The 72,089-nt window shown below is 42.3% G+C and overlaps 1 long non-coding RNA gene across 1 annotated transcript; it reads right to left on the reverse strand.

Moving 5' to 3' along the window:
• Window positions 1-24,498: 24,498 nt before the first annotated feature.
• LOC122458024 lies at window positions 24,499-50,387 on the reverse strand. The gene is made up of 4 exons (XR_006277841.1): window positions 50,251-50,387; window positions 45,380-45,385; window positions 25,219-25,226; window positions 24,499-24,510 (listed from the first exon to the last, which is right to left on the reverse strand). It is a non-coding gene; the product is annotated as an uncharacterized LOC122458024 (long non-coding RNA).
• Window positions 50,388-72,089: the final 21,702 nt, after the last annotated feature.

Raw genomic sequence — 72,089 nt, forward strand, 5'->3', positions numbered from 1 at the left:
TCAAAAGCGACACATTAATATGCTTGTATATGATAACTAGGTCCTCATAATAGGAAAGATAATGTGCCATCACTCTAAAATGACTTGCTATCGTAAAGTTTCTTTACAGTATCCAATAATAATCATGGCTGGCTGTAGGCTGCCACTCTGCCTTATTGTAATGGGTCAGTGATGATTTTATGCCATGTTCCACAATCTGTAGGCTGGGCTACAAGATGTTGTGTTTTTGTTATTCCTGCCACAGGATAATCTGATGCTACAGAACAATGGGCCAGTGAATGTAATTTCTGTGCAACAGCTGAGTGATGTATTTGATAGCAAGCACAACAGAAAGCACAGATGTCCCATCCCATAATTATGACAGATTGTGATTAACTGCTGAGATGTTAGCAGATAGTGAGTATCAAAAGAGCTTCACCTCATTCCATTTGAAGTAGCAACGTAAGTGTGTTGGAATTCAGGCCATATATGACATATTCACGTCATTTGATCAGTAGTCTAGCAAATATATAAGGACGATGAAGCTCTTCCATTCCTAATAGTTTGAGCCCCAGTCCCAAAAATCAGTTTGAAATAATTCACATCTCTAGCAATAACAGGACAACCTTAGAATAATAATAAAGAAAAGTCTTTAAAAAAATAAAGTGAATTGGCTGAGAGAGCGGCCTTTATTAACTAATTTTTATACACTGGGGTAAATTTTCAGCACTATGTGCTGTGGATTAGTTGTGCACCTCCAATATTGTATTTAAGGGTTTTGCATTTTAATTCACTGCACATAGCAGTAAACATTTTACACCTTTGCATTTTGCTGAAAATGACAAATATCAGGTTCCAACATGCTGATGTACTTTAATGTTGAACCAAAAAGTGATGAGTCTAACACCACATCTCTGTCATAACCTGAAATCCCTTAGCTATGAACCACAGAAATCCTCAAATATAAGCAGTTACAGGGAGAGGGGCATGGATTTAGTACAGGGGCAGAATTCTTCTGGTTTGAGCCCTGGCACCTTCTGGAATTATGGGTGATAAACATTCATTAGCTGGATGGGCTTCTTTTTACGAGCAAGCATTTTAATCCTCATTTTCGCATCTACACCTCAGTTACGTGAACACATCTGAATAGTAGCAACTCTAATGACCAGACAGTGGATTTGAATCAGGAAGCTAAAGATACAGCTGCTGAGATTTGTGGTCCCAGCTCAGTTTGCAGATGCAGAATTGCTCCAGCAGATATCGAGGTCACACTTTTGCTTAGCTGCAAAAATACTTCTCATGGCAAGGGGTTTGTCCTTCCAACTTGAGGCAAGTTGTGTAGTTGTGAGCAGGGCAGCTTTGGCAGCACTGAGCCAGCTCTTAGATATAGAGTTCTTGGTATGCTCATCATGTTAAAAAGTAATCTCCACTCTGAGACACTTTAGTGTGAAAATATTAGGTCACTATTGAAGATCTCCTTACCCAGAAATTCAATGTGTTACATTTGGGTATGGGTATGTTCAACTGTGAACTTCTTTTTTTTACACTGGAGTTGAAATAGTGAATTTGGATCATTTTTGATGAGGTTTCATTACTTCTGAAAGCTGCCTGAAAGCCCCTAGGGAGCTGCCTCTGAGCAGCCCAGAGCAATATGTGATGAGAATTGCACAGACCTCTCCAGAACAAATGATTTCACTTATGAAATCATCAGTGTTTAACTCCTGTCTTTTTGAATAATAAATTATGTGCTCACAAATTAGGAGGTCATCTTTATGCAAGAAATTGTTTACATATATATGCAAGCTCTGGTGTGTGTGTGTGTGTGTGTGTGTGCAGGGGGTTGGGGGGTTAGTAAACAATCCAGAGCTTTCCATCATCAGGTTACACTTGCCAGTAGCATTGTGGGATATAGAATTGTCATGATGTGCAACATCTGCCTGTACTACCTTAGGCATTAATTGCTTCATTATTTGTACGAGGAAGTCATGGACTTCATGAAAAAATTGATTCTGATAAATCAACAATACTATTAAACTGTCAATGAGTATAGCAACCACCAAGGAAAACTCCATTAAAGCTTCATTAACGAGGTCCACAAGACTCGAGTTAACATTTCCTCCATGCTTCCAGGGAGTTCTACCCAGAATGTGATCCAAAGCTGGGTGCTAAAAACCATTTGCACTTTGTGAATGTTCACACTGCAAAAAAAGCAATAACACTTAGTCACTCAGCAATTTTGGCAACATATCTCAGGGAGTAATAAAGTCCACGCTATCATTTTCATCTCTTGACTTTTACGCATCCACTTACTGTTGGTGAACATAGATGGCTGTGATGATAGGTTCTAAGTGATGACATAGTAGAGTGGTGGATCTTTTAAAATAAACACAGTGTCATAACATTTCAGCAGTTCACTCTGATAAATATTTTCCCATAGAAAAATAGTGAGGCAATTTGTAAAGGAGCCTTTTTTACTATCATTATATTTTCAATCGCTAAAAAGATTTGTGGCATTTACAAGTGCCAGCATGGCAAAAGAAAGCTAGTCCCAGTTTATCTTCTTGTAGAAATATCTAAAAGCCACTGAAAAGAGTTAGTCATTATAATTTTCTTTCCATAAATACAGCTCAAAATGCTAATACTACTGAGTCTCACTTTGTGAGTAATAGACAGTTCTATTTTGCACAGCATGGTACTTGATTTAAAGAGTATACAGGCATAGAGAGGTGCTATTTGAAAAAAAAATTGAGAAAATATATCCAGAAGGCATGTTGAGTTCCTTCAGGCTCTTTTAATAAATCCTATCTGTAGAAAAAATGATAAAACAAGAAAACAAATAGCTACTTGCTAGTGATAATTTTACCTTTTCATAAGCTCCATCCAAACTTTATCTAGCACTGTGTTGATACTAGGCAAATTATATTGCCATAAAGATTTGTTTGGGGTTTTTAAATGCTTTGGGCTAGATTCTCTGATGCAGTGCAGCTTCTGTTTCCTGCACTGCAAGCGTAAGTTGGTCCTAAACCCAGTGTAACCTGCTGTGCCACTTCCCAGGGATACCCAGGGTTGTGCAACACCTCACTACCTACCTGCCCTCTGTGTAAGAAAGCCTTGTCTGTGCCTGCTGTGGATCAGTTCCCTGAAACCACTAGCCACAGGCAACACAAACACTTCCCTTTAGGCCTACACAAGCCCCACTTTCTCTCTCTACAGTTTAGCACAACCGTCAAATCGTCTAAGCATCCCCCTGGAGTGTCCAGTGCCTATTCCACTGGACACTCAGCGTATTCACAGATACACTGCTTCCAAAAAGAAAAGCAGTACTTGTGGCACCTTAGAGACTAACAAATTTATTAGAGCATAAGTTTCGTGAGCTACAGCTCACTTCATCGGATGCATTTGGTGGAAAAAACAAAGGGGAGATTGATATACACACACAGAGAACATGAAACAATGGGTTTATCATACACACTGTAAGGAGAGTTATCACTTAAGATAAGCCATCACCAGCAGCGGGGGGGGGAAAGGAGGAAAACCTTTCATGGTGACAAGCAAGGTAGGCTAATTCCAGCAGTTAACAAGAATATCAGAGGAACAGCGGGGGGTGGGGTGGGGGGGGAAGAAATAACATGGGGAAATAGTTTTACTTTGTGTAATGACTCATCCATTCCCAGTCTCTATTCAAGCCTAAGTTAATTGTATCCAGTTTGCAAATTAATTCCAATTCAGCAGTCTCTCGTTGGAGTCTGTTTTTGAAGCTTTTTTGTTGAAGGATAGCCACTCTTAGGTCTGTAATCGAGTGACCAGAGAGATTGAAGTGTTCTCCAACTGGTTTTTGAATGTTATAATTCTTGACGTCTGATTTGTGTCCATTCATTCTTTTACGTAGAGACTGTCCAGTTTGGCCAATGTACATGGCAGAGGGGCATTGCTGGCACATGATGGCATATATCACATTGGTAGATGCGCAGGTGAACAAGCCTCTGATAGTGTGGCTGATGTGATTAGGCCCTATGATGGTATCCCCTGAATAGATATGTGGACAGAGTTGGCAACGGGCTTTGTTGCAAGGATAGGTTCCTGGGTTAGTGGTTCTGTTGTGTGGTGTGTGGTTGCTGGTGAGTATTTGCTTCAGATTGGGGGGCTGTCTGTAAGCAAGGACTGGCCTGTCTCCCAAGATCTGTGAGAGTGATGGGTCGTCCTTCAGGATAGGTTGTAGATCCTTGATGATGCGTTGGAGAGGTTTTAGTTGGGGGCTGAAGGTGATGGCTAGTGGCGTTCTGTTATTTTCTTTGTTGGGCCTGTCCTGTAGTAGGTGACTTCTGGGTACTCTTCTGGCTCTGTCAATCTGTTTCTTCATTTCAGCAGGTGGGTATTGTAGTTGTAGGAATGCATGATAGAGATCTTGTAGGTGTTTGTCTCTGTCTGAGGGGTTGGAGCAAATGCGGTTATATTGTAGAGCTTGGCTGTAGACAATGGATCGAGTGGTATGATCTGGATGAAAGCTAGAGGCATGTAGGTAGGAATAGCGGTCAGTAGGTTTCCGATATAGGGTGGTGTTTATGTGACCATCGCTTATTAGCACCGTAGTGTCTAGGAAGTGGATCTCTTGTGTGGACTGGTCCAGGGTGAGGTTGATGGTGGGATGGAAATTGTTGAAATCATGGTGGAATTTCTCAAGGGCTTCTTTTCCATGGGTCCAGATGATGAAGATGTCATCAATGTAGCGCAAGTAGAGTAGGGGCATTAGGGGACGAGAGCTGAGGAAGCGTTGTTCTAAGTCAGCCATAAAAATGTTGGCATACTGTGGGGCCATGCGGGTACCCATCGCAGTGCCGCTGATTTCAAAGAAACAGTACACTCCAGCTTACCAGTCACACCTCAGATCACTGCTCTGCTTGATACACAGCACTTAGATATGTCTATAGTGAAAACAAGCAAAAGTTTATTCAACAAAGAGCAAGCAGAGATTCAAGTGATATCAAGTAGAAGTGTTGGAAACAAAAGGTTACATACCAAATAGAATCATAATATGCATTCTAGAACCTAGACTTACTTAACTAGATACTTTCATGTTGTATAGAGCAATGCTCACCCAAAATCCTTCCAGCATTTTATAGCCAGGCATGGCTTTGATCCTCTGTGTTTTACAAGAAACATGTTGTTAGCTTGACTTCTCAGTGAAGGATCCAGGGCGTACCTCTGCACCTGCAGCTATACTCCAAGAATCCATTGTCTTTACATCTAAACAGGATCCCTCTCCTGCTGTTTGTTTCTTCCTGTAATTTTCCTCTCTTGAGGATTCCTTTCTCAATCTCTTGATTAGCGTTTGGCTCAATATTCAAACAGGCATCCATTGTGAGACATACAGTGCCCAATACACACAACCAGACAGATAAGCATCTGTTACCTTCTGCTAGAAAGGAATCTGTGCAAGGCATGTCGACTCCTGGTTACCTGCCTGAAGAACGTAACTTTCAGTAAAGACACAACTATTATCTGTATGCACGTTTCACAGTCATTATGATGATCAGTAGGCTACTGGCTCTTGGTAGAGACCTCACATGCCATCTTTTAGTGAATTATTATGTATATATCTGACCTGGGAGATCCCTGTAAAACTCTAGGCACCTTCTGTGCCCTCTGCCAGTTGGCCTAAGAGGTTTCTGCCCTCATACCCCTGAGAGATCATCTTCATGTGAGAATGTATGTCCAGTGGCACAGAACCACCAAAGGACTCTTACACCACTCTGCTTTTTGCTGGTGGTGTAGCAGAGAGAAGGGGGCATGGATATGCCTCTCCAAGCTCTTGCTAATTTTTAGCCTTTTGAGGTTATTTAGAGCTGACATATGTTAATATCTTATAAGCAGAAACTGTGGCATTGGGCCCATCATAATTCTGATTGTACAGACAAAATGACACGTCTTATCCATAAGTCAGATCTCCATTTCTGGGAGTGAAACCATAAGGAAAAGGTAGGGGATTGAAAATAAATACAAAGGTCTGTTCTGTCCCCAAGAACATCCATGCAACCCCACTGAACTCATTGAGTATTCATGGAGGCAAGTGTGGGTAGAATTTAGCCCAAATAGTCTAGCTCTAGATGATCGTGCCACATAGCAGGTACTTCTGAAGGTTTCCAGATAGAGTCACGTGTTTTATTCCATCTAACAAATATTCCTATCACTCATATCTAAAAACCTCTGTCTGATTACATAGAGATAAATCCAAAGGCTTGCCTTAAATTCAATGGGCCTGATTTGCTTCTCACTTATGATGTGTATACCAGCCTACAACAGTGTAGCTGAGCAGAGAGTTGGGTCCAGTATCCTCTCATCAATAGTGCTTCTCCTTGTCAGAGATGACCCCCTTCCATTCTTTTCCACCTCTTGTAAGGTGATTTTTTAATATTATTATTGTTAACAGTTTAATATAAACCAATAAATAGGCTGTGGCTAATGAAAACAGTTTGGTAACCCCGCCAGTGAAATTCAGATATTCTTTTTGCAGTCCCTGTACCCTCATTCTTTGTGATTTTCTAGATGTGGCACTGAAAGCAGTATGTCTCTGGCTTTATTGTAGATACATTTCCTTTAGCCGTAACCTGAGTGCCAAATAACAGCTAAATCTCATGTGCTATAGTTGCGGAATGTGAAATGTACTCAACAGACCCAACAAAAGGAAAAAGACATTACAAAGAAGGTTGGACTTTTTCCCAGCTCTTGTCAATTCCATAACTCTCATGTTTTCGAAAAACAATCCATGACTTTTGCACGAGTCAATGTTGGTGTGTGAGGGAAAGCCCAGGAAATTACTGATGAGAGAGGTGGAAATAAGCTTCATCGGGAACTGTAAAGCAAAATCCCAGCCTTCATGGTTGGCTAAAAGAAATCAGCAGCTCAGCAATGGCAAAGACAAAAGACCAGAGCACTGGATTCTGAGATTCAAATTCACACTGATTACAAGCAAGTGCCCTTTGGTGTGCATGGCAGTACACCTGCTTATACTAGCTCTAAACCTGGACCTGTGAGCTGTAACTGTCCATCTCTCTTCCCTTCTGTCTCTCATTACTCATTGTAAATAAAGAAAAAAAACTTAGAAACTAGATTTTCAAAGCTGTTAAAATTGTGTTGATTCCAAAGTTCATATCTGACATTTTTACTACAGATTTTTTTTAAAATCTGTGATAAATGTTAACATTGCTTCAGAAAATGCAAACATCATAGAGAAGTGGAAAAGATCAGCAATGTTGGAGAATAATATATGTACATGTAGGAGTAAAAAGCTAGGTCACTTAAATATATTTCTTTTTATATGAAAAACTTCAGGAAAGTATTAGGGGCACAAGAAATTAGTGAAAGAAGCCATGAGGAGCTGTAGTCTGGATAAGAAGAGATGAAGACTGGACACGACAGCAGAAACCATAGTAAGTAAACATTTTTATTTGTACAAAGTGCAGGCTTAAAAATAATTAGAGCTGAGAAAATAGTGTAAAACTATTAAATTGAGACTTGCACTGATTAAGGAGAATGGTGACAAAATGGAAGGCTGGTAAAGTCAATAAATAATCTCAGCAGATATTCATAGTATTGTTCTATGGGATGCTTACCACAATAATTTTTTCCATGTTCTCCAGGGCAGAGGCCTGGCAGTTAAGCAAATAAAAGAGGTGATGATGCCCTGTGAAATCAACACTGAGCATGTGCATGTGATTAACAGCTGCAGTGATGGAATGATTGGTGAAAGTGTGACATAAAATGGAAATCAGTGGATTCAAACCAGGCATATGGCAGATATATGAAACAGAGCGTTGCATATGGCCCTGGGATGGGGAGATACACAGCAGCTCTCTCAAGACCCAAGGTTAGAGTCCTGCCACTAAAATAATGAACCAAGTAACAGAGGCAAAGATAGATGACTGAACCCCACAGACAAAGCCAATTAATTCATGTGAATGTGATAAGAGAGCTAAATGTGAAGTCTTCTAACAGTCAATGAGTATGGCTTACGTGTCTCTCTTTCCCTCTGTCGGGAAAGAATGAACACAGTTATTTAAATCTGATGTCCGAGTTTAAAGCTAACTACAATGCTCTTTATTGTGTAAAAGAGGACAAAAAAGGTTTAAAATAAATAAGTTTATTTCCTGCTGTCTCCCTATATATTCAATCCTTATGACTCCCTCAGTCAAGACCTCAGTGATTTCTTCCAGCACTCTGATTTATCAAGATGAAGGCATTCAATAAGAAAACACATACAGTACCTGTGACATGAGTAGCCAATAACACAGTCTAAACAGAGAATTCCAAATACTGAATACACAGATATTGATTGGAGTAAAGGTGCCATGAAAAATCCAGAGCCTACAATACACTTGTATATCTATCCATTGAATAATTTTGAACAACAAATGAGGCCCCCCATTTTGCAGTTGCATCAGCACCCTTTGACCCATGGGTACTATTGTCAGTGAGGCTCTGCGTGGGTACAGGAATCCAATGATTGCAGAATCATGTCTTGAATTTGTAAAGATCATAACCTTATTGAACACAATTTATGAACAGAAAAGCAAGCTCCATTCATAGGACAAGTTGTTCACTACGAGCAATTCAATCAGCTCTAGAAATAATTAAAACTTCAAAAGAAAAAAACCTTAAATAAATTGTCACATTAAATGTACAGTTGGAACCCAGTCCTGATCATATTTAAATCAGTGGGAGTTTTGTTATCAACTTTAATGAGATCTGGAAGCAGAACTGGTCTATATTACCTATTGGAAATGTTAGTGAGCTTCATTTATTGCATCTGCCTTCCTCCATCAAGTACTGAGTATATAGGTACAGTATCTTTGGAATAATAGGGGAGCTTTATTAAATAATTTCTTAATTCTATGGTACATAATATTTTGTCTGCTGAGCAAAGATGCTATTTCTACCATAACTCCTTTATTTCTAGTCAGTCAGCATAATCTTTACACTTCAGTCAAGTTTTATTATTTTATCAAAATGCTCATCTTGTGTTAATTGTTGCTAATGAAAAAAATAATAAATAAAGGTTTACAAAAGAAAAACCTGATTAATAGTAGAATGATTGATCATTTAGGGCCAAAGCCTGCTGTTTTTACCCATTGCTGTCATCCTGTGAAGGATATAGAATTTTTTACTGACAACTAGCCATAGAATGTTCAAGATGTCCAATGCTCAACCACTGAGAAGTCCATCCTCATGACTAAAGGGTTTAGGTTTTATTAAGGTTCCATACTTCATTTGTACATTCAAGATCTAGACTAGCCCTTATTTTTTCTCCCAAAATGTAAATCTGATCCCCAGTTGTCATCATAACTGACCCCAGTGCCGTGCAGAACTGAGAGTGGTGTGCTACACCAGTCCTCCCTCAATGTCTGGTTGTGTGTCATGAGCTCAGAAGCAAGCGTGGTACATGTGTTTGGCAGTGTGCTCTACAGGTTCTAGTCCCTGATGGGTCCCTCTAAACACCTACACATTTTATAACAGTATTATTTTATTAGGGCTGCCAGAAACTAAAGGTGCAAACACTCTAGTAACACTTACTTTGTTATATTTAAAGAGCCAGCAGGTTCATTATAGTATTTACCTGACAATGAGTATATACTTTTCTGGCTTAAGAACATAAGAATGGCCATACTGGGTCAGACCAAAGGTCCATCCAGCCTACCAACAGTGGCTGATGCCAGGTGCCCCAGAGAGAGTGAACCTAACGGGCAATGATCAAGTGATCTCTCTCCTGTCATCTCTACCCTCTGACAAACAGAGGCTAAGGACACCATTCCTTACCCATCCTGGCTAATAGCCATTAATGGACTTAACTCCATGAATTTATCCAGTTCTCTTTTAAACCCTGTTATAGTCCTAGCCTTCACAACCTTTTCAGTCAAGGAGTTCCACAGGTTGACTGTGCACTGAGTGAAGAAGAACTTCCTTTTATTTGTTTTAGGTTTTAGTCTTGCTTAGGGGGTGGAAATTTGGTTTCTATTTTTAATTTAAATTAGCACTAGAAAAGTACTATTAGAATATGGGATCCTTTCTGTGGTGGGGAAAGAAGTGGGACCAAAAAGAGTAAGAAAAGAAAGCTGGGGAAAAAAATCACTGCTGTTTCAATTTCTAATACATTAGGTGGTTTCCCTTTGCTTATTTTGTGTGTATCAGACTTTGGTCTCTGCTTGTGTGGGAGGTGTTTTTGCCCTATAAAGAATACCAGTCTGTTGTTCATTGACATGCTGCTGCAGGTATCTAGTGAACTGAACAATGTCAGTGAACTGATGTGTGCTAGGCATGAATATTTGGTGGAAATTATTTAACAAATTTAATCAAAAGGTGAAATCATTATAAACTTAAAAAATGTGAATGTGAAAAGGCAGTCAGTGTTTTTAGAAAAGGTTTTCAGAACTGGTGAAGGCTACATAGCTCTAGAGAACTGAAAGGAAAGAAGATGGATGACAGTTCAAATGGAAGAAAGAAAAAAAAGTCTGAAGTTTAAAGCATTGTTAAAAAAACATAATTCCTATACATTTTAGATAACTTGACTTGTAGCTTGGGTCCATGGGTAAATGAAGCAGAGTCATTGTTTCACTGAAAGTCAGATTTATGTTTCATACCTTAAAATGGAAGTGTTGCAATTATTCTTTTAAAATTGTAAATAACCATTGAAATAAAAGTAATCTGAACCTGATCAAGACAGATTTTGACCAAATATCTTGATTTAGGCAAGCCAGTAACCAATATAGAACTATAATATGTCATAGCCACTGGAACAATGCTTTCATTATTGACATCAGTTCAAGAGGAGAATGCTTATTTAGTTAACATTTCTTTCATGTAAATCAAAATAATGAGGGAAGAGGTATATAACTGAGGTAACAGATTAGGTTACATTAGTTTTTCACCTTTGGAGGTCAGGGTTCAAACTTAAGACTTAAGACACCGGTCAAAAATGGATTTGGTTGTCTGATGTGTATTCTCATTTGTTTGTAGCATAAAATCATAGTATGCAATTTGGCATGGTCATTAGTGAAGAATAATAGAATTTACAAATGTTAGTTTCTGGTCTTGCAAACACTTATAGGTTCACTGTGATCACTGAGTCTGACTTGCATAACACAGGCCTTAGAACTTCCCTAAATAATTCTAGTTTGTATTAGAGCATATCGTTTTTTTCTGAAAAACATCCAATCTTGATTTAAAAATTGGTAGGGATGGAGAATCTACCACAACATTTACTAAATTATTCCAGTGATTAATTACCTTCACTATTTGTATCTATGAATCTATTTAAAAAAATTATGCCTTATTTCCAGTCTGCATATGCTTAACTTTAAGTATGTGAGTAGTCCCTTTAACGTCAGTGTAACTGCTTGTGTGCTTAATGTTAAGCACATGTATGTTTGCAGGACTGGGACTTAAGACTTTCTTTCTTATCATAAGATATCTGAGAGTGATTGTGATTTCCTAAAATGTATTTATTGTTTAAATGTATTTAATTAATCATGTAAATACCTTTTAGTGTTTGAGGAATAAATTGGTTGCATGAATCAAATAGAGTATATTTTGTGTTTAAATTTATAAAACCTTTGTGGAATATTTCCATTTTTTGGGCTGGGGAAAATCATAGCCACACACTTACCCCACCAGATTTGTGGATCATGGAATCTGAACCAAGATCCAGGTTCAAATGTCCAAGCTGGCCACTGTCTCTATAGTCGGCTGAACCAAAGTCTAGGATTATACCTGAAATTTCAGGAATATAAAATTTGGATCTGGATCCAGATCTGAATGTTGTAGTTTAGATCCATTTTATTTGGAAGCAAATATAATAACTAATCTTCATTTTCCATTCTACTTCTACATTAACTTTAGTTCTTTATATCATCTTTGAATCATGGAGCCTATATTTAAAACAAAAATCTCTAAAGCACCATGCAGTGTTATGATACTACATAAGAATTAGTGTTTAATGTAGAATAGTGGCTAGTGTATATAGAGTTTACAGCTTTTACAGTTCAGGGATATACAATACACTATACACCCTACTGCTCAGTGCAGAAGATAGCGAGGTTGAGATAGTCTGAAAAGAGGAAGAGCCAATTTGTAACAGTAAGAGATTTCATAATAAAGATAAGTGCAGTAGATAAATGATTGTTTTGTACAGGATTAAGAATGTGAAGCATAAATGGTTCTCTTAAGGCACACGGGTGTAGAAGATGGAAGTTATTGCATTACTAGAGTCACTGTGAGGAGCACATTGTAGTCATCCATGTAGGATAGATGAGGATGATAAAAACTCAGAGGATTTGAGTAAGCTACAATAAGTGTTTAATTCTAAAACATAAGAGCTATAGTGGATGTAATTTGGTGTAAACTATGATAATTGGTATATGTATTCATTTGGGATTACAAAGCAGTATAAAGAATAATATTTGAAGTCCAATGACTACGATGCTTTTGCAGTAGGAAAAAAAAAAGATGTGCTCTATAACTAGAGAGAGAAGACTATTCGGTCACTCAATATGAAACCGTTGAGTAGCAGTGAGAACAAAAGGGTATGAAAACTACATTGACATTAAGGCTTCTCCACAGTATGTAGCTTCAAGTTAAAAAGAAAGGAAGGCTATGTGCAGCTATTAAGTTCTTGTATGAAAAGTACTATATTATTTCCTGCTGTTTCAGCAAGTTCTACGTGATGGACAAAGGAAGTGATAGGGACGGAAGGCTGGGGATCTCATTTAGTTAGGAAGATTTCTGGATCTTTCCTTGATCATTCATCATAAATCTCTGTAACATGAAAAAGAATCCTTTTCTTTTTTGCGAATACAGACTAACACGGCTGCTACTCTGAAACCTGTTATTATGCAAGGCTCTGTAACATGAGTTTCTTCTGAAATCAGTAGCAGATTAGCCACTGGGCCAATGGGGCCTATGCTCAGGAGCCCCAGACAATTTGGGGGCCCATGGAAAAATGGGTGCCCCCACCCCCTGACCCACTCTGCCTGCCTGAGCTCCTGCGGGGAGCTAGGTTAGGGTGTGGGGGTTTGCCCCGCTCCACCCACACAGCACTCCTGCCAGGGATCGGGGGAAGCCCCTGTGCCCTAACCCCACTCCCTGGCAGGAGTGCTGGGTGGACGGGGGAAGCTCCCGTGCCCAGACCCAGCTGCCCAGAAGAAGGGGGGAGGTTGAAAGGTGGAAAGGATGCGGGGCAGTTGCTCTGGCCCAGGGTCCCACAAACCCCTAATCTGCCTCTGTCTGATTCTGATTCCTTTATCAGACCTCTTATGATATCACACCAAATCCTTTCTCTGTTGCATTTTCCTCTAGTCTAATGTATTTTAGCTATTGGCATAAATCCCCCCTACTCTTTTGTGCACGTGGCTAGGTTGGTTAGTTTTCATGTTGTTGCTTAGACAGCAGAGAGGCTACTGACTGTGTTGTGTCTGTCCTGACCCAAATATGGGACTTTACAGGGTAGAATGCCTGTGAGGGACAGGTGTCTATGACCCTGTCCTGCCATTATGTTTTAGGTGATCTGTGTGTGTGTGTGTTTTCCATCCTGCTTTCAGTGGGTCAAAGTTGAAGACTATTGTCGCAGAGAAGTTGATAGGCATTCGGATCAGATGACCATGCTACCTTAGAGAGCATTAGGAGACCATTTGAGATATTGAGACCTGTTTAATTAGAAAACAGATCTCCTCACTTGACTTGAATTTGTACACATGAGGCTATAAATACTTTTAATTTGTCTGCTATGTCCACCCACTTTACTCCTGTTATCTCTTCAAAACCTAATGACTTTCTCACCGGCCCCTCCTGGACAATACAAGCTCATTATAACGTCAGCCATTTCATTAATAGAAAATGAAATACAGAAATCTATCCCAAATAAGGTTTTCCAAACACTTCAGTCCAAACACACACTGGTTTAGATAAAACAATAAAAAAAAAGGTAATTAATTGATCTTTAAATATTCATGGTAAATAGGCCTAATGGCCTGTGATGGGATATTAGATGGGTGGGATCTGAGTTACCCAGGAAAGAATTTTCTGTAGTATCTGGCTGGTGACTCTTGCCCATATGCTCAGGGTTTAGCTGATCGCCATATTTGGGGTCAGGAAGGAATTTTCCTCCAGGGCAGATTGGAAGAGGCCCTGGAGGTTTTTCGCCTTCCTCTGTAGCATGGGGCACGGGTCACTTGAGGGAAGATTCTCTGCTCCTTGAAGTCTTTAAACCACGAATTGAGGACTTCAATAGCTCAGACATAGGTGAGTGGGAGTGGGTGGGTAAGATTCTGTGGCCTGCGTTGTACAGGAGGTCAGACTAGATGATCAAAATGGTCCCTTCTGACCTTGGTATCTATGTATCTATGTATCTAAATACAGAAAGATAGATTTTAAGTGATTAAATGTAATGAGGCCTAAAAGTCAGAATTGATTATAAGAAATAAAAGGTAACATGCAAACTAATACCTTACTTAACAAGTTAAGTGAATTCAAAGTAAAGGTTTCTCTTAACACATACTTTTGCAGTCTAACTGGCTGGAGTCCTTTCAGCCAGGACTCCTCCCCCAGTTCAGTGTTAATTTACTTGTCCTTCAGGTGTTGATGCCGTGAGTAGACTGGACATATGAACTGGAACCATAAACTCACTGAACATTAAATCCCACCAAATGAGGGTAGATCCATCCTCATCATTGTATCCACTCATTATACTCCACACCTGAACATAGCCATTATATGGAAAACATACCCTCATATCTCAATGTCTGTACTTTGACCTATTAAACTTTTACCCCCAATCGGGGAGATTGCAGATTATGTATTCCTTAGGCCACCCGTTCCTAAACTGAATTTCACACCCCTTGATAATCTGTACCTTATTCCCTGATAACCAGAAACTTCTATGCTTAAACTCTGTACCATTTTCTTTTTACTTCAACATTATCTTAATAAAATAATATGGGCCTCTGTTCCTCATTTTTAAGCTTTTCCTTTTCCTTAAGAATCATCTCCAGCTGGGATTCAGGAGACAAAGTCTGGGGAGACGGGAACTTCCAACTGCTTCTTTGCCAAGATGTAAAGTTCTTGCTCACACCCTTTTTTCTGCCAAAGAATGGCTGCTTAACCAGGTGATAGTTCATTTGATTTTGTGGCTGAGGTGTCAATTTGCCTTTTGTCATTGAGGAACTGGTTTCAACCTGCTTTTCTAAACTTGGAATATGGCTCAGTAATTTTATACAGTAAAATCTTATAATTTTACATACAATGTTGCTACACATATTTTACCAGGACAATAATGATCAGCAAATTAAGTGTGTTCAAATGTTATCTCACATGGCATACTTTACAAAATTTATTTTAGTCTTGTAAAAAGAGTGAACAAAGGAGTACAGACTGTCACAGAGGTATCATTTGAAAACTAGTAACTCACTGCTCAATATCATGGTGAAATGTATGTACCAACATTGTGTGTAAAGTTATGAAATGTATGATAAAAGCACATGTTCAAACTCATGTAGTCCCAATTAGTTAAAAGTGGTCAGGCAAGCCTGCTTTAAACAAAGGGATGTGTTTACCTCAATGTGCATATAAGCTGTAAACAGACGGACAGTGAGAGGGGGAAGAAAGATGACAAAGAAAATCTGCATTTCAGCATACACAGGGCAAAAGAAACAGCATAATACCTTTTCCCCATAGACTCCATGTCTCCTTGCTCTCAGCTGACAACCCCCCTTTATCTAGCGGTCACTCTCAAGAAAATGCATTTCAATGGGTGACTGGACTATAAAACTGATGGTCAAAACCCCCCCAAGTTATTGCTCCCTGTCCATCTCTCTTTTTTTCATCCAAGAAGACAAAAGAAACAGCTGTTGGACTTTGGGAGCAGAGCCTGGACTGAGGGTTTGGTCAGCAATTTACTGAAAACATGTGTTAAGTGACTTCAACTTGAACCAAATCTAGTTTGTTAAGTTTAATATTAGGAAGCATTTTTCCTTGAAACCATATCTGACATTAATGCCTTAATACTTGTACTCACTTAAAACCTATCTTGTTATAGTTCAATACACCTGTTTTATTCTTTAATCAAAACTAATCCAGTGTTGTGATTAAACTGGGCTATGTAATAACACTATTTAAAAGGAGCAAGTTGTTGTTCCTTACAGAGACAACAAATCTTTGTTATCTGAACTGTGCAGGAGAAGGCTGGACAGTACAGAACACACCTTTTTGGGGAGTGTAAGGGAACTCAGCTGGAGCTTGTCTCTTGGCAGGGTGGTGGGTCACCACACTGCCTTGCTACACTCTCAGCTGGGTTGGGGAATACCCAGTCTATGGCCCTGACCTTCAGGCTGGGTCCTGCAAACAGTTCGGTATAAGACCAGGCCCTGGGTCAGGGCGGGGCAGCAAAGAAACAGTCGGGGGCTGAGAAAATAGTTCAGTATAGGCCCAGGCCCGGACTTTAGCAACCAGGGGGAGGGGGAGACTGCCACCCATGAGGTGGATGGCAGGGGGGACACGAGCAGAAGATCTGCTGCTGTGTCAGTGGGGATCCTGGCCGCAACACCCTGACATTGGCTCTGGCAATGCTGCAGCCAGACTGGGGGTTGGCTGCCCCCGGGCTACTTCCGGACTCCCCCTTGTAGGGTATCTGGGTCAGGGTGGTGTCCTCGGAGGGTTCCAGCACCCTGGGCTCCTCTGCGTCGCTGGCAAGGGGTAGACTCGGCAGCTCCTCTGGGTAGCTGGCGAGGGGTAGGCTCAGCTGCTCTTCTGGGTAGCTAGCGAGGGGTAGGCTCGGCCAGTCCTTGGGTTGGCTGCGGCTTGCCAGGGTCTCCCAAGCCGGAGCCAGGCCACGGGCGTCTGGCCTCTCCGGCTGCTGTTGCCCAACTGAGCTCCGGGATTGGGCTTTTCTACTTCCTGTCCTGCGGCTTGACCTCTGGGGGCCGGGCGCAGGATCCATTAGCTCCGCCCACTTTGGTGTCTGGAGGGGTTCATGCCTCAGCAGGGTGGTGGAGCACCACACCGCCTCACTACAGGGAGAAAATTCGGGACTGGGATTGTGTTGGGGTCACCTTGTATGTGATAAGCAAGGCTGCTGGAAGGCAGAGTGTGACTGGAGTATGCTGGCAGGCTGCAGCTATGAACAGACACGAAGGGTGTGACCTGCATGCACCAAGGCTGTTTGAGTGACCCAGGTGGGAGCTACAGCAGCAAGGAATTGTGAAGCACCCAGGGCAGGAGTGACACAACTCCTCGCTGGCCTGGATTGTACCCTGGAATGTCATACTCCCACACTGGTGAGGTAGCCTCTCCCATGTCAAGTTAGATGTGTTTGCAGTAGTGTATTTGTGTTGTTCCCAGGATATAAGAGAGACAAGATAGGTGAAGTAATATCTTTTACTGCACCAACTTCTGTGAAGCTCGAAAGCTTGTCCCATCCACCAACAGAAGTTGGTCCAATTAAAGATATTACTTCACCTCCCTTCTCTCTCAAGTTTTATATATGAAGCCAGAAAATCATTTTGGCTCTTGGCAACACTGTAGCTGGCCTACAGGCAGCTCAGTGATATTACATTTCCTGGAAATGTCTCACCTCCTTAGCACCAGATCCTGACAGCAGATTGTTGCATGGCTGTGATGAGCAAAAGGGGGTGAGGGAGGGGGGATAGAGGAAATACCAAGTTCTAAGAGTGAATACAATAGAGTAAATAAGTGTGGCAGAGAGAGTGATGGGGGGATAGAGCAATGAAGGCAAGAGGAAAGGGAAACTAGATTAACAACGGCCACAGAGAGAGAGAGAGAGAGAGAGAGAGAGAGAGAGAGAGAAATGAGTAAAAGGGAAAACAAGACTAACGCTCAGATACTGAAACGCCATGGCAGGGAAGTTGGTACAAATCCTTAAACAGATTAGATAGACAATAAAGTAGTTCAATGGATAAATTGCAACACAAAGGCTTAGGTTCTTTGCCAGCTCTGGCACTGACTTGCCCATAACCTTGGGCAAATCATTTAGCCCAACATTTTACAAATTTTGGTGCCTAATGTCTGGCACTTTATTTATAAAGAAAGGAAGGTAAACAAGAAGGGACACTATTTGCTTCTGTTTAGGCAGAGAAGGAGGAGTGGATATCCTTTTCTCTCCACAATTTAACAAAATCCTCCCATACCCCTACCAAACCAAAACCTTGTGCATGTCCTGCACCCCAGTTCCACCAGGACAGATTTTCCTTCTATATTTTGAAAATCTGATTATCCTAAGAAGAGATAAATTTAAGAGGAATGTCAGGAGTAAGATCTGTTCGATGTGGAACTATCTCAAAAAGGAACTGGAGGAAGTCCAATTGTTTGGGACATTTACTAATAGATTGCAATAGAACACTAGAAAGATTTTAAGGAATAATCCTGCACCAGTAGGGGGATGAACACGATAAGCCAGTTGGTCTTCTGCAGCTTCCTGATCACTCTACGCTCTGATTAAGTGTTCTAGTAATTTCATATTTTACTCGCTTTGAGGATTGTAGACAAATGGTTAGAACAAGGGTCTAGGATCCAGGACTTCAAGGCTTTATTCCAGGGCTTTTCACTGATTTTCTCTATGATTCAGAGATTCAGCGATTCCAAAGCCAAAAGGGATCATTTCGATCATTTAATCTGACCTCCTGGATAACAAAGGCCATAGAACTTCCCCAGAGTAATTCCTCGAGCTTTGGGCACCTCTCCTAACTTCACTGGTCTCATTTTACTCATATGTAAAAGGCATCCAGTGCATACATTAGATGGAGAATTGTAATAAGAATGTGTTAATGTTTGTAAAGCACCTTTTGACCCTCAGACAAAAAGGTACTATATAGGTGCAAATGTTGTTATGTGAAATTAACGAATATTTGAAAAAAAATTCCTTAAAAAAAAGGTGCTGAGCTCTGCACATGACTAAAATCAACACATTTGTTAGTCATACGTAGTATCAGCCTTCTTCAGGAGGCTTGCTTTTTTCCAAATTAGGGCTTTTATTTTTTTTATCATAGCTCTTGTTATATTTCTATCCAAACAATTAATCAGAGACCTAAGCAATCAGGAGGCAAAACCTATTCTCATATTAGCTATTCATAGTGTGTTCCCAGCATTTTAAATGATTACATATCATTCTCACATGTAATCACTTAAAGTGCTGGAACTTTATAAGTTCAAAGCTAACCCTATAGTACAGTCTAAAACATTAATAATATTTCCAAGTATGATGCATTATGGGGAAGACTCTAATCCATCCCAAAATGAATTTGATTAATTCATTAGTGAGATGAAGAAAAATAATTACATCAAACTATATTTTTAAACATCAAAATCAGCTATAACCTTATTCTCTATATTTTGTTTCCTGTTTGAAGGGATTAGAAAGGAGATGTGTTTTTAAAACAGATGGTAGTTACAATGACCAGACAGATTTAAGCATTACTTCAGCTGGTTATGTCCAAAAGAATATTGTTCTACAAGGTTAATGAATTTTCAGATGGCCGCACTTTCTCATGATTAAGGGTGTTTTATGCATAAAATGGCATGCCATTTTTCTGGATTAGTTTAGTGGTCTTTTGATGCTTCATAGCAAAACTGTAATAAGCAAAAGAGCTGATTGAAGAACAGTTTAAACTGGAATATTTATGGATGACTCAGACAACTGTCTTTGAAGAAAAACTGAAAACACAGTAGCTTAAAACGAGTTACATACATTCATTAACCTGCAAGAAGGTAGGTGAGAGGGATAGTCAACATTTGTTTGTTCATGTTTACAGGATATACAAAAGACAAAATGCATAGTAATACTGATAAAAATACTGTTAGCAGCCTCTCTTTCTCTCTTCACAACTAGGCTATTCAGATTGAAAAGGGACAAGTGGGATTTGCATTATGGGAACATTTCCCCCCTTGAACTAAGAAAAGCTCAGTGCACATCTCAATCTACTGCTAATCCCCAAACTATAAGTAGCAATTTAGTTCCAATTAAAGCAGAAATATAGGAAGGGCGTCAAGAGAAGGTCACACAGAAAGGTAGTTTACATGAATTAATCAGAAACATAATAATACTTTCCACATGTAAAGGGCCTTAAAGGATCTCAAAGTGCTTTACAAACATTGCAGTATTTAGCCCTGTAACACTACTGTGAGGCAAGTATCTATAATGGGGTAAAGTTTTCCACTGATTTGCCATAAAAGTTGAGGTCCTAAGTTAATTTAGAAAAAGGCTCCTAAATCAGATGGGGTGCTTTTGAGAATTTTGCCCATCATCCCTATTTTATAGAGGAAGATATATAGAGAGAAGGCGTACTTGTGGCACCTTACAGAGAAGGGTTGACTCTGATCTCACACCAGTATAATGCCATTAACTTCAATAGACATATAACCCAAATGTGTGAGGTGCTTATTACTGTCAACTCCTATTACAGTCAATGGGAGTTGAAGGCACTTTGTATCTTCAGCAATTTTCAGGATTGGGCCCTTTAGTGCTAATTTTCACTTGTGTGAGATCAGAATCAGGCTTAGAGATGTTACTTGTCTAAGGTCACAAGGCAAGTCAAGGTCACAGCCAAGAATAGAACCGAGGCCTTTTGAAGCCCAGGCCTGTGCCTTACGCACAAGATTATTCTCCCTACAATACAGAGCAATGAAATCCAAACTTTTGAAGAGACTTTATATTTAGAGTGTTAACGCCTCTGAGCAGCAAAGTTGGCCAAAAAAGAGAAACAAAAATGGAGAGAGAAATGTATGCCAGGAAGGACCATGCTCTGTTTGAAGGGAGAAACAAACAAGGAGACACAGACACCGACTTTCCAATGTCCAGCTCTGCCCCAGGCCCCGCCCTCATTCCACCCCTTCCCCCTAGGCCCCACCGCTGCCTGCCTCTTCCCACCCTGCTTCCCCCCCGTCCCATTCCACCCCCACCCTGCCTCTTCTCCATCCCGTTTCGCCCCCACCCTGAGCGTGTCGCATCCTTGCTCCTCCTCCGTACCCCCCGAGCCTCCCACCAGTTGGCAAGAGATGCTATAGGGGGGAGGTTCTGATAGGGGACTGCTGGTGGATGCTCAGCTCCCACCATTTTTTCCCCATTGATGCTTTGGGGCTGGAGTCGGTGCCTATGCGTGAGGACAAGAGATTACTAACCTCTTTTTAAGTGCTTCAAACACAGCACAGAAGGAAGAATTAAGAAAAGGTTTCAGTGGACTGCTGCTACAAATAAAATAATCAGGTGTTACATGTACTAATATATTTAGTGAAGTAAATGTGGGTCCAGGTTTTCAAAGCACAGGTCCTAAGTTGTACCCGCAAATATATCTTGCACTTACATACAAACTGTACAATCAAAATCTAGAGTTAAAAGTGCAAAGTCAGTCACTGTGTATGCAGACTGGTGTTTGCATGTCCAAGTACCCAGTGTATGACACTGATCTTTGGCTGTAACCAAGAAATGCACAGCTTAGCTCAGGAAAGGTGTGAATGCAAAAATCTTGGGCTGTGGGTCTAGAATTTTAGCCAACAGACCGAGGGGACCAATATGACCGCTGAGGCTCTCTGTTGTGCAGAGAAAGCCCCTGGTGGTGGCCGTTGTTGTGAGGGTGGCATAGGATCTGGAATGTCAGCTCTACCTAAAAGGATTTCTTCTGGAGGAATCCTCCCCTACTGGTTTACAATAGCATTAGTGCTACTTTGTGCTGTTAGGATGACACCAAGCAGTTTCAGTACAAGGGAAGTGTTGGGCAAGTACTTGGACCCTTTATTTTTGGATAAGCTACTTAATACAATGCCTGTCATTCCTTTTATTTTTGCCTTAGTGAAACATCAGACCAAATATGCTGCAGTCTGTCAGTTTTAATGGAAAATAGACTCCTCTTGTAGGCCAAATTTGCATCCATAAAAAGTTATGGCCAATAGATCAACTTTCCATTGGGTAGCCTTTTGTTCAGACTTAAAGTGTACAATGTTGTGATTACATAAACCCATTTTATATTTATATTCCCCACTCTCTCTGGAATATTACACATATTGACAGAAATCTGTTCAGTATATATCTTCTTTGGATGCTTCAACCCTCGTACAATCCACCACCTTTGTCTAGTGCTATGACAGAATATGTGGCTTGCTACCAGCTTGTTCCCCATCCTGGAACAATTTGCTCAAAAGGATCAAGGAGGTATGGAGAGTAGATGGATTCATGGCTCTTCTGTCCCCACCATGAGCCAGCAGTAGAGCTGGCCAGTCTCATGGGGCTCATTTGAAGGAATATGCTGTACGACTACCCTTTACAACAGGCTGTGATTTAATGCCAGTATCCCACATTAGAACATTACTTTTCTTTTCCCATCTTTCCCTTCTTTGGGGAGATGGAGATCACCAATACATTTTAAGTTCAACATCTTAGCCAATAGATGGTGCCAGCAATTGCTGTATTCACTTCAATACCGTATGGTGCTGACATTTGAAAAAGTGATGTTTTATGACAGCCGCAAGAATTATTTCTCTATGTGAATCTATATTCTGTCAAAGAATTTACATTAGGTCTAGTTGAAGTGCTGTCATTTTCATTTAGAATTAAGTTCCTCAGCAGCAGTCAGCTCCTCTACAAAGGGTCTCACCTCGTCAACAACAATTTCATACAAGTGTGAGATTGGGTGAGATGCTGTTGAAACAAAAAGCTACTTGTTACATTCAGTGAGGGTCAACTACAGAAAACTGCTGCTGGAAATTTAAAAAACAAGGTTCCAGCTCTAGCAAAAAAGGTGCATGCAAGAAGTAAGTGCACACCCTTAAGGATGTCCACAACATGAGTTGGCTCATGCACTTTGCTTGCAAGATGTCTGGTAATAAAGCCATTTAATAATCACCTTGTTCTTGAAAAGAACAGGAGCACAAATGAGGTGATACAAGCAAAGAAAAACTAGGAGAAGGAATTTGCTGCTCATCAAGTTTTCCATGAATATGGACTTTCATTGCAACATGGTCAGGAAGCCTAAAAATCTCATCATTTTCAAATCCATTAACAGTAAAACAGGAATACTGATCCCCCATTGGCTGAGAGAGTGCCTTATTTAGTACTATGGTACTTGAAAAGTGACTGCTTGGGTCTAAGGTGAAACTATCCCACTCATATCCACGCTGCACCTGGGGTCTCAGTGCCACAACAGTCTTCTCCTTACTTGCATACATGGAGCAAAGCAATTTTGTGTGTGCTCCCCAGAGAAACTCAAGACTAAGAAAAAGCCATGGTATGGAACAAGCATAGTTCTCGGGGGGGGGGGGGGTGGGGAGGGAGGAGGGATGAGTGAAATGGTGGATTAAAATGGAAATTTTTGAGACAGCCAGTCTTGATTTTCCCCATGAATTTTCAGACAATATGAAATTTCCCCCCTCTGTTCTGTCATCAATATGTGCAATGCTAACATTATTGCTATATCTATTACAGTCATGCCTAGAGGGTTTGTATGCTATACAAACTCATTGTAAAGGACTTTTTGTGCACACAAGAGCTTACAGGTTAAGCAGACAAGACAGACAGAGGTGGTATTATTATTACCATTTTACAGATGGGGCTCTGAATCACAGAGAGATTAAGTGGTCATACAGGAAACACGAGAATCAAGAACTAAACCAAGTTTTCCTGAACTCCAGACCACTGCCTTAACCATATGTCATCGTTCCTCTTCCAACTCAGGGGATTCAAAATTCTTTAATCTTTACATCCTTAACTCATTATCATTCATTACCTTATATCATGTCCCCTTCTAGGACCTAGGGGTGACAGTGGACGAGAAGCTGGATATGAGTCAGCAGTGTGCCCTTGTTGCCAAGAAGGCCAATGGCATTTTGGGATGTATAAGTAGGGGCATAGCGAGCAGATCAAAATTCTTTAATCTTTACATCCTTAACTCATTATCATTCATTACCTTATATCATGTCCCCTTCTAGGACCTAGGGGTGACAGTGGACGAGAAGCTGGATATGAGTCAGCAGTGTGCCCTTGTTGCCAAGAAGGCCAATGGCATTTTGGGATGTATAAGTAGGGGCATAGCGAGCAGATCGAGGGACGTGATCGTTCCCCTCTATTCGACACTGGTGAGGCCTCATCTGGAGTACTGTGTCCAGTTTTGGGCCCCACACTACAGGAAGGATGTGGATAAATTGGAAAGAGTACAACGAAGGGCAACGAAAATGATTAGGGGTCTAGAGCACATGACTTATGAGGAGAGGCTGAGGGAGCTGGGATTGTTTAGTCTGCAGAAGAGAAGAATGAGGGGGGATTTGATAGCTGCTTTCAACTACCTGAAAGGGGGTTTCAAAGAGGATGGCTCTAGACTGTTCTCAATGGTAGCAGATGACAGAACGAGGAGTAATGGTCTCAAGTTGCAATGGGGGAGGTTTAGATTGGATATTAGGAAAAACTTTTTCACTAAGAGGGTGGTGAAACACTGGAATGCGTTACCTAGGGAGGTGGTAGAATCTCCTTCCTTAGAGGTTTTTAAGGTCAGGCTTGACAAAGCCCTGGCTGGGATGATTTAACTGGGACTTGGTCCTGCTTTGAGCAGGGGGTTGGACTAGATGACCTTCTGGGGTCCCTTCCAACCCTGATATTCTATGATTCTATGATTCTATGATTCTCATTGCTGAGCTAGCCAGACCTTCAGCTACCAGAAAACAATTATATAGGCTTCCTGAAACATTCTAAAGAATATAGTAAAGTAATCCCTACTTAAGAATTCTATGAGATGGTTCAAACAACCTACAGAAAGAAAACAATTTTGTGTTTAATCTGATTGATGTTTAGCCTAGTTCCTATGGGACTCTATTACATTTTTAGAGAATTTTTTGGTTTTATCCGCATGAAATCTGATAGATCTTTTCCATAAGGGTATAGGATTGCTGAGAGTTTTACAATTGTTGTCTTTCCTTTAACTGAGAAAAATCCAATAGATTTCCTTGTGTAATAAGGCCACCTACATTTATTAAGTTATGTGACTGGAAAGCTTACTTTTGCCAGAGCAAAACGTCGGGTTCTGGGTGAAAAATAGAGAGAATGCTGAGATGGCACTGAATCTTAAGAACAGCCCACAATGAAAATGGTGTTTCTCCTCAGTGGAATAGAGAGTATGGAGCAGGGAATATCAGATAAAGCACAATAGGGAGCAGCAATAAAAATGTATAAAGGTGTGTCACAGCTTAGAATGTTTGAAACCATACAACAATGCCTCTGGTGTCATAACAGCAGTAACAGAGAAGGGGGGTGAAATCCTAGCCCCACTGAAGAAATGCAAAACTCCCATTGAATTCAATTTCACCCTGAGCGTACTTCTACATTTGATCTTGGAGTGTGATTCCCAGCTCATGTAGACATACCTGCATTAACTCTGCTTGAGCTAGTGCACTAAAAATAGTGTAGACAGGGTGGGCATGAGGAGCAGGAGGCCAGGGTCTGAGTGGTATGTGTTTGGGTGGCTACCCAAGCTGCTGCCCATGCTACCCCAGCTACACTGCTATTTATAGCATGTGAGCTCTGCTTGAGCTACATCTACGTGAGCTGGAAATCATACCTTCCAGTTCAAATGTAGATATATCCCGAAGCATCTTCCTTCATGATTCCCAAGGGATTTATATGGATTAATTGGAGTTTTGATTTAAGGAATTTCACACAGAATGTCAGTCTTGTTCAGAGGATTGAGTGAATTAATTGGGAGCCAGGAATTCCTGAGTTCTAAGAGTTGCTCTGCCTTTGGCAAGCCTTGAAAGTATTTGCACATAATACTTGCAGGTCTCATAGAAGCAATGTGAGGATTAATTAAAGATGTAAAGTACTTTAAATAAACAGATTTAGCCATATGGGTGATAAGTGTTAACATGAATATGAAACTGTGAGATATAGCCTACTCCTAAAAGGGCTCCATTTACTTTGGAAATTACCCTCTCCAAGTCCTGCAGATATTGTGTGATGTGGCATATATGAAATCAGTCACTTACAGATGTAAGCAGAGTCAGGATGAGCTCCACCCTGGCATCTGGTGGTGAGTTGTGGCAAGTTGTGGAAAAGAACTTCAGGAATTGATCTCATTTGCATAGGCACACCCACCCCGCCTAGCATGAGCCTATAGCTACCCAAATGGTCACTTTGGCTGATGTGGGATTCCCCAATATCTCTGTTATTGGAGCAGGAAGAATAAATTGTTATTATCCTGATTATGTGAATCAAGGATGGTGGAACTGTACTTGGCCTTTTGTTATAATGGATGGCCTCATCATCAACTAAGTAGCACTCTCTAGGCAAGGGACATGGGTTCCAAAACTAGGACAGGACCAAGAAAGAAAACAACAGAACGCCACTAGCCATCACCTTCAGCCCCCAACTAAAACCTCTCCAACGCATCATCAAGGATCTACAACCTATCCTGAAGGACGACCCATCACTCTCACAGATCTTGGGAGACAGACCAGTCCTTGCTTACAGACAGCCCCCCAATCTGAAGCAAATACTCACCAGCAACCACACACCACACAACAGAACCACTAACCCAGGAACCTATCCTTGCAACAAAGCCCGTTGCCAACTCTGTCCACATATCTATTCAGGGGATACCATCATAGGGCCTAATCACATCAGCCACACTATCAGAGGCTCGTTCACCTGCGCATCTACCAATGTGATATATGCCATCATGTGCCAGCAATGCCCCTCTGCCATGTACATTGGCCAAACTGGACAGTCTCTACGTAAAAGAATGAATGGGCACAAATCAGACGTCAAGAATTATAACATTCAAAAACCAGTTGGAGAACACTTCAATCTCTCTGGTCACTCGATCACAGACCTAAGAATGGCTATACTTCAACAAAAAAGCTTCAAAAACAGACTCCAATGAGAGACTGCTGAATTGGAATTAATTTGCAAACTGGATACAATTAACTTAGGCTTGAATAGAGACTGGGAATGGATGAGTCATTACACAAAGTAAAACTATTTCCCCATGGTATTTCTCCCTCCCACCCCACCCCCCACTGTTCCTCTGATATTCTTAGGTTTCAGAGTAGCAGCCGTGTTAGTCTGTATTCGCAAAAAGAAAAGGAGTACTTGTGGCACCTTAGAGACTAACAAATTTATTAGAGCATAAGCTTTCGTGAGCTACAGCTCACTTCATCGGATGCATTTGGTGGAAAAAACAGAGGAGAGATTTATATACACACACACAGAGAACATGAAACAATGGGTTTATCATACACACTGTAAGGAGAGTGATCACTTAAGATAAGCCATCACCAACAGCAGGGGGGGGAAGGAGGAAAACCTTGGAATTGATTAATTTAATTTAATTGGAATTAATTTGCAAACTGGATACAATTAACTTAGGCTTGAATAGAGACTGGGAATGGATGAGTCATTACACAAAGTAAAACTATTTCCCCATGGTATTTCTCCCTCTCACCCCACCCCCCACTGTTCCTCTGATATTCTTGTTAACTGCTTGAATTAGCCTACCTGCTTGTCACCATGAAAGGTTTTCCTCCTTCCCCCCCCTGCTGTTGGTGATGGCTTATCTTAAGTGATCACTCTCCTTACAGTGTGTATGATAAACCCATTGTTTCATGTTCTCTGTGTGTGTGTATATAAATCTCTCCTCTGTTTTTTCCACCAAATGCATCCGATGAAGTGAGCTGTAGCTCATGAAAGCTTATGCTCTAATAAATTTGTTAGTCTCTAAGGTGCCACAAGTACTCCTTTTCTTTCTGATATTCTTGTTAACTGCTGGAATTAGCCTACCTTGCTTGTCACCATGAAAGGTTTTCCTCCTTTCCCCCCCCCTGCTGCTGGTGATGGCTTATCTTAAGTGATCACTCTCCTTACAGTGTGTATGATAAACCCATTGTTTCATGTTCTCTGTGTGTGTGTGTGTATTTAAATCTCTCCTCTGCTTTTTCCACCAAATGCATCCGATGAAGTGAGCTGTAGCTCACGAAAGCTTATGCTCTAATAAATTTGTTAGTCTCTAAGGTGCCACGGGTACTCCTTTTCTTTTAGTAAATTGAGAGTGAGTGGCTGGGGGTCTGGGGCCTCTTGGTGAGGGTCTTGCATGCTAATTGAACTCTCTCTCTCTCTCTCTCTCTCTCCCCCTCCGCCCCCCCCTTCCCCCCCCGTGGACTATCAGAGCTAATTTTGATTCTATTAGCAGTCTAGTTACAGGCTACTGAGCTGAATTCATTTTGGGCCAATGGTGTACCAGCACTGAGGCTCCCCTACTACAGGCTGAAATCACAAAAGAGCTAAGCTTACTAAGAGCTGAAATCATTGAGTGTTGTGTTAAGTAGTCGGGACTGTGAAGATATATTGCAGAGCAGTTGTGGGATGACTGGAGTGGCTCATGGGATGGTGAGCAGAGTGGCTCTTGGAGCAGAGCAGCTTGTGGGAGATGGCTGGCAGAGCAGAGCGGCTGGTGGAGTGGAGCAGTTCATGGGACAGCTGGAGCAGCTCATGGGGGCGGCTGGCAGAGTGGAGTGATTCGTGGGATGTCTGGTGGAGCGGAGCCCCATGGAGAGGTGGGGCAATCAGCTTTGGATCATGTGAGGTGCCCTTAACCCCCCCCCCCCAATCTCCACCCAGGTTGGGAGGTAAAGCTCTGTAGATAAACTTTCGAACTCTGGGGCTGCACTGACCAGGGACAGAGACTTTTGGGTTGTTGTACTTTTGGGACTTTGGATGATTTTGGGTTGCTGGACTCAAGAACCAAAGGGAAAGGACATGCCCCAATTTGCTTGGGGTGGGTTTTTTGCTCATGGGTTGTGTTATGAATCCTGTTGGTGGTGTTTCCTCAACTTAATGCCACATTCTTTCTCTCTGTTATTAAAAGGCTTTTGCTACACTCAGACTCGGTACTTGCGAGAGGGGAAGTATTGCCTCTTAGAGGTGCCTAGCAGGGGTGGTGTATATTTGTCCCAGGTCACTGGGGGGGGGGGCTTGAGCCGGTTTTGCATTGTGTTATTGCAATGGAACCCCTAGATACTGAACCCGGCCCTTGTTGCTGCCAACTCTGATGGGCAGAAGGGTTACATGGACAAAAAAACACCATCAGTGTTCAGCTTACATCTGAATAGAAACATTTCTAGTCCTGAGAAAGAGTCACTTACAATTTATGGGTTTCTTTTGCCCTGACCTCCTCCTCTTCCATTATTAATCCATGTTATTGAGCATGCATAAGAGGAAACACGGTAGGAAAAAAGATTTCCAGTAGAGAGAGACACTGAACTGGTCATTGCTTAGGCACATCATATCTGGTTGCGTCAGCTATGGCACAATGCATTACATTCTGGAAACATGACATAAATAAGGTAATCAAGCATGAGGACATCATACATATGACGCATCAGTCAGATAAATTAAGAAATATGGCTTAATTGGAAATATTTTTCCAAATTAGATCTAGCCTTTAGAAAGTTTAAAAGAAAGAATTGATAAGGAAATGTATGTCATCACCAAAAGAATTGGTGGGGATATTGGTACCAGTGAAGAAATGCTCCTTTCCTATACCCATAAGTAGCAGTGATTATTTAGGTATTTGCCTTTAATTCCAAACATCTTTAATGGATAGGTACTTTGAGTTAGAAATCAGGTTGGGACTTGACTTTGTTGTTACAGGTCATGTGAACTATGGTAGACTGATTTTTTTTTCCCCTTTAAGTGAAAGATTTGGTCTTGGGAAGCCATTGTCCACTACATCATTTTGATAGGATTTCAAAGGTTTTCCTTACATCTCTGAAACACTAAGCAAGGATCATGTGTTAGAAATAGTCATATCCCATATTATCATATTCATGCAGTTCTAAGAGACAGATACCCACTTTTGTCCTGTCTGGCTTGCTGCTGTTGTTAGCCTTTAACGAAATGTATATACAAGGGTGAAAAACTAAAAGGAAAGGTGGAAACAAAGAATCCCGCAGGGAATAGTCTCTATTCAGAATAATTACTTCAACTGCAATCAGGCCACCAATTGGAGAAACATGTAGTGAACCCCACAAGAGGATTGAGAGAACCCTGCCCCTCTGGATAATCCCCCTGCATTATGCCATTCCAGACTGGCTTCAGCCCTGCAGGGAACTCTCTGTTGGGGTTGGTTATGCTTAAATGGGGAAGGAGGAGACAGGGTGGAGCACGGCCAGTGGGGCCCTCCCATACATGCTCTGTTTAAAAAAAAAAAAAAGCATCTTTTTCACCAGAAAGTGCAATAATTTCATGTAAGTGTGTACATGTCTGTAGGAATATATGTAGTTTCCCTTACATAAAAGCCCTACTCGTTCCATTAATGGAAAATAAATGGAGAATTGCTGTGGGATTTGGCACAGGAAATGGGCTGAAGTTTATGTTTGTACATAGAATGGCACCTATTTTAGAAGCTGATATTTAAGGAAGAAACAATACACAGAAAAACATCATTCTTCCAGCCTGACACACTGCAAAACCCATCTCTTCAGCCAGTCTTCGTGGGAAGAAAGGATGCAAAGAGAGCATGTTTTTTTGAGATGATGGAGGCTTGTACTGTCAGTCCTATTTGGGGATGGGGGAGGAGTTGATGGTTTTATTTTGCTTGTACTAGAATTTGTATTTTTGATCTATGACAGAAGCAGTTTGAGATCCCGATCGGTATTTTTGAGTGAACATATTGCACGCTTCAAAATATAAATAATTAATTTTCCTGTCCCTTACTATGTCCTATTATTCTATGGCTGCTTTTGAATTCTTTCTTAAATGATCCAGCAATTATTTTTTTGTACCTCAGCAACCTTATTTGGCAAGGCTATTCCATTTCATTTTAATTCTCTGCATGAAAAGGTGCTCGGTGACATCTGCTCTGGATTTGGTTTTGTTTAATTAAAATTAAATGCTTTTTTTGTCAGGCTGAAAATAACAACTTGAGCTGACCTCATCTGCACTATTCAACATTTTAAACACTTTAATTACATTCCCTTCTGTCATCATGTTGTTTTCTAGATAATGTAGCTTCGACTCTTACAGCCTCTCCTCCTAGTTTATCTATATTTAATCTGAGGATCCAAGTTGTAAACCTTCTGTATCTTTTTAAGAGCTGCAACATCTTGTTTTATAATGAGATTATGAGAACAGAGTTCAGTAAGTGCAGTTTCCATACACTTGGTAATAGGTGTCCAAGCATTCTGTAGACTCGCATATGTGATGTTTTTTTCTTTCCCTCAGACTCCTAAGCCTTTTCTACATAGAAAATGTGTCCCTATTCCAACCACAGATGTAGCAGCATTGGTGCAAACTCCAAGTGTAAACAAGGAAAGCTGCTGTAAGATCCCCCAGTGCAAGCTTCAGCTTTCCTTATTTACACCTGTGGTTAGTAAAGGTGCAGTTACATGCAGTGTCTGGCTCCTGATTCCTTGCATCAGATCAAATTGACAATATAAACAGGCCTTTGAGAGTCATTGGAAATGTAGGTTTCAGAGTAGCAGCCGTGTTAGTCTGTATTCGCAAAAAGAAAAGGAGTACTTGTGGCACCTTAGAGACTAACAAATTTATTAGAGCATAAGCTTTCGTGAGCTACAGCATCCGATGAAGTGAGCTGTAGCTCACGAAAGCTTATGCTCTAATAAATTTGTTAGTCTCTAAGGTGCCACAAGTACTCCTTTTCTTTTTATTGGAAATGTACTGTCTTATGGAAAGCCTTGTTTTCACCCCAGTATTCACCACTGATGGAAAAATAGTGAAAAAGTACAGAGTACTGTTAATCTTTGTGTGAAGTGGAGCTGGTTGGAAAATGTTATGTATTTTATAGGAACAAAACCATTTTAATTTTTTTTTGTAGAATTTTTCTGGCTTTCCTTCGAAAAACCAGAAACTGAAATGCTTCTGATTCTCTGAATAAAAACCAAAACAACTTTCCCAAACACATACAAACACAACCAAACCAAACAAAAATGTGTTTTTTGGTTTTTAAAAAAATGACCAGCTTTCATGTGTAGTTTGAGTTGGTTTTGTTTTATTTGCAGGACAGAGACTGAATCTGTAGGTAGCTAGTAGGAGATAATATGAAAATTATGCTAATGCCAATTCCTTGTATTTGAACAATACTTCATAGAGTGGATAAAAATTTCTTGTTTTGTTTTGACAGTTCCTAGCACAGGGGTTCTCAAACTGAGGGTCCTGATCCTCCAGGGCATCGTGAGGTTATTACATGGGTGGTCGTGAACTGTCAGCCTCCATCCCCAAACCCTGCTTCGCCTCCAGCATTTATAATAGTGTTAAATATAAAAAAGTGTTTTTAATTTATAAGGGGGTTTGCACTCAGAGGCTTGTTGTATGAAAGGGATCACCATATTAAAAGTTGGAGAAACCCTAGCAGTTCTAGTAGAATCTTCCTCCATTATATGTTGAGACAGTCTCTTCCAAACCATTAGTGCCTATCAAAAGAGAAAAACTTTTTAACTTCCTCCACTATTTGACTTACTTTCTAGTAAGTCTTTTAGGGGCTCATCCTCTTAGCTCTCAGTGTTTTTGTGGGAACTGCCCACGTTTTGAGTGAGGGTGGTTGGGTGCTACAGTTTCAAAGGCAGCAACAGAGCGATCCACATCCATGTCTAATATGCATGATCCTTCATCAAGTACTAGTACTATAGATGAAGTGTCAGTGTCTGGGGAACCTTCTTGGTGATCTTCTGATTCATTAATTGCAGCTGCAGTAAAATAAATTTGCAATACAGTTCCCTAACTTGTGAGGATCAGGAGGGGCTCTCTGTTCAATATTTTTATGTGCATAATGAAACTAGAGACCTAACTAATAGCAAAGATGATAAGAACTTATTTTTGAACAGCAGAAGATATAACCCCATCAGCAGACTATTTAGGACCTTTTTTACTTATACAATGTCATGATTCCTGCACCTTCCTACCTGCTACTTAGTGATTTCTGATAGAGGATATTTAAATTCTGATGCATAGGGTAAGAGTGGAGTCATTGTGAATCATTCTCCATGCAAAGTGCAGTGGCAGTCAAGAAAACAAAAAAAAAAGTTGGAAATCATTAAGAAAGGGATAGATAATACAGAAACATCATATTGCCTCTATATAAATCCATGGTACGCCCACAGCTTGAATATTGTTTGCAGATGTGGTCACTACATCTCAAAAAAAGATATATTGGAATTGAAAAAGGTTCAGAAAAGGACAACGAAAATGGTTAAGGGTATGGAACAGCTTCCTATGAGGAGAGATTAATAAGACTGGGACTTTTCAGCTTGGAAAAGAGATGATGGGGCGGGGGGGGGGGGGATAGGATAGAGGTCTATAAAATCGTGACTGGTGTGGAGAAAGTAAATAAGGAAGTGTTATTTACTCCTTCTCGTAACACAAGAACTAGAGGGTCACCCAATGAAATTAATAGGCAGCAAACAAACAAACAAAACAAACTATTTCTTCACACAACACACAGTCAACCTGTGGAAATCTTTGCCAGAGGATGTTGTGAAGGCCAAGACTATAACAGGGTTCAAAAAAGAACTAGATAAATTCATGGAGGATAGGTCCATCAATGGTTATTAGCCAGGCTGGGCAGGGATGATGTCCCTAGCCTCTGTTTGCCAGAAGCTGGTAATGGGCAACTTGATGATTACCTGTTCTGTTCATTCCCTACGGGGCTCCTGGCATTGGCCACTGTTGGAAGACACGGTACTGGGCAAGATGGATCTTTGGTCTGACCCAGTATGGCTGCTCTTATGAGTGTACATTCAATATCTGGGGATATGCTGGTAATTAGATAGTGAAACAAAACATTGCTTACACCACTACCCTTGGCATCCAAGAAATAATATACATTTTATTAAAACATGGCCAGATATTACTACACACGTGCAATAGATGATGTGCTCCCAATAATAAAGGACTTAACTGGCTATGTAGACAAAGTACCAAAAATATATAATAATAAATACAGTTTAACTGTTTCTTTAAAATGCAACACAATGTAACTTAAAAAAAACTGAAAAATTTCACTCAAATATATTTTCAAATTTCAACATAAAACAATTATAAAGACTGCTTCTTCAGCGTAGCTGTCCTTCTCCTGGCTCCTTCCTACAGACTATAATCAAGCTGGCTTAATAGGAAAAGGAATAAATAAACTAAAAATACTTATTTCTGCAGACACACTTGTCAGCTGTATGCAGTACCTTTGTAAGTGTTTGGAAAGAGGCATTTAGCGGATATGCTTGTCTGCAGAAATTAATTTATTTTGTTTTCGTACTGAGAAGGATTGAATGGATTTAAACAAGGTTTTAGTTATAGTTTGTTATTTGGCAAAGAAAATGCTTTTGTACAATGATTGCAAATAATCATATAAAATAAACTATATTTCAAATGTGCTGTCAAGGAACAAAAACTCCTTTCCTAGTTACAAACTCCCAAGATTACTTTATTTATCCATTTTCTCCCTCCACTGGAATTAACTACTTGTGAAAGATGCCAGATTGACAGCCTTGGAGACAAAACATATTGCATGAACAGCAACAGTGCAAGCTACTTGCCCCACTGATGTGCCCCATCTATGAACTGGAGTGACCACTTCCAATGGCTTCCACCATTTCTTTCACTGACCATACCCAACCAATCCTGGACTTCTTTTCTGAGACTGCCAACCAGTATACCAATTAATGTCAATGATAGGGCAGTTTTTGTGATGTGAACACATGTCCACTGAGAACTGAACTGTTAAGATCAAACTCATTGCTCTTTCTAATATTTTTCTCTTTTATTTTTTCAATTTCTAAATGTTTATTAAAATTATAATAATTACAAAATATCTGCTCTACAACAGAACAGTACTTCTGGTCACCAAACATATTAAAATGAAATACAGGCAAGGATAAAATATCAAGATATTGATAGAAAGACCCTTTGCAGCACATGCAAACTTTTAATTATTGGATTATATCTAACTTCACTACAGGGACATTCTTTTCTCCCAAATATAATGAAAAATAAGACCATTTTTCTAATAAACTCTTCTATGATATAAGAAGCTGCAGAAGGGATAATACAAGTTAGGTGTGTTATATTCTATGGAACAATGATGATTTACACCAGCTTATGATCTGGCCCTTTGGGTTCTAGCCCTTCCTTGAGATACACAGTTACAACTCCCATTGATGTTAATTAAGTGATATGTCAGAATACAACAGTCCTCTTTGTGATGTACCAGGTACAGTTCAGACTAATGAGCAACTGTGTTACCTTTGCCCTGCAACCTTGGGTGCCTTACAATGCCTTGCTGAAGGAGTTCCCACCTGGGCTGCTCACAAGCAGCCTTTCAGCATGCAAGCCACGCCCTGAGTGTTTTTCTGTAACTGCAGCCTGCCAGCCATACTTGGGTTACACTCTGGCCTTCCCCAGCCTTGGTTATACTGCAGGGGGACTCAATATACCGCAGAAATATATGTCCTGCAGTGCCCAACCCTGTCCTGGACAGTTCAAAATATTTTAAGTCTGTTATTCCTTAAAGGGGATAATATGCCAGTTTATTATCTCAAATAGTTATTCAGACACTTCAGTTTAAACTACTGGATTAGCTAAAAGAGTAAAACAAGTTTATTAACTACAGAAAGATAGATTTTAAGTGAATACAAGTAATGATGCATACAAATCAGAGATGGTTAAAATAAAATAAAATAAAAATAAAGATAAGACATTTACTAATACCTAACTTAAACTATATCAGATTCAAGCAAAGTTTCTCATAACATGCTTTCAGCAGCCTTACTGACCAAACCCTGTAGGTCAGGACCCCCTGACCCGAGGACAGAAACTGCTTCTTTTATTGCTTTAGGTGTAATCAATGTGATGGGCAGGGAGAGAGAGGGATATCTTGCAGTGTTTGTCCCTCCTTTTTATAGTTTCAGTCCCCCTCTTAAAAAACATTTCCAGCTGTGCACTAGGAGACAAAGAGTCTATGTGGATGGCTGGCTTTTTCTCACCTGTTCTGAGCTTTCTTTGTTTCCCTTCCTGCTTGATGACTCAGTTTACTGCTTAAATCCAAATTAAGTAGAACACACATTCATTTAGTTATTGCCAACCTCAGTTGGGGCAGGGCTGTGAGGTTTGCAACATGTGGTAATAACATGCCACAGGGAAATCTTATCACTTTACATACCATGTTACTGCACATATTTTATCAGGACAATACTGACCAGCAAATTATGAGTTTTCAAATGATACCTTAGAAGGCACACTTTGTACAACAATAGTGTGTAGGGTATGAATATAGGGGTGTATTCTGTCACACTTCTCTATCCAATATGTATTGGTCAGGATAGCTAAGTGACTTTGCTTTGGATTCTTAGGGCCCTTTCCTGCAAGATGCTGAGCACTCAACTTTCATTGAAGTCAATGGGACTTGGCGGCACCTTTCAGAATCAGACCCTTACCTATCTGTACTAGTCATTTTTGAAAAGATGAAAGACTGCTATATCAAGCCTGTCAGTGTACACACACATCATTTAAATGTTAATTTGTTTCACTGACAGTTTTAAAATCAGTGTTTTGTTTTGTGTACAACACTAGTGGTCTCCTCCCTGTCAGATTCGGGCTGTTAGTCAATAAAAATCACCCTCCAATAGGTTTATGATGGGTTTTACTGTATGGGCCTGATTTTCATGAAATAATGAGGATCCTCATTTCCAGCTGATGTCAGTGGGAGCTGCAGGTCACATCTCAGCAAATCAGGCCCTGTATGTGTATGGAAAAGAAACTAGATCATTATGTACTGGAAGTCTGGGAAATTCATCTTTCACTGGAAATCTGTGAACTCTACATGATTTAGATCTATGAAAACTTTTTCTACTTTTTTTTTTCTTTTTACAATATCCATAGCTTCTGCTCCATATGCACGTTGCTCAGCCATCACTATCACTGTAGTAGATGTGAAATTTTTCATAGCTCAATGAAAAATCATTAGAAAAATCAATTCCAGTTCAAAAGACCCTGTAAAGTTCCATTTTAATCAGTCAGGACACATGGCTGCTTTTACTGAAAAGACACAATTTGGAATGATGTTGTTTTGATTGTTCTGCATTGTTGATGTTGCAAATAGGTATGTCAACATTCGAAAGACAGTCCTTGAGGCACTCCATTTTTTTAATAACAAGCAAAATTCTCATTAATGGACAATCTTACAATGCAATAACATTCATTTTTTGGACTATTAAGCATATAGAGTGTTTATATTTCCAGCAAAAGAATGAACTAATGGAAAATAACATTCTGTCACGCACTGGTGCCACAGCATCGCAACATAACGTATCTCAGGCTGATTACAATTCAGCCTTTCAACAGAATTATACATGATCAAAGCTTTTGGAGTCAGAATTATGTGACTTAAATGATTGAAAATAGTATTAATGTTTAAGTTCTTCTTTCAAATCACAGCTCATTTCTTGTTAATGATGTGGTAAACCAGAAAAACAACTGTTGGTCTATCCACCTACCTAATTACATATGGATGTATTCAGAATGCTACCATTGTGCAATATGGGACAATGTCAGATTTTAGCCCTAGGTTTAAATTATGAGCAGGATTAACCACATCTAAGTTAAAAGTTAAAAAGTTATACAAGTTAAAAAGAGAAAATGTTCTTTTTCTCTCCTTTTGGTGCCTAAGCAGTAGATTTACTGCTAGTTCATAAGGAGACAGGATGAAGTTCTTTAAAGTAAAGTTGTGTTCAGATATCAAACAGCATCTCCATCCTTCTCATTCCCACTGTGAGTTGGGGTATGAGCTCTTCTGGGGTTTATATGACTTTTGCAACCCTCTACCTTTGGACCATGACCTCCTTCAAAGACTCCTTGTTCAGAATGTCTGCAATGCAATGTAAACTATTTGTCCATCACCATCAGCTCATCTGAAACTGTGTAATGTATTTTACTTAGGACACTTTAAAATATTACATAAATGATTTTAAGTCACTAAAATCAGTCCTGGATTTTTTTATCTATTGATACAATGCCAGTTTCAAATCAGATTTCCCCCACTGTTTCTGCTTATTATTGTTTTATTCTTTAATAACATTTAGTTAGGGGTTATTTTTAAAAAAAGACAATATTGAACCTCATAAATCAATGTTTCTGGATTCTAAACAAAAGGACTCCAGCAATATCATATTTTTTTCTGTAGAAATCATTGCCAGGACAAACATGTAGCCTTCCCTAGTTGTCATTATCCACCCCCTGGGTTACTGAGCCATTAAGCAATCTCACTTTCTCTGACATTTTTAAAATTCAACTCTTCCACCTCCAAACAACCTCCTCAAGCTCTTTACAAGCTGGTGATATGAATATGACGTTGCTTTTGATCATTTTCATTCTAGAGGGAAGTCTCTAGGAAGAATGTTAGATAAAAAATTGCTAGCTTCTGGGATGTATTTGATGAGACTGTCACTAGGGTTTGAAACACAGGAGTGTTGTGGGGTTCTTAGCCCTAATTACATGACCTGCGTGAGTGTTCTGAAGGCAAATATCCCTGTCGCATTCAGACTCTCTTCACTCCAGTGGCTATTAGTACTCACTATTACAATCATGGTGATAATCTTTTCTTAACATAGCAAACATTATTAATCAACTTGCCATTGTCTAACCTTTTACCTTTGAGCTGAAACTCAAGAAGCAGAAATCCTAAACTCCCTGTATGTCCTATGTTGCCTATGTCCTCTGTACATCAGCATGGCCCTGAATTTGCTGCCAGAGTAATTTGCAGGAACATTTGGATCTTTTAAGGGCATCACTAAGATTTTGGAAGCTGGAAGACAGCTCTTCAAAGATTATTTTATGTAAAGACTAACTATCCCACCATATTACTGGAAAATTCTGAGACTTCAGTCCTCAAGTGGTGCTTGTATGTTACATAATAAAATGTTTCCTTCTTTATACTATTTGAAAGCTGTATTTGGGGAACAGTGCTTATTTCATGAAAAAGTTGTTCACCTTGGATGAAATTCACCCATTGGCAGAGAACCCATCCAAGGTCCTTTATGCTGATGAATCTTGGGAGGGTTGGGGACCAGCAGGCATACATGGGTGTGGAGTAGGTGTAGGAGAACTCTATGCTCTAGGAAGGGGAGCAGTGTAGCTGGCTAGAGAAGGAGCTAGTGGAGTTGCATTTATATGAAACTAGTCCCTGGGATTCCCTGATAAAGGTATTTGTGAAGGACATTTGTGTCTGTTTCAGCCAATAGGCTAGAAGAGCAGTCCTGGAAGGTTGTGCTATAATGTATGAAATCCAACTAGTTCCTCATATTAAGGCTATTTTGATTTTTTTTTTTAATGACTGTTCCAATGTTACATTATTTAACATTGCTTTGTTAGGGATAGTTGTCAGCCTAGTCCTCCTTACACTCCCTGAAGGTAAACACTGACGAACTCAAATATCAACAGGCCCAGTACTTCCCTTCTGGCTTGCACCAAGAAGGCAGGACACAGATCCCATTCATAGATTGTTGTAGTCCAAAACACCTCCAGTGACTCCCCTCAGTAAACATAAGCTAAAATACAAGCAGAGAGGTCATAGCATTTGTCCATTCAAAGGTCTGCCTCATCACCATGAATGTATATAATTGGGGGTTTTAACTGCAGAGTAATGTGAAATTTCTTCACAGTGCATGAAGCGTAGTGGAGATAGCTCAGAATATGAAGGCTGTTAACCACCTAGAACAATTCCATAGTCCAAGATTTTGTGGATACTATGGTGGAAGTGAAGAAACATTTTTCACATCCCTCACAGCTACAGCATAAGGCTTTAAAAATGCTCTGTGTTGCAATCAGTCTGACTCAGCATGACGCTTCTTCTGCCACCAGCACTAGCTATCTCGTTTCTTGTTGTATCTGTTTAGGTCATCTGTTAAACGAAAACTGTGGGAGAGTATGTCTAAGGGACGCTGTGTTGTTGGTTGGGAACAAAAATTCATTGTAAAATATTACCAAAACCATCTGTCGAATGATCTGTTGGGTTTATCTGAGAGTAGGTGGAGGTGAATTTCAGCCATTCAGTGTTCACTGTTTGTGGGCTGTTTAAACTAACATTGTGTCTTCACTTCTGACCCTCCAGATTAAGAAATCTTCAGTAAACCCAGTGCAGCCAACTGACTTTCTTTATTGTCACAAACTCTGCATATGTGGCTTATCACAATTGGCAGACATGGTTTAGGAGAGGCTTAGCACTGAATTTAACTGGAAATTTGCCTTAAGTTATGTTAATAAGAAATCACATAGTGGAACTGTATAACAACTTTCACTTTAATTAAAGAGCCAATACCATACTCAGGGAAATCTGAAAAACAAACCAACTGTTTCAGTAATTTTCACAAAATAATTATTTAATTTTCCTAAATGATAGATTAAACTGGTTCACAGATTGCATGCATCACTTGCAAAAAATGTTGTATAAATAATTAACAGTTATATTTTGGTGACAGAGATGATGTGAAGAGAATGGTTCTTTTTTTCAAATCTGAGAGATGAGCACAGCAGTAAAGTCCTGAGCAGCAGATAAAATTATGGTACATAAAGTTACTTCCAGTATGGACCTAAGACCTATCTTTAAAAATCTATCATTTGCTGATTACAGAGGTTTAGCAGCTTTTAGATGAGAAATTATACCCTTGCTGTTATTGAATAAATGGACAAGTTCTGAAAATGAACACGTCAAATGTTGTTGGTTGTGTTCAAGACAAACCATGTGCAGAGCATTTTTCATATCCTTCTTTTGCTTTTAAACCTTTTTTTTTCCTGAATGAAATTATTGTGAAAAGTGTTGAAATGATAGCCCTGAAGACTGAAGCTCTGTACAACAGCTGTAGCACGTAGGCAAAATAAATTTCCATACAGATGTGCCTCAACCCATACACAGAAGGACCATCTCTAGGAATGAGAAGAGTAATTCGTTTCCATGCCCATTGTCTTTAGCATCTCTGTTGAAGCTGCCAACAAAGTTGCTTTTGGGGTTCAGTCTTGCAAATGGTATTGTGATTTGGACACATGGGGTGAAATCCTGACTCCATTGAAGTCAATAGAACTTTTGCCACTGACTTCAATGGAGCAAGGATTTCAACTGTGTTCACTGGATCTAGGCTGTTACTTGGTCAGTAGAGTTATGTACCATACCCGGCTAGTCAGGAAGCTGTTTACAATATAATAAAATGGTAGATTGACATTGATATTAATCAATCAATCTAATATGTATATTATACACCTCTATCCCGATATAACACGAATTTGGATATAACACAGTAAAGCAGCGCTCCAGGGGGTGGGGCTGCACACTCTGGTGGATCAAAGCAAGTTCAATATAACGCAGTTTTACCTATAATGCAGTAAGATATTTTGGCTCCCGAGGACAGCGTTATATCAGAATAGAGGTGTATAAATAAATTTGTCTGTCACTGGAGTCAAATATAAGTGCGAAAGAGTGGTGAATCAAGCCCTAAAGCCTGAAGAAACATTAGTCTGTCTACCATGCCCTTTTATAAACACTCATGTAGTTTTATTTTTTATTTTGAAATTCCCCCCATGGGCTAGCATCACAATATGCATACCTCCTTTTCTTGGTGGTGTAAAGAACCCCATAATGTTGTTCAGTACATGCCAGTACAGTACAAACAATGTAATGTAGGACACCCAGTCTAAAATAGCAGGCAACAATATTGAGCCGTCTCAATTTCAGTTCATTTTACACTGACAGTGTTTCTTAAGATAAGAGATTACAGGTTCAACATGTTTTATATCTTCCTTCGTTTTGTTTTCAGTGGTATATTACTTTATTGAATTGATATAATATTGGGCAGTCTATTTATACTGTGTGTGAGAATTATTTTTTTAAAATGTGTGGCAAGTTGCCGGCACTACTTTGATGGGTCTCACGCTTTCTCTTCTTGGGGAGGGTTCAGGGCACCATTTCTCACTCCTGAACTGGGGTATTAACTGCCCCACTAGTGTCCTAAAGGAGGGGAGTGGAGATGGAGGGAACCAGCCCCACCCTCTACTCTCCTGCCCTTCAGCCTAATATAATTGAGCAGGGAAAATGAGTAGTAAGGAAATGACAATTACTGTGGCATTTTAGCCACTCCCAATAATGAGTAGAGTATAAGTTTACCTGAGCAGGAAGGTAGTGAATCAGCCATAAGGAAATCTCTTGGCTGTGTTTGATCTTGAGGAAATCCTACTGGACTTGTTATTGTCCAGATAGGGTTTATCCTAATGCTGATAACTTGACAGGTTATGGATCCCAGTGGCAATGAGGAGTATTAAAAAGTCATTCTGGAATGATATGCAGCTTGGAAAAACAGAGGAGGAAATCTGTTCCTCTCATAAAAAGAACAGGAGTACTTGTGGCACCTTAGAGAATAACGATTCAGATTGGGATGCTATGATGGTTGACATGTTAAAAACTCCTTTTTGCCAGGGAAACATTGCACATTACATTTACAGAGCAATTTTGACATAACTAGTTTACACATACTATGACACATACAACCTTACCTCGATACTGCAGCTAAGAATCAGGGTAGTTGATTTTTTTGACCCAGACATGACTACTTTGCAGCTTAAGCAGAGCCCTGCCCTCCAGTTTTACAGCGTGATTTCCCTTGGATTAGATTTCCATGCATGGTAAATAAAATTGCTGGTGCATCTTGGACTCAGAACCTCCTTTGCCCATATTTTGCATAGGTGGACTATTCATGGCACAAAGGTCTTGCTTAGTCCTTCACTCTCCCTTTCTTTAAGCCCACACCCCTAGTACATATGGTTTATTATCACAGGCTAATGGGGAACATTTCTGGAAGAGACCCTAGTTAAAATACTGGCAGGACATTGCTGCTCTGCACACAGGGCAGGTAACCTTTATTGGTTCTTACATTGTTAGCCAAATATGGCTGATATCCCTTTCTCTTGACTATCACCTTTATTGTTTTCTTTCCACATTCCATCTTATTCTTTCTTTGTTTTCTATCATAAATGAGGCACAATAAGTGGCTCACAGAAAATTTAAAAATTGACACTTCTATTAGTATTTCTTCATTGAAAGTATATTAAAAGATAACACCAGTTCTGCTTTGAAAGAGGCCTCTTTAGGTTCCAGTAGAACTTCAACAAGTACAGTACGTTGGTAATAGTCATACTTCTGCCAGTAGTGCCGAGTGAAGGGTTCTTAAGAGTTGCAAGAGCTAAGAGGGGAATTTTTCAAGAGTAAAACACTGATTTTTTTTCTGGGCTTATCACATGTCAAACAACAAAATTTTTTAAAAAATTGTTCTATTGAAAACTGTGTGTGTGTATATAAATCTCTCCTCTGCTTTTTCCACCAAATGCATCCGATGAAGTGAGCTGTAGCTCACGAAAGCTTATGCTCTAATAAATTTGTTAGTCTCTAAGGTGCCACAAGTACTCCTTTTCTTTTTGCGAATACAGACTAACACGGCTGCTACTCTGAAACCTGTGATTATGCAAGGCACTGAATTTAGCCGTATAGAGTGGAAATCTGTCAACTTCATGAAAAAACTCGCACAGATACAGACAGACATCATCTTCCTCTCCAAATGCAAACAGATGGACATCATACCGAAAGGACTGAAGGTAAAAAATCCATTACAATCTACATACCACACAGACTATGCTGACAGCTTGTGCCACACACTCTCAAGGAAACTGCGGAACCACCTGATCAACATCCTCTACAGCAAACAGGGAAAGATTAAGAATGAGCTCTCAAAACTGGATACTCTCATAAAGAACCAACCTTCCACACAAACTTCCTCGTGGCTGGACTTTACAAAAACTAGACAAGCCATTTACAAAACACACTTTGATTCTCTACAAAAGAAAAAGGACACTAAGCTATCTAAACTACTATATGCCACAAGGGGCCACAACAATGGTTCCCGTAACCCACCCAGCAATATTGTTAATCTATCCAACTATACTCTTAGCCCAGCGGAAGAATCTGTCCTATCTCGGGGCCTCTCCTTTTGCCCCTCCACCCCCACGAACATGATACAGTTCTGTGGTGACCTAGAATCCTATTTTCGACGTCTCAGACTCAAGGAATATTTCCAACACACCTCTGACCAACATATTAACCCACAGAGACCTTCCTGCCAACACTACAAAAAGAAGGATTCTAGGTGGACTCCTCCTGAAGGTCGAAACAGCAGCCTGGATTTCTACATAGACTGCTTCCGCCGACGTGCACGAGCTGAAATTGTGGAAAAGCAGCATCGCTTACCCCATAACCTCAGCCATGCAGAACACAGTGCCATCCACAGCCTCAGAAACAACTCTGACATCATAATCAAAAAGGCTGACAAAGGAGGTGCTGTCGTCATCATGAATAGGTCAGAGTATGAACAAGAGGCTACTAGGCAGCTCTCCAACACCACTTTCTACAAGCCATTACCCTCTGATCCCACTGAGAGTTACCAAAAGAAACTACAGCATTTGCTCAAGAAACTCCCTGAAAAAGCACAAGAACAAATCCGCACAGACACACCCCTGGAGCCAGGACCTGGGGTATTCTATCTGCTACCCAAGATCCATAAACCTGGAAATCCTGGACGCCCCATCATCTCAGGCATTGGCACCCTGACAGCAGGATTGTCTGGCTATGTAGACTCCCTCCTCAGGCCCTTCGTTACCAGCACTCCCAGCTATCTTCGAGACACCACCGATTTCCTGAGGAAACTACAGTCCATTGGTGATCTTCCTAAAAACACCATCCTAGCCACTATGGATGTAGAAGCCCTCTACACCAACATTCCACACAAAGATGGACTACAAGCCGTCAGGAACAGTATCCCCGATACTGTCACGGCTAACCTGGTGGCAGAACTTTGTGACTTTGTCCTGACCCATAACTATTTCACATTTGGTGACAATGTATACCTTCAAATCAGCGGCACTGCGATGGGTACCCGCATGGCCCCACAGTATGCCAACATTTTTATGGCTGACTTAGAACAACGCTTCCTCAGCTCTCGTTCCCTAATGCCCCTACTCTACTTGCGCTACATTGATGACATCTTCATCATCTGGACCCATGGAAAAGAAGCTCTTGAGGAATTCCACCATGATTTCAACAATTTCCATCCCACCATCAACCTCAGCCTGGACCAGTCCACACAAGAGATCCACTTCCTGGACACTACGGTGCTAATAAGCGATGGTCACATAAACACCACCCTATATCGGAAACCTACTGACCGCTATTCCTACCTACATGCCTCTAGCTTTCATCCAGATCATACCACTCGATCCATTGTCTACAGCCAAGCGCTACGATATAACCGCATTTGCTCCAACCCCTCAGACAGAGACAAACACCTACAAGATCTCTATCATGCATTCCTACAACTACAATACCCACCTGCTGAAGTGAAGAAACAGATTGACAGAGCCAGAAGAGTACCCAGAAGTCACCTACTACAGGACAGGCCCAACAAAGAAAACAACAGAACGCCACTAGCCATCACCTTCAGCCCCCAACTAAAACCCCTCCAACGCATCATCAAGGATCTACAACCTATCCTGAAGGACGAGCCATCGCTCTCTCAGATCTTGGGAGACAGACCAGTCCTTGCTTACAGACAGCCCCCCAATCTGAAGCAAATACTCACCAGCAACCACACACCACACAACAGAACCACTAACCCAGGAACCTATCCTTGCAACAAAGCCCGTTGCCAACTCTGTCCACATATCTATTCAGGGGATACCATCATAGGGCCTAATCACATCAGCCACACCATCAGAGGCTCGTTCACCTGTGCATCTACCAATGTGATATATGCCATCATGTGCCAGCAATGCCCCTCTGCCATGTACATTGGCCAAACTGGACAGTCTCTACGTAAAAGAATGAATGGACACAAATCAGACGTCAAGAATTATAACATTCAAAAACCAGTTGGAGAACACTTCAATCTCTCTGGTCACTCGATCACAGACCTAAGAGTGGCTATACTTCAACAAAAAAGCTTCAAAAACAGACTCCAACGAGAGACTGCTGAATTGGAATTAATTTGCAAACTGGATACAATTAACTTAGGCTTGAATAGAGACTGGGAATGGATGAGTCATTACACAAAGTAAAACTATTTCCCCATGGTATTTCTCCCTCCCACCCCACCCCCCACTGTTCCTCTGATATTCTTGTTAACTGCTGGAATTAGCCTACCTGCTTGTCACCATGAAAGGTTTTCCTCCTTCCCCCCCCTGCTGCTGGTGATGGCTCATCTTAAGTGATCACTCTCCTTACAGTGTGTATGATAAACCCATTGTTTCATGTTCTCTGTGTGTGTGTATATAAATCTCTCCTCTGCTTTTTCCACCAAATGCATCCGATGAAGTGAGCTGTAGCTCACGAAAGCTTATGCTCTAATAAATTTGTTAGTCTCTAAGGTGCCACAAGTACTCCTTTTCTTTTTGAAAACTGAATGTTAGTTTTTTCAGATTTAACTATCATTTATTTAGCTAAACTGAGGTTGTTCTATCAAGAGGTTAAATTCCCATTTCCAGGAATATTCCTCTACTTCACCTTGAGCGCAGGGGTCCTGGAAGAATTTTTATAGTGGCAGTACTGAGAGCCATTGAACAACATTGTAAACCCTGTGTATCATGGAATCTACTTCAAGTCAGGGGGTGTGGTAGCATGCCTAGTTCCTAGTTCCAGCAACAGGTATTTAACTGTTTGGGGATGATACTTTATGGCTTGATAAAGGAGGCTTAGTGGGTTGCTCAGTTAATTTGATCTGAGGGATCTTTTTTCATGTCACTTTTATCTACCATAGTGTATTGCTATTGGTTGGCAGAATGGGTGGTAGGATTAGTTCAGTGTTTAATCTCTGTGGGTTTTTTCCTCTCCCTTTTTTCTGCTTGTTGGAGTGACGTGGTCTAACAGTGTCAGATTCTTAGCTGGTGTTAATCAGTGAAACTGTGCCGATTTACACAAGTTGAGGATCTGGTCCATTGTCTTACTCTTCTGTTTAAACCTCATTAAAATCCCGAAGGATGTAAACAGTTCTGACCTTTAGAGAATTTTGCAGTCTGTGCTATTGGCAAGCAGTGGAGGAAGCTGCCAGAATGTGCCCTATGGCAGCATCTTACTCTTTCCTTCACTAATATGCCACTGTAAACAAGCAGTTAGATCTATGAAACATCATTTTGGACAAAAACTTGAAGTCTTTGTTTGATGGACTGTTGATATGGTAAATGTGAAATCTTAGAGGCCAATACAATGACTGAAAAAACATGCTTGATGTCTTAAAACTCATAGAGTCATAGAGTTTAAGGCCAGAAGGGACCATAAGATCATCTACTCTGGCCTCCTGTATATCACAGGCCATTAAATTTCACCCAGCCCTATAGTTTGTGATTGGCTAAAACAGGGGTGGGCAAACTTTTTGGCCTGAGGGCCACATCAGGTTTCCAAAATTGTATGGAGGGCCAGTTAGGGGAGGCTGTGTCTCCTCAAACAGCCAGGCGTGGCCCGGCCCCCGCCTCCTATCTGACCCCCCTCCCTGCTTCTCGCTCCCTGATGGCTCCCCCCATCCACTACCTGCCCCATCCACTACCTCCTGCTTCCTGTCCCCTGACCACCCTCGGACCCCCAACCCCTGACTGCCCCCTGCTGCCCCATCCAACCCCCCTCCTCATTCCTGACTTCCCCCCCCCGGGACTCCTGCCCCATCCAACCCTCCTGTTCCCTGCCCTCTGACTGCCCCGACCCCTATCCACATCCCCAACCCCTGACCACACCCCCGAACTCCCCTGCGCTCTATCCAACCCTCCCCCCCGCCCCCTGACCGCACTGCCTGTAGCACCAGCGACTGGCGGCACTCGAGCTGCGCCACCCAGAGCACCAGGTCAGGCCACAGCTCTGCAACTGCGTTGCACGGCTGCCCAGAGTGTTGTGCCGGCTGCGTGTTGCGCTGAGGCTGCAGGGGAGGGGGAACAGCAGGGGAGGGGCCAGGGGCAAGCCTCCCGGGCTAGGAGCTCAGGGGCCGGGTAGGAGGGACCAGCAGGCCGTAGTTTGCCCACCTCTGGGCTAAAGTGTATCTTCAAGAAAGAAATATCGTTTTGATTTGAAGACCTCAGGACATGGGGACTCCACCACTTATTTCTGTAGTTTATTCCAATAGCTAAATAACCTTCAATCTGTATCTATTTTCTAATTTGAATTCAACTCCATCTTCCATAGTGTTTGTCACACTCATTAAAGGAAAGGCAGCTTTATGTATAAAGCGGGAATCTAGATAACCATGTTAAAAACAATAATGTAAAAATGTATGTCTTGAAAGAAGGCTCTGTGGAACCAGAAGTCAAATGGATTTAAGACTTGGCTAAGTTACTTTATGAGACTTCAGAATGATGAGAAAACAACAACTAAATGTTTTATTGGACAAGCAAGCCCACACCATTCTGGACCTCTCCAGGCAGATCCAGTTAAGAAGACATGAACTGGGCATCTTCAAAGTAGATGCATGTATTGCAGCTACAACTGCAGCCTTCTATTTTAACATACAGATAATTGTTTGAATAGGAAATAAACATTTTTTTGTTGAGAGTATAAAAAGTGAAATTTTGATTCCATATTTACTACTCCTAAGAGGCCAGATGATGAAAAACTAAAAGTTCACTTTTGATGGAAAAATTGGTTATAATTAAGTGGACAGAAATAAATATGGAAAAAGAGGAACTCTGACTCCATTTTTCCTCCAGTTCATGTTCTTTTTCTCTTTAGGTTTGACTAATCATTAAGGGCCTACTTCTCCCACTTTTACTTACATAAAGTAGTACTGGCCTCCTGAATAAATGAGAGCTTTGTGGAAATATATCTATATCTATATCAAAGACAATTACAGATAAACAACAAATAAATATCTGCTGATATCAAACAGTGCAACATTACTATATGTCTACAATTAATTTCTCATGTCATTTCAAGAATTACAAAAAGGGAAATTTGTCAATATGTAGAACTGCTAAATGAATGCCAAATTCTGCTGGCCTGGTAGAGGAGTAGTCCAACTCGAGTCACTAAACTACTCTCCTGAATAAAGTCAGCAGGGTTTGATCTGTAATTACTAATTTGGGAATAACATTAAGAAATCTGAAACAGATCTTTTTAAGAGAGGACTTGGCCAGAAAAAATAATTGTATCTAGCCCTTTCTGGTTTCTGGTAAGATTTTAATACTTATAAATAAAGTATATAGAAGAATTACAACCACTTAGAGGAACATTAAATTGCCAGAGAAACTATATATATATGTAGTTTCTCTGGCAATTTAATGTGTATATATATATATATATGGTTGTCCTGATTCTCAGTTCACTTACATAAGTTTTGTACCAGTGTACTTCCCACTACTACTATAGAGTTACTCCAGAGTTATACCTGTACATATGACCATATGAAATCAGAATCAGGCCTAGCAAATATAGCTTTCTTCCAAAGAACTGAAATGGACTAAATCTAGTTGACCTTTCTTTTTCGGTCTTTTTTTTTTTTTCCTGAGTCACACTATAGTAGTTGGTTATCAACATATTTTGATGAATTATAAAACCTCCTCTAAGTCCTTTAGGACATTTTCAGAGGTCTTTCTTCTAAACTAAGGAGCCCCGTAAGCTGCCCAGTGGTCAGCCCATGTGCACATTTTCTTTTTTTCCTTCTTTTTTACAGAAATGTGTGGTAAAAGGCTTAAGTCTCTCAATAATGGATCACAGAGGTGATGGCATATGAGAGCAGAGTTCTACACATGCCAACTTTTAAATAGAAAGTTTTATTTAGCAGACTCAGACAACGATCGCCACAGGGGAAACATCCAATATACTAGGGTAGTGGTGTGACTTAGAAACCTAAAATGAACAGTACATTCTTGCAACTTTGGAGCAATGGACAACTAGGTCACAGGAAACTTTGTCAATTAGCAGATTTTATATATGCTCCACATGGTCTCCCATGTTTCAGAAAAATGAATTCAAACAGGAATAGGTACGGAGAAGAGTTACTAGGATAATCAGAAGAATGGAGCACTTACTTTAGGTGAGGAGACTTAAAGAGCGTGGCTTGTTTAGTCTAATAAAATGAAGGGTGAGGGGAGATATGATTGCTCTCTCATAAATACGTCAGAGGGATAAACACCAGGGCAGGAGAGGAATTATTTTAAGTTAAGGGTCAATGTTCCACAAGAACAAATGGACATAAACTGGCCATCAGCAAATTTAGGCTTGAAATTAGATGAAGATTTATAACCATCAGAGGAGTGACGTACTGGAACAGCCTTCAAAGGTGACTAGTGGGGATAAAAAAATCCTAACTTGTTTCAAGACTGAGCTTGATAAGTGTACGGAGGGGATGGTATGCTGAGGTTACTTACAACAGCGTAGGGCCCATCTGCGACTGCTGTTAGCAAATATCCAGTGGCAGGAGATGGGATACAAGAAGGGGAGGGCTCTGAGTCACTACAGAGAATTCTTTCCCAGGTGTCTGGCTGGTGGGTCTCACCTACATGGTCAGGGTCTAACAGATTACCATATTTGCGGTCTGGAAGGAATTTCCCCCAGGTCAGACTGGCAGAGACTCTGGGGTTTTTTTGGCTTTCTTTTGCAGCATGGAGCACAGATCACTCACTGGTTTGACTTGGTAGATTCTCTGTAACTTGAAGTCTTTAAATCAAGATAAGAGGATTTCAGTGATTCAGTTAGAGGTTATGGACCTATTACAGGAGTGAGTGGGTGAGGTTCTGTGGCCTGCAACATGTAGGGGGTCAGACTAAATGATCAGGATGGTCCCTTCTGGCCTTAGTCTATGATTCAGTGTTCCACACAAAGGCCATGAGAATTATAATGCTGAAACAAACTGTTTGTTTAACTGTCTGGGGCAGGAGCTCTCTGTTTGTTCTGTTTTTCTACAGGGTTTAGCACAATAGGGTCCTGCTCCAGACTGGGTCTCCTAGGTACTACAGTAATATAAATAATCAATAATCATCACATTTCTGGTGCATGCTAAAGAGCTCCACAGTTTTTATGACTCTGAGGGTTGACACGCTCAAGGTTCTAAAGAGTATGCGGTAGTACATATAGCACTTGATTCTGATGTCACACATTTAATAATGCTGGTTATTAGAACAACTCCTTTGCGATGGCAGGAGCAATTTTTCCTTAACATCTCTTATAGCAAAACAGAATATATGGAGAAATTGGAAGTCTGCCTCTTTGTTGTTTATACCTGAGTGGGACAGCGGTATGAAAGCCTTAGCAAAACTGAGAGGTAAACGCTCCTGAATATTTTCACCAGGTAGAAGCACCTGAACACATGGATAGTGAGTGTGCCCCACAATGTGATTAACCTTTTTACAGTGCTTCTGTGTATTCATGGCAGTGTCAGCTCCTCTTTAGTGGCTCACTCTAGATCAGCAAAACTGTGTGACTACTGCTAATAAAAAGGCAGATCCCACTAACCCTCAACATACTATTGCTCTGGGATGTGCCTGAAAAGAAAAAAAAGTGGAGTAAGTGCCACTATGGCATTGATGGTAAAACTTACATTCTAGGGCAAAAGAAGAGACTTCCCCCTTCATTTCCAGGGCCTAGGTTCTCTGAAGTTCCCATTCGAAAGATGCCTACCCTGAACATAGCACACAGCTCCTTCTGACTCAAATATGTCCTATTCTGCTCCCTGCCCAGATACCAGAACCACCCCCCAGCTGCATCACTGATGCCTGATACCACTAGAAAAGGGATTGGGTGCTTTGGGAGAGTATCAGTCAACCACCGTTTTCTTCTACCATCTCTCTCGTGTTCATCCTCCTCCCTAGCTTTAGTAACTTCTGCTCTCCATACTATTCAGCAGCTGCTTGTCTCTAGTTAATATGAGTATGTATCTGTATAATTAATTGTAATGTTAACTGTGGGAACATGGTGTATTTGTGAGCTAGTTAAGAATATTTATGAGCTAGTTAAGGTTACGGTGAACCTTTAATGAACTTTGAGAAAGAGTTACAGGCTGGAACGTGACCCAGGCAAACTGGCAACACCAGACTTTGTTGACAACAGATAGCGGACAGCTGTGCTCCAATCAAGAGGAAGGACGCACGTGCATAGCCCGTGCTGAGGCTGCTCGACCAACGAGATGTCTCCGTGACCGGGTGATGGACTTTGGAGAGGGTTGAAAATATTATGTAAAAGGAATGTATAAAAGCAATGAGAAATAACAGATAAACGGCTTAGCTACCAACCATATTAGCTGTTGTGTTTTGTCCGGCTCGCATGAAACCCCACAAATGGTGACCCCGACGTGATCCCTTCTGAAAAGGCAAGGGTTCTAGCCGCGGCAGGAGGCACCGGCTTTTCGGCTCCTGGGTGTCCGAGAGTGACGCAAGTGCGCACAGGTGAGCGGCTTTAAGTAGCAATGGGTACCACTGTATTAGCTGAAGAGAAAACCGTGCATGAATTTTTACTTCGTATCATAGAGAGACAGGGCGAGAAAGTAACTGCAGAATCCTTGTCTCATCTGCTGAAATGGGGACAGAGGAGAGGGTTTCTGAAGAGGCCAAACCATGCTTTTGATGGACAAGTGTGGGAGCGATTGGGACAGGATCTTTGGGACTCCGTTGCCCATGGGAATAAGGAGGCTGTGTCCCTTAGCCAGACTTGGCGCAAGGTTAAGAAAGCTATAGCGGCCCTTGCAGCTGAGGCGGAGGTGCAAGCGACGGTTTCTGAGATGTTCCGCCCCAAACCTAAGGATGATCCCCCACTGGTTCTTCCTGTGGGGGCTCGAGACTTTTTCGGTACCCCCGAGACCGTGATTCCTGTGGCTCCCTCCGCGCCCGTCCCGACGCCAGACCCAAGTACTGTTCCGCTCCCACCAGATGATGTGCCTATGGATGCCACCGAGCATGTCGACCGTTCTTGGGTTAGAGATATGCCTACATATGACCCCCACCCTGTCATTTCAGATACGCTTCAGTGGGATCCGGGGCAGTCAGTGCCCCTTGCAAATACTTCTCCCGCTGTTGTTCCCCAACACGCCTCCCAGCCCGCCTATCCCGATCTTACTAAATTGACTAAATCCGACGCGTTTCTGCAGGAGATGCGCCAGCAGGGCCAGCAGCTGACTGACATGCTTTGGCAGTTGGCCCTTATGGCAGGCGATCCGCCTCCTGACCCTTCTCAGGTGGCGAAAGTACTAGGGACTCGGGGTGGTTCGCCCCCACCCCCGGTCTACTCCTCTGATGAGGAGAAGGAATCCCCTAAGTTCCCGGGGAAGAAGCGGGGAAAGGGCCCCCCAAATCCGGCGCGACGCTGGCACGGAGTGATAAAGGATGCGATTATCGAAGGGAAGTTTTTCCCTTCGGCGTACCCAATAGTGCTTGAGTCGCCCTTGCTTTACCCTGTTACTACGGAGGCCAACGGGCGCCGAAGGTGGGCCCCCCTTGATTGGAGAAGCACAGAAATCCATTATGGCGTATGGTTTAGATAATCATTATGTCCAATCTCTAATTGAGCAAGTGTTCACTAGTCAAGTTATGTGTCCTTATGACGCGCAAAAATTTGCAGATATGCTGTTGACCCCGACCCAGCACCTGTTATGGAAGGATAGCTGGCATCGCAGGGCTGAGGTGGCGATTATTCGTAATATGGATCAGCCGGACGACAGCCCCTTACGGGCGGTCACCCTAGATGTTTTGATGGGCACTGGGGAATATACCAACCCTCAACTCCAGGCCCGCCTAGACCCTGGCGTCCTACAGCAGGCGCAGGGTCTGGCGTTGGCGGCGTTTAAAGAGGTGCCCCAGATGGGAAAATCTTCCCCTCCTTATGCAAAAATTGTTCAGGGTGCGTCGGAGCCGTATTCCGCCTTTTTGGACCGCCTTCGGCAGGCCTTAGAAAGATCCCCTAACTTAACGGAGGACACCAGAGCGGCGGTGGGAATGGACTTAGCAACGTAGAATGCTAACCCTACTTGCCGTCGCATTTTGGCCTCATTGCCAAAAACAGCCTCCTTAATGGAGATGATTGAGGCATGTAACCGTGCCATGGCAGTTGAGGAGGCGGAAAAGGCTACTATTCATGCGCAGGCCCAAGCGACAGCCTTAGCCGTTGCTCTTAAACCACTCATTGGCCGTGCCCCTGGGGCCCGCGGGCCCGTTTGGCCCCCAGGTTTGTGTTTTGCCTGCGGGTGCCTCGGCCATATGAAACGAGATTGTCCTAACAGAAACGACAGGGGTGGGCAACAGATTGCGCCTTCTGTCTCTTCTCGCCCATTTGCTGGCACATGCAATCGCTGTGATAAGTTTGGGCATCGTGCTTCGGAATGCCGTTCTCACTATAAGAAGGATGGAACCCCCCTACCGGGAAATGGACAAATGAGCACTCAACGGAGGGGCGCGCGGATACAAATGCCTCCCCTTCGCCCCTTTGTCTGGAACACCTCACAGGAGCCACCGCCGGCAGTGCCAGAGTGGACCTGGCCCTCGCCGTCGACACCTCCATAGATGATGAGCAAGTGCATGTTCTCCCATCCACAGCCACGGGACCCTTGGGGTATGGGCTAAGTGCCCTGATAATCGGTCGCTCCTCCGCCTCCCGACAAGGTATTTTTGTTCTTCCGGGCCTTGTTGATGCAGATTATACCGGCCCGATAAAGATCATGGTGCATGTTTTTTGTCCTCCTGTCCTCATTTCAGCAGGCACTCGTATCGCACAATTAATCCCTTTTCAGAGCGCAGTTCCCCATACTAATCCAGTTCGTCGAGGCTCTGGTGGTTTTGGGTCTACTGGAATTCCTGAGATCGCTTTTGCAATGAAAATAACTGCCAGCAAACCGCTTCGAGACGTATGTTATAAGGGCCCCGACGGACACTTGCTTTATCATAATGCCCTTTTAGACACCGGGGCCGATGTTACTGTTCTCCCACTCCAGTCATGGCCTTCAAATTGGCCCCTGCAAGAACTTAACACCCCAGTGCGTGGCATCGGGGGAACTCAGAACACCTGTATTAGTACTGAATTTATTGCTGTTACTGACACTCAAAACCCCTCTACTGTTGCGTGGGTACGTCCATATGTTATTGCTACTTCTGTTTGGCTCCTAGGCCGGGATTGTTTGAACCAATGGGGCGTCATGCTACAAAATGAACCCCGTTTTGCTTAGCGGCCACTGATGGGCGACCGGCCCCTCGACTCGAATGGTTGACCGACTCTCCTGTGTGGGTTGCACAGTGGCCGCTTACAACAGAAAAGCTCGCCCATGTTAAAAGACTTGTAAACGAACAGTTATTGGCAGGTCATTTGGAGCCTTCCACTAGTCCCTGGAACACTCCTATTTTTACCATTCCCAAAAAATCTGGACAATGGCGCTTATTACAGGACCTCCGTGCGGTCAACGCTGTTATGAAAGATATGGGTGCCTTGCAGCCTGGGCTGCCAACCCCTACCATGATCCCCCGTGATTGGCCCCTTCTTATTGTCGATTTGAAAGATTGCTTTTTTACTATTCCCCTACATCCAATGGACCGCGAGAAATTCGCCTTTTCGGTCCCGTCACTGAATAAAGCTGAGCCCGCTGATCGTTTTCAGTGGACCGTACTCCCACAGGGCATGAAAAATTCTCCTACCATTTGCCAGCTTTTTGTGGCCTGGGCCATTGCTCCCCTTCGCCACGCACACCTTCGCTGGCTTATTTACCATTATATGGATGATCTCCTATTTGCTGGTATTGATTTGTGTCCCGATACAGCTATTCAAGAAATTCGATCCACCCTCCAGGTGGCTGACCTTGTAGTTGCCCCTGATAAAATTCAGCAGAGTTCCCCTTTTCAATACTTGGGCATGGAAATTACTGATGCCGTTGTGCGGCCCCAAAAGCTTACCTTTCATACTGATATCCGCTCCCTTTATGATGTACAGCGTTTGCTTGGAGATCTCCAGTGGGTCCACTCTATATGCGGTATTACTAATGATGATTTGCAACCCCTTTTTAGTCTGCTTCAAGGCGGACAAACTCCTACCGATCCCCGCTCCCTTTCTCCGGCTCATATTGTGACCCGTTCATTATTTATCTCCCCTATGATTCCCACACCCTTACTCATTTACTTGCGGAATCTTTGCCTTTTGCGTTGGCCCTCTTAAATTACGCTGGCCGTCTGGACAATCATTACCCCCCGCACCGTCTTTTCTCTGCTTCCCTTCCGTTGGAACGTCTGCCGCTTCTTTCTCTGGCGCCTCTCTCTGGCCTTACGGTCTTTACTGATGCCAGTGGCCGCATTGCCCGTGCCGGCCTTTTTTGGCGTAGTGCTGGCCGCTGGTGCCATGAGGCCATTGTAGCGGAAGGTTCTGTCCAAGTTCTCGAATTTTGTGCCGTTATTCGTGCTTTTGAAAAATGGCCTACCACACCTCTTAATATTGTTACTGATTCCCTGCATGTTGTTGTGGTGGTATGCCGGATGGAACGTGCCTTTCTTCGCCGCGTGCCTAATCCTGTCCTCTGGCGTGCCTTTTTACGATGATGGCACCTCCTTAATGCTCGTTTGGTCCCCTATTTTATTATGCATATCTGTAGCCATTCCGGTCTTCCTGGGTTCCTCGCGGAGGGTAACACGCGAGCCGATGCGTTTGTTAATCCCCCACAATTATATGCTCAGCTTCCTAACTCCTTTGCTCAGGCTCGCCTTTCCCATGACTTTTTTCACCAATCTGCACGCGCTCTTGCGCGTCAGTTTCGATTGCCCCTTGCAGATACCCGTGCGATTGTTGCCTCTTGTTCAGATTGTCAGAGGCATTCTCTACCCCTTTCTTTCAGTGTTAAGCCTCATGGTCTTGCCTCCCTTCAGCGCTGGCAAACTGACATTACCATTTTCCCTGAATTTGGCCACCTTCGCTCCGTTCATGTGTCTGTTGACACTTTTTCCGGCTATGTCTGGGCTACTGCCCTTTCTTCAACCGGCACTCGTGATGTTATTCGCCACTGGCAAAGTTGCTTTGCCGCTATGGGCGTTCCGGCCACCATTAAAACTGATAATGGTGCCGGTTACGTATCCCGCCGTACGGCTCATTTCCTTGCTCGTTGGGGTGTATCCCATATCACCGGGGTTCCCGGTAATTCTACGGGTCAAGCTATTATTGATCGTACTCATGCTTCGCTTAAATCCTTATTACTTAAACAAAAAGGGGGAGTAACCCCTGACCCACATCCAGATGCACTTGAGCATACCCCGCAGGCCCGTCTGTTAAAGGCCTTATATGTTTTAAATTGGTTACAGCCTGGCCAACATGACACCCCCCCCACGTTCCGGCACCTCTTTGGGTTGCCCCGGGACGAACAAATTGCCCGGCCCCAAATGCACTGGTTTGACTATCGCCAACAGATGTGGAAAGGGCCGGTGGAATTGTTAACCTGGGGAAGGGGATATGCTTGTGTTTCTACTGATGCAGGTCCCCGGTGGATCCTGGCCAAGTGGGTACGTCCGTGGCTACAGCAACCTCGCTCGCCCTTGAACCCGGCGCCTGGAGAGCAAGATCCCGCGCTTGGAGAGGAAGCATCAGAGGAGGTTGTGCTTGCGGCCATATCCTGTTTATTTCCAGAATGAGGATGTGGGTTGCCAAAATTGTTATAGTATTATTGCTTGGGTTGCAAGGGGGGCTCCTTGTACCCCTACGTGTGCGAATGACGTATAACCTATGGGAACGTCTAGCATTGATAGCCAATGTCACACACTTTTGTTTGTCTGATTCTGTGGCAGCCGGGGAACTACTGGGCACTTGTCTTGTGCCTATATGTCATCCTCCCAAAGAAATTGGCAATAACACCATGCTTGTAGCTTATGCCAATTTGTCTTCACAGTATTCGACTATGGCAAATTGGGGCCCCGCTAATTATTCCTTGCCCCCTGGGGCCCTATCTTTACATACCCCGTATCCAGCCGGGGTGAATAATGTAACGTGTGCGCGAGTGGTTAATTGCACACGCGCAAAAGTACCCATGGGCTGCCAAACCGTAAGCGCCCCCTTTTTGAATTGTACTAATGCGGTTAATGTTTCTTTTAATTATGGACATATTATTTTGCTGTCTGGTTGGTTTTTTACCTGCGGCGCACGGACTTTCAGTTATATTCCCACTAATTTAAGTCATAATACCGTATGCTGCCTTAGCCGAATGACCCTTTTGTTGCCTGGAAAGAATCAGCAGCGAAGTCGGCGGAGTGCGACCCTGCAAGATACGTGTTCAGCCGATGTTAACTTATACAGTCACTCGGAATATTTGGCCTTAATGAATGCCGTTGCAGGCATTCCTGGTTTTTCAACTTATTACACGGTATAAACTTTGAATGCATTAGCTTGCTTTGCTGTTAAGGCGCTTAATGCTACATCACAGGCAATTGCTCTTTTAAATATGGAACAGCAGGAATTGAGAGATGCCATTTTAGATAATCGAGCTGCGATTGATTTCTTATTGCTTAAGCATCCTATGGGATGTGATTCTTTTAAACATATGTGTTGCTTCAACCTTACGGATAATAGCCGATCCATTGAGGAGCGTCTGGATGAGTTGACTTCTCTCACTGAGCACATCCATCAAGATACCGGGTTTGCGGGATTTTGGGACTGGCTTACAGGGTGGTTGCCTTCTTTGGGGTGGCTTTGGCAGTTATTTGGAATTATAGTTTTTGTATGTATTGGTCTTATCTGCCTTTGTTGCTGTCTGCAATGTCTCCCCTCCTTGTTTGATATATTCCGTAAAATGCATCGCTCTGCCCCCGTTGGGTCACCCCTGTTAATGAACGAAAATTGGATGGAACTACGCAAGTGATCGGTGGTCCGTGTATCATGTAATAATAAGGGGGGAGATGTGGGAACATGGTGTATTTGTGAGCTAGTTAAGAATATTTATGAGCTAGTTAAGGTTACGGTGAACCTTTAATGAACTTTGAGAAAGAGTTACAGGCTGGAACGTGACCCAGGCAAACTGGCAACACCAGACTTTGTTGACAACAGATAGCGGACAGCTGTGCTCCAATCAAGAGGAAGGACGCACGTGCATAGCCCGTGCTGAGGCTGCTCGACCAACGAGATGTCTCCGTGACCGGGTGATGGACTTTGGAGAGGGTTGAAAATATTATGTAAAAGGAATGTATAAAAGCAATGAGAAAATAACAGATAAACGGCTTAGCTACCAACCATATTGGCTGTTGTGCTTTGTCCGGCTCGCATGAAACCCCACAGTTAACTATGAATTTGTAATATTTCTACTGCTTTGTTTTTTTTTTTTAAAGAAACTCTTATGTAGGGTTTTCCCCTATGTAACCGATAGACATTCACACCCTGAAGTTCAGCATAACGGAGTTTTTGCCTTCAATTGTTTCTACATTTTAAAAATATTTCAAGAACTGCTTTTTGGCAGGTGCCCTAAACTCGGCAAGGATGGATCCTACTCATCCCCTGGCAACTTCTCTCCCGCATCCTACTCTTTGTTGCTTCCTACCTCTCACTTTTCAGATAGTACATCCTTACTGTATCATTTCCAAGACTCTAAACTGTAGGTAGGTCCTGGAAGGTACTCCTTTAGCTATTGCCTGTTGGTTGGGTTTAAAAGAAGTAGTTATAAATACAGCTGTTTAATATGTGAGTGTCTCCAAAACCCCAAGATAATAAATCCCCACTTTTCTGAATGCAGCCTCCTCTCTTGGAAAGTGATTTCCCTAAGAACATGTGCCAGTGGTAAGAAATATATATTAAAGCTGAGGGGAGGGGGCACAGAGGAAGCAAGAGGGAAAGACAAATGTCAAAGATATTTTGGTTTTTTTCCTCTCTGTGGTCCTGATCCTTGAAAAATCCATGTGTTTAACTTTAAACATGTGAGAGTACTGCCAGTTCAGTTCACGAGCTAATAAAAACACTTCCAGTCAGATTAGACACGGATGCCAAAATCAAACTAAGAATCATATTAAAGCTAACATTCTGTCTTTAAGCTTCCTGTGAAAATAAAAAAAAACCCAGCAGATTGTGCTGACTTATAGAAGAAGTGACTATTTTACTTTTGATTTTATTACTGTGTACTACAACTTTGCCATAATTTTAAAAATTAAATGTTTATTGAAAAATATAAAAATAATCATACATTACATATCTATATACCTGCATTTCATGGGAAGGATGTCATTCTGCTTCATGGTCAGAGATAATACAGCAATATACAGTACATACTTTATGATACATGCATATTAAGTGAATCTGTTCTGTTCTCCATCCAATATTCATGCACATCTGCCATTGTGGCAGTTACACAGTTTGGGAGAGAATAGATACTCAGGCCTGATTTTGACCTCATTTTCACCCAGCTAAAACAGGACTAACACCACTGAAGTCAGTTAAATGATATCAGAATCAGGACCCCTATGTTTGCATGCTGAAAAGCCTTAAGAAAAATTTCTTAATGAGACTTAGAAATAAAACTTCATTTGTCAACATCTCAAACACATTACAAACTAGCTTCTATGTTAAAAAAAGAAAAAAAACAAAACAAAACAAAGCCTCTAGAATTACAGAATGTAAGGAAGTATCTGAAATTGAAATACTCTGTAATTTCACTGACATTTTTAAAATGCACACACGATAGGATACTTTTTCTCCTGCAATTTCAAAGCACACTAGGTTCACACAACCATTTAGATTCACACCACAGCTCCCCATGCACTAAATTACTCTATAGAAAAGCCCTGGGTGACTTGCCCAAGGTTACACAGGAAGTCTGTGGTGGAATAGAGAATAGAACCTAGATCCCCCAAATCTCAGTCTAGCACCCTAATCAACAGACCATCCTTCCTCTGGTAGCTAAGTTCAGCCATTTCTTGTATTAATGAGTTTCTGAACCTAATAATACATTGTGTGAAAAAGCATGTCCATTTATCAGCTTTGAATTTCCCAACTTTTATATTTATTAAGTGTCTCCTTGTTCTTGTGTTATGAGATAGGGAAAAGAGTTTTGTATACCATTCATTATTTTATATACTTTTATCATGTCTCATCTTAGTCATATCTGTTAGGTAAAAATCCCAATATTTTCCAACATCTCTTCAAATGAGGTTTTCTAGCACCTTGATCATTTTTTTTGGCTCTTGCCTGAATCCCCTCTCGTTCCACAGTATGCATTTTGAGGATGGGTGAGCCGTCCAGCGCACTGTATGCCAGGTGAGGGCACACCATTGATTTATATAAAAAGAATTACAATATTCTCCATCTCATTCCTTATTCAACCTGTCATGGAGTTCACTCAGTGTTAGGACACATCCTTGTGGCTATGTCTGGGGAAATCAGGTCTTGTCTGGCACCTCCTTCTGTAACTTGTTTGCCTCGTGGCCTTTTTCTCTGCAATTCAGGGTGCTTCCTCTCTTTGTGACTCAGTCCTCTGGCTAGGTCATGATATAGTATCCTCTATTGAGGTGTAAAAGTCCCTCCCGACCAGAGGGAGATCCTAGACGGGCCCTTGCCCTACTGCACGAACCCATCTGAGCATCTCAATAGCTACTTCAAGGATGTATTCGACCGCATAGCCCAGAATGACGCGCAGCGCCCAGAGTGTCTCCGCCCCCTGCCCCGTGTTGACAAAACAGGTGTCCTGGAAACTGACTTTACGGCCAAGAAAGTGATGGCGAGACTCTCAAAAACAAAAAACACAGCTCCTGGGAAAGACGGCATCCCCTACAGCCTCCTGAAAAAGAGAGATCCCGGCTGCCTGGTCCTCACCACGCTCTTCAACCTGTGCAATCGATTCTTCCGGACTCCCAGCTCCTGGAAGAAGGCCATGATGGTACTGGTGTACAAGAAGGGTGAGCGGGACGACCCCAGCAACTGGAGGCCCATCTCCCTCTGCTCCACGATGTACAAGCTCTATGCCAGCTGCCTGGCGTCGAGGATCACGGAGTGGTCAGTGAGTGGGGGAGCCATCAGCTCCACCCAGAAAGGCTTCATGTCCTGTGAGGGCTGCTATGAACACAACTTTGTCCTCCAAACCACCATCGAAATGGCCAGAAGGGCATGGAGGCAGTGCACGGTAGCATGACTCGACCTGGCTAATGCCTTTGGGTCCATGCCCCACCACCACACCTTTGCCACGCTCCAGGAGTTTGGGATGCCAGAGAACTTCCTCTGTGTGATCCGAGAGGTGTACGAGGGATGCAGCACAACCATTCGCTCAGTTGAAGGGGAGACCGCTGAGATCCCGATCCGGAGTAGAGTTAAGCAGGGCTGTCCCCTCAGCCCCATCATCTTTAACCTCGCCATGGAGTTGTTTCTGCGAGCAATCTCCAACGACACAGATGGCTTCAACCTCCATGGCGAGAGGGTGAGCATCCTGGCTTATGCGGATGACCTGGTCCTGACCGCAGACAACCCAGAGAACCTCCAACATATGCTAGATGCCACCAGTCGAGCTGCTGATTGGAGGGGCTCCGCGTCAGTGCAAAGAAGTGCGCATCTCTCCACATCGACGGTAGCAAAAGGGACTTGGTGCAGGCGACGAGGTTCCAGATCCAGGACGAGCCCATCATCCCCTTGGCAGAGGGGCAGGCATACCGGTACCTCGGCACACCGACGGGTTTCCGTGTCCGACAGACACCCGAAGACACCATCCAGTAGATCTTACAGGATGCCGCCAAGATTGACGCCTCCCTGTGAGCACCGTGGCAGATAAACGCCCTGAACACCTTCCTGATTCCCCGCATCTCTTTCATCCTAAGGGGATCCTCCATGGTGAAGGTACCCCTCAACAAGGCAGACAAGATCATCCAGCAGCTGGTGAAGAAGTGGCTGTTCCTTCCCCAGAGAGCCAGCAACGAGCTGGTCTATATCACCCACAGTCATGGCGGTGCCAATGTCCCCCGCATGGGTGACCTGTGTGACATCACGGTGATCACCCACACCTTCCGCCTGCTGACATGTCCCGATGCCATGGTAAGGAACATCGCAGCAAATGCCCTCCATGATGCAACAAAGAAGCGGATCGGCAGAGCCCCCTCCAACCAAGACTCCGCCAGATTCTTGAGCAGTTCTCTGGATGGCGAATTTGGACGGGGCGGTGGCGACATCGCTTCGCTGTGGTCCCGCGCTCGCAATGCCATGTGTCGCCTGGGGAAGCGCATCGGCTGCCGCTGGGAGTGGTGTGAGGAGCGCCAGGAGCTGGGAGTCCTGGTGCCACAGATCAGGTCCAACGACAACACCATCGTCACCCCGAGCGTCAGGGGCATGCTGGAGAGGACCCTGAAGGCGGCCATCCACTCGTTGTACATGGAATCCCTGAAGTGTAAACCAGACCAGGGTAAAGTCTTCGAACTGACCAGCAAGTGGGACACCAGCAACCACTTCCTCGCCGGGGGCGGCTTCACCCGTTTCGCTGACTGGTGGTTCATCCACTGCGCTCAGCTCAACTGTGTCCCGCTCAACGGAGCCGTCCGCCACGGGAACTGAGACAAGCATTGCAGGAAGTGTGGCTACTCCAACGAGACCCTGCTCCACATCCTGTGCAGCTGCAAGCCCCATTCCAGAGCCTGGCAGCTGCGCCACAACGCCATCCAGAATCACCTGGTGAAAGCCATCGCACCGTGCCTGGGGGAGGTTGCCATGAACTCCACCATCCCCAGGACGGACAGCCAGTTATGACCTGACACGGTAGTCATCGACGAGGACCAGAAAAAGATCATCCTCATCGACATCATGGTCTCCTTTGAGAACAGGACCCCGGCCTTCTGCGAATCCCAAGCTCGTAAGCTGGAAAAATACGCCCCCCTGGCCAACACCCTGAGAGCAAAGGGCTACGAGGTGCAGATGGATGTCCTGATTGTCAGAGCCCTGGGTGCTTGGGACCCCTGCAACAAGCGTGTGCTATGGACCTGCGGGATCGGTCGATGGTACGCACGGCTCATGCGGCACCTCATGGTCTCCGATGGTCCAGGGACATCTACATCGAACACATCACCAGGCACCGACAGTACCAGGAGGTGTGAGCCGGTACAACATCGTGCATCAACCATGGGAAAGGGACTGAGAGACTTTTTTTTCATTGGTCCATATGAACTGGAACCATAAACTCACTGAACATTAAATCCCACCAAATGAGGGTAGATCCATCCTCATCATCGTATCCACTCATTATACTCCGCACCTGAACATAGCCATTATATGGACAACATACCCCCATATCTCAATGTCTGTACTTTGACCCGTTAAAATTTTACCCCCAATCGGGGAGATTGCAGATTATGTATTCCTTACGCCACCCGTTCCTAAACTGAATTTCGCACCCCTTGATAATCTGTACCTTATTCCCTGATAACCAGAAACTTCTATGCCTAAACTATGTACCGTTTTTCTTTTTACTTCAACATTATCTTAATAAAATTATTAAATCCTCTATTGAGGTGTAAAAGTCCCTCCCGACCAGCTGATCTGTTAGCATTTCGAACAATCCTTTGCCATTTCCCAGTGGCTAGTAAGGAAACCTGGGCCTACCCACTGCTCTGAGTTGCAACCCAGGGACTCTACACTCATCCGCCAAGCTCTGCACAATCTCTATCTTCTGCCTTACTGCTCTTTCTCTGGGCTGCTTCCTACTCTGACTTCCACAGGCTTTCTTCTCCACCCTCTTGGATAGACACTTCCCTCAGGGCCAGGATCCCAGGGCTTCTTCCTCATATTCGATTCGATTCGATTCGATTTGATTTGATGCGATTCCCTTCCCTTCCCTTCCCTTCCCTTCTCAAGCCCAGAGGATGACTGCTAGCTTTCACACTGCAGCTCCTTTCTGCTGCAAACATCCTGGCTTTATACCTTAGCCAGCTTCCTCCCCAGCTGGGCTTTATCAGCCATTAGTCATCTTCAGTCAAGCTAGCCTCTCCACTAGGTGTGGCCAATAAGGTTAATTGGCACTTTAAACACTTCAGGGCTGGTATGCAGTGAACACCCCATCACACAACCTAATATTCCAGTCACTTTTTTGACTGCAGCTGCACAATGAGATCTTCACTGAGTTGTCTATGATGCCTAGGTCCTTTTCTTGAGTTATTACAGTTAATTTAGACCCCCTGTAAGATGTACAGAATCCTATAAATTGTAAGAAATAGCCTAGAAAAATTGGACATGCTGGTCATAGGAACTGGCTTGTTCAGTTCATAACTGGATCTTTTTAACATACTTGCTCTTCCTGTTTGCATGCATAACTGCATTTAGTTCCCAAACAATTGATTAAGCAGATGTTAGAAAGCACTGATATAGAAGGTTTCAGAGTAGCAGCCATGTTAGTTTGTATTCACAAAAAGAAAAGGAGTACTTGTGGCACTTTAGAGACTAACAAATTTATTTGAGCATAAACTTTCATGAGCTACAGCTCACTTCATCGGATACTGTAGTTCACGAAAGCTTATGCTCAAATAAATTTGTTAGTCTCTAAGGTGCCACAAGTACTCCTTTTCTTTTTACTGATATAGAAAATAATGTAAGTATAAAGCTAATTATAACTGGAATATTTGCAAACATTTAATAAAATTGGAGGAGATTAATCATATAGAAGAAAAATCACCTTCCCAGAAATCACACAGAAGCATGAACAGCTAATTATCACTGTAGATTCCTTATTATTAAAAATGAAACTGACTGAGTCACCTTGAATAGGAGCATACTGACTGTAGTGGAATAGCAGAAGACAGAAAATAGAGAACATTTCAAAAAGATTAATTCCTAGCAGAAAGGTTATTATCTTCAAAGAATGGGCTTTATACTTACTGCAAGGCTAAGAGAAAGTGCATTCCAGAAAATGATACCAGATAGCAGAACTACATTGTTGCACAGAAAACTGACAGTATTTGCAGCTGAAAAAAAATGCACTATCCATAAAAGCATCTTTCTATCTATGGTAAGTTTTGTGTATTGAAATTCTTAGTGAACACACACACACACACATAATATAAAACATGCACATGTTAGTGTAATATACTATTTATAGTACATTCTTTACCCAGGAAAAGCCCTGTTTTTACAAAATGTGCTATCAGCAACTCTGAACTCCATGAAAATTCCAAACAGTGAAGTACAACACAGAGCTGATAAACGCCGGTTTTTGTGCCCCATCCCTTTTGCAAATCTTTGGGCTGCTTTGCACCAATCTATGGCTTATGCCAGCTGCCATTAACATCAGGGATAGAGGAGAGGCAGTTTGTGTTTCTCCTGTTCAGGAGCTTGAAGGACCTACTTTAATCCATAAGGACTTTGTGGGAGCTCAGTAAATCAGGGGTGCAGGTTCACCCCAGGCATGCCTGCTCTACCCCTGAACTGTCCCGCTGTGTCTAGGGCTGCTGTGGAGGTGACACTGAACTGGTGGAGCTGGCTTGTGCCTGGTGTAAGAGTTTCCTGCACTACAGGCTGCCTGCCTTATGGGCCCTTTGTACCACCACTGTTGACATAAAGGGGGCTGTAGTACAAAATGGATCAGCCTGATATTGACACCATTAAGCAATATTCTCCTGCTAAACCTAAAATTGCCATTGCTCTTCTGTGTAACTTCTCTTCCCTCAGTCCCTGGAAAAATCATGGAGCAGGTCCTCAAAGAATCAATCCTGAAGCACTTAGAGGAGAGGAAAGTGATCAGGAACAGTCAGCATGGATTCACCAAGGGAAGGTCATGCCTGACTAATCTAATCGCCTTTTATGATGAGATTACTGGTTCTGTGGATGAAGGGAAAGCAGTGGATGTATTGTTTCTTGACTTTAGCAAAGCTTTTGACACGGTCTCCCACAGCATTCTTGTCAGCAAGTTAAGGAAGTATGGGCTGGATGAATGCACTATAAGGTGGGTAGAAAGCTGGCTAGATTCTCGGGCTCAACGGGTAGTGATCAATGGCTCCATGTCTAGTTGGCAGCCGGTGTCAAGTGGAGTGCCCCAGGGGTCGGTCCTGGGGCCCGTTTTGTTCAATATCTTCATAAATGATCTGGAGGATGGTGTGGATTGCACTCTCAGCAAATTTGCGGATGATACTAAACTGGGAGGAGTGGTAGATACGCTGGAGGGGAGGGATAGGATACAGAAGGACCTAGACAAATTGGAAGATTGGGCCAAAAGAAATCTAATGAGGTTCAATAAGGATAAGTGCAGGGTCCTGCACTTAGGATGGAAGAATCCAATGCACCGCTACAGACTAGGGACCGAATGGCTCGGCAGCAGTTCTGCGGAAAAGGACCTAGGGGTGACAGTGGACGAGAAGCTGGATATGAGTCAGCAGTGTGCCCTTGTTGCCAAGAAGGCCAATGGCATTTTGGGATGTATAAGTAGGGGCATAGCGAGCAGATCGAGGGACGTGATCGTTCCCCTCTATTCGACACTGGTGAGGCCTCATCTGGAGTACTGTGTCCAGTTTTGGGCCCCACACTACAAGAAGGATGTGGATAAATTGGAAAGAGTACAGCGAAGGGCAACAAAAATGATTAGGGGTCTAGAGCACATGACTTATGAGGAGAGGCTGAGGGAGCTGGGATTGTTTAGTCTGCAGAAGAGAAGAATGAGAGGGGATTTGATAGCTGCTTTCAACTACCTGAAAGGGGGTTTCAAAGAGGATGGCTCTAGACTGTTCTCAATGGTAGCAGATGACAGAACGAGGAGTAATGGTCTCAAGTTGCAATGGGGGAGGTTTAGATTGGATATTAGGAAAAACTTTTTCACTAAGAGGGTGGTGAAACACTGGAATGCGTTACCTAGGGAGGTGGTAGAATCTCCTTCCTTAGAGGTTTTTAAGGTCAGGCTTGACAAAGCCCTGGCTAGGATGATTTAACTGGGACTTGGTCCTGCTTTGAGCAGGGGGTTGAACTAGATGACCTTCTGGGGTCCCTTCCAACCCTGATATTCTATGATTCTATGATTCTTTCCTTTTAAAAATCTGCTTCTCCCTTTGCAGAAAGCATTGCTTCTGCTGGATATTACCCTTCTCTTTCTTCATCTCCTACCTTTTCTTTTGATAAACCATGAGAGTCTCCCGTTCTGGGTAAGGCAGTAAGGGTAGAATAAAGGGAGGAATGTTTGTTCCTCCAAGCTGCGGAGGAAATGTAATGATAATGCTTATATGCTCAAACATTTGTTAATTGATCCTCAGAGTACCATGTGGAAATTCACTTGGATCAGTTAAGCTTTGGTAAAGTTGAGGATGTGTGTGCATGTGTGAGAATAGAAATCAGGCTTTTAAAGGAAAGCTCACTTCAACCTTAGTTATGGGGAGCCAAACCTCTTTCAGTGATAGCCTTGGCTCATAAAGTTATTAAAATATCTAATTATAATTACTCTTGTTTTGCTGCACCTTTTAATACTGTTGAAATGACCAGTTTGCATGGATGGTATTCTAACCCCATAACATACTCTCCTAACCTTATCCTTTACATTTCAGAACCTCACAGAGCATAGAGCTAGGCTGTGTCATTTAGGGACAGCCCAAAGTAAAGGACGGAGTGGAGCTGCATCATTCAGGGTGAGAACCGGTGGCCATCTTCCACTGGGAGACATTTTTTTTTTCTGACCTTGCAGGAGCACAGAGGCTACAAGACAGCTGCTACATCCCTTTGTGAGCTGCAGCTCCTCTGGCAAATGTGTAGGGAGCTAAGAGCCATGGTCCTGCTTCCTCCCTGTCCTCTTTGGGGAGCCATGCACCCTCAATGGAATAGGGAGGTAGGAGCCCTTGCACTGCCAGGAACAAAATGACTGAACTTTGGCCTGGCCCTTGCACCTGGCTGTACAAAGGCAATGAGAATCTCCTTATGCCCTCCACCACTGGGCACCTACTTAAAGGCCAGGTAGGCAGAAACTGGTCCACACAAATGAATGCAAGAATATGTCGTTCAAAGGACTGTCTGTGGTTCTGTTTGTCAGGACAACAAACTCTCTGCTTATAGACTCTTGGCCAATTTGGGACGAGATTGTGCGTGACCCTTATTCTGGTTTCCATTAGTGGTGGGAGGAGGGTACAAAGCCTTCCCTCCCCTTACATGGATGGAGTGTATTGTTACAAGCTAGTACCCCTTTAAATACTCAAAGACCATACTCAGACAGCCTTGTAAGCAATTTAGGAGGTTCTTATGGTGCTCTTCATCACTAGCTCCTGTGACCAATATCATTCAAGTAACACTGATGTCAGAAATACCCTTAACACATAGTTCATGGCTTGCTGCCAAGTAATAGATATTGATGCTATTATGACTACTAGCCTATTATATTGAATACATCCTTATATATGTTAATCATGAGGTGGTGCTTCTCATTGTTTTCAGTTTCCATTTGCAAGTGTGGGCTAGGTTGGTCTTGCTTACCACTGTCTAATGGGGAAAAAAAGTGTATTCTCTACACTAGGTAAATCAACATGCAATATTAGGTTAATGGTAACCTTGAAATCACCATAGACAGAGACAACCCCATTGTTTTCATTACTGGCACTAGAGGGATGCTCCTCCATTCGCTCCAGTTAACCTTGGATATAATTCCAGAGTCCTGTAAGTGCTGAAGATACTGTATGAGCTTTGAAAAATTTAGGAATTGCTCCCTCTTCAAGCACAATTTTTGCTTTCATATATTTTCAGGTGCTGCTACCATCCTGAAAGACAAACAGCAGTCTTGTCCTAAAGTTCAAGTCATTTCTTTTTTGGGCTGGAATTCATAATTTGTTTTGAAGCCTGCAGATGTTCTATGCTTTGCCAGTCCAGATGAATCTCTCTTAGCCATTTTCTACCAAATAAAGCAGGACCCGTTTGCTTCATAACATAGAGATTGAACAGATGCTGTTTACAGTTACTTCACCTTCATCGTAATAACACCTGGGGGAGTGACGATTTACCTTGTGTATGCTTTTGTAAGCGCTGAGGCTTTCTGCAAGTTCACCTCGTTTATGTAGTCTCTGATAATCCTGCTGCAAAATGAAAGAAATAGCAGACCCTGTATCAAGCTTCATTTTAACTCTTACTCCTACCATGCTTTTGCAGTTCCTTCATATTTATATTTGTTTTGTAATGATGAAAAAACACAACAAAGGGCCAAGGAGAATTGCAGGCCCAGAACTCTGATGAGAGCTTCATCCACACTCCCTCAAAGGAGATGGGAAATGATGAAAGGGAAATAGGGCCTTGGTCCAACCCCTCACTCCACATTGAGTATGCCTATACTACAGTGGTTCCCAAACTTGTTCCTGTGCTTGTGCAGGGAAAGCCCCTGGCAGGCCGGGCTGGTTTGTTTACCTGCCGCGTCTGCAGGTTCGGCCAATCGCGGCTCCCAGTGGCCGTGGTTCGCTGCTCCAGGCCAATGGGAACTTCTGGAAGCGGCGCGGGCTGAGGGTAAGTGTGGGGCCAGACAGGCTTGTTTTGCAATCCCTGTGGAACAAGAGTCATCACTGCCTGGGGTGAGCATGGGGCAGGTTCATGCTCAATTGCCAGGGCCTCCTCTCCTATCATGTTGGGATAGAGCCGGGCCCAGTCTGCCCAAAAAATATTCTCACCTTTCACCCTAAATAGACAGCTATATAAGCAACTTTGTGTTCTTGTTATGCCTTGGAACATAGTGAATAATAATTAGACACTCAGACTAAATCTCAAACTACAATTCACGAAAAAACAGCAATGTTTGGAATGGGAAAGTTTAAAAAATGTATTAATTTAGAAAAAATGGAATGAAATAGTAGTAATTAAAATTACTGGTAAAGCAAAATTCTCCATATTTATAGTGCAGCTTTTCATTGTATATTCTGCAGTCATTTGTTGGATGGAACTCCTATTGATATTAATGAAAATTTCACACATGGAATAAGAGCTGAATATGCAATAGTTGTGTTGCGGATAAGAGATTCCCTGGTGTGTATCACAGAGGAAAGTTTGCCCTCAATCTGTAGATTTGCACTTAGGACCTGATACTGCAGAGTGCCGTATGCAGCACTCCTATCGGTACCGAATAGCTAGAGAATCATGCCCTTAATCTTTTAGTGCTACTATTCCCTTGTTACCCACTAGCAAATAAATACAGTTTTCCTAAATCGGTTTTAGAATTTGGCACATATCTGGATTGCATTTTCTAAAAAGAAAGGAAGTTTTTTTCATAAAGTGTCTTTCAGATTTTTTTTGTCAACTGAAATAAATTACAGCTCCAAATCTGAAATATCTGGTTGTACAAGTTCAGGGGAAGGGGATAGTCACTGTTATCTGCTTTGGTGGGAGAGTGGAATGGAAATTACATCAGCTTGGCACAGTTAATGACTTCTTCGTATTAGCTTTGCTAAGATACTCATAACATCCACCCCAGTTTCAAAAAGACTATAAAATCTTGCAATTCACAGGTTTACATTTTACATTTTATCTATTCCCAAGGTCTGTCAGTCATATTAAAGTGATATTATATCATGTATTGGAAAATAGAAAGCTATCATCTCAAAATAGACCATAATATTGCACCTTATTAAAAAATACAACTGCATTTTCTGCCAGCAAACATGACTTATGATAATGACTGTTATCAATATGCAATTATTTCTGTTACTGTGGAACATATTGACATTCATTTATTTAAAGATAATGTAACACATTTGTATTCATTGAGGCAATCTGTGGATATGATTAAATGCGAATGCCCATCTTATACTGAACAGTAAAATGAAAAAATGAAAAAATCAGACCTTCAGCATTACTAAAAATAGGTCATATTAAAATGTGAAAATCGCATTATAGTTTATTTCAAACACTGTAGTAAACAATCACAGAGGAACAAAAGCACATCTTGGGTGATGACTAATTGGAACATTCAGTCTTTCCATCCATCAGGCAGGGGGACTTGCCAACCCATGGATGGGGTAGTTATTCAATATATCTGTATCACTTGTCTATAGGAAGGAAACAATATTTACCACCATCATGTTAAGGAAGTTCATTGAAATATTCATTTAAATCCATGTGTACATCTCAGTGCCTGGAGAATCAAGATGAGGCACTAGTAAAAAAAAGAATTGGGCATCTCACAGATGTTTTGAA

The sequence above is a fragment of the Dermochelys coriacea genome, chromosome 11 (assembly GCF_009764565.3).
Source record: "Dermochelys coriacea isolate rDerCor1 chromosome 11, rDerCor1.pri.v4, whole genome shotgun sequence".
NCBI lineage: Eukaryota > Metazoa > Chordata > Testudines > Dermochelyidae > Dermochelys > Dermochelys coriacea.